This window comes from Capra hircus, chromosome 2 (genome assembly GCF_001704415.2).
Source record: "Capra hircus breed San Clemente chromosome 2, ASM170441v1, whole genome shotgun sequence".
Taxonomy (NCBI): Eukaryota; Metazoa; Chordata; class Mammalia; order Artiodactyla; family Bovidae; genus Capra; species Capra hircus.
This window is the reverse complement of record NC_030809.1, coordinates 31250376-31311323: the sequence shown is the minus strand read 5'-3', so window position 1 is coordinate 31311323 and position 60948 is coordinate 31250376. Positions and strand designations below refer to the sequence as shown.

Genomic DNA, 60948 nt, shown 5'->3' with positions numbered 1-60948 from the left:
TTTTTTTCAAATAGACTTTATATTTTTAGAAAAGTTTAAGATTTATAAAAAGAAAAAAAAAAAGGAGGGGGGCCTCCCTGGGTCCAGTGGCTAAGACTCCATGCTCCCAGTGCAGGAGGCCTAAGTTTGATCCCTGGTCAGGGAATTAGATCCCACATGCCGAAACTAAGACTGGTACACCCAAATAAATAAATAAATAAAATTTTTTTAAATGAAGAGAAACTTCCCTGGCAGTGGTTAAGACTTCTTGCTCCCAGTGGGAGGTAGGGGGAAGGTTTAAGAGGGAGGGTGGGTATATGTATACCTATGGCTGATTTATGTTGATATATGGTAGAAACCAACACAACATACAACAATTATCCTTCAATTAAAAATAATTTAAAAGAAAGACAAAAATAATAAATCTTTGTTAGTGAAGCAAAGGAAAAAGAAAATTCCATGCTTCTACTGCTGCTGCTGCTGTTGCTGCTAAGCCACTTCAGTCGTGTCCGACTCTGTGCGACCCCATAGACGGAAGCCCACTAGGCTCCCCCATCCCTGGGATTCTCCAGGCAAGAACACTGGAGTGGGTTGCCATTTCCTTCTCCAATGCATGAAAGTGAAAAGTGAAAGTGAAGTCGCTCAGTCGTGTCCGACTCTTAGCAACCCCATGGACTGCAGCCTACCAGGCTCCTCCGTCCATGGGATTTTCCAGGCAAGAGTAGTGGAGTGGGGTGCCATTGCCTTCTCCATGCTCCTACCGCAGTGGGTACCAGTTTGATCCTTGGTTGGGGAACTAAGATCTCAAATGCCAGTGCAGCATGGCCTAAAAAAAAAAAAAAAAAGAGATTATACACAGTTCCCATATACTTTTTAAAAAACCCAGGTCCCTCTGTTATTAACATCTTAATTAGTATGGTACATTTATTATAATCAATGAGCCAATATGTGCATGCGTGCTAAGTCACTTCAGTCATGTCTGACTCTTTGCGACCCTATGCACAGAGCTTGCCAAGCTCCAGGCAAGAATACTAGAGTGGGTTGCCACGCCCTCCTCCAGGGGATCTTCCCAACCCAGAGATCAAACCCACATCTCTTATGCCTCCTGCATTGGCAGGTGGAGTCTTTACCACTAGCACCATCTGGAAAGCCCCCAGTGAACCAATATTTACATATTATTATTAACGAAATTCCACAGTTTATTCAGAGCTCTTTAGTTTTTTACCTAATATCTTTTTCTGTTCCAGGATCCCATTTTACATTTACATTCATGTCTCCTTAAGCTCCCCTTGACTGTGACAATTTCTCAGACTCTCTGTTTTTTTATATCTTGATTTTGTAGGACACCTCACAATTCACATTTGTCTGATTTTTTTTTTTCATGATTGGACTTTGGTTATGGGTTTGGAGCAAGACCACAAAAGTAAAGTGCCACTGTCATCGTGCCATATCAGAGGGACATGCTATCTCCTTGATTTATAACTGTTGATACTGACCTTGACTTGGCTTTGCTAGTGTTTGGCAGGTTTCTCCATTGTGCGGTTACTCTTTCCTCGCTTTCCCATATTGTGCTCTTTGGAAGGAATCACTCTACACAGCCCACAGTTAAGGAGTGAGGAGTTACATCCCCCTTCTTAGAGAGCAGAGAATCCACATAAATTATTTAGAATTCTGCAAGAGTGAGTTGCCTCTTCTCCCCCATTTATTCATTTATTCAATCATTTGTTCACATCAGCATGGACTCATGGTCATTTATTTTCTACTCTGGGTTAAAAATCAACAAAACTTGATTTTCTTTGCTCAAAAATTTCCAGACTTATCCACTGGGAGTTCTTTCAGTTGGTTATCTTGTCTCTTTGACATAGCTCCATCACAGCAGGTTTTTTTGTTTTGGTTTTTAAGCACTTCCCTACTTTCTGGCACTACAACACTCCAGGCTCATCTTGCATATGTCCTTCAGCAGTCCTGGGATCGTCATTTCTCCAAGGAGTCCTGGCTCCTTTCATTGTAGAATGATATTAGAAACCAAGATCTGAGTACGAGGTGTACACATTTCTAATGGACTTAGAGATTTTTTTTTTCATTTTTTTCTAGTTATAAATACATATTCATTTTAAGAGATAATTAGAAAAATGCAGAAATATATAAAGACAAAACTCAGTTTAAATATCCCCACTACCCACAACTACAGGGCCTGCTGCTTTTAGAAGGCATAATGTATAAAGCGGTGAGATCTGAAATCGTATTTTAAGCACTTCTCTAAGTGCCAATGCGGAGAAGGCAATGGCACCCCACTCCAATACTCTTGCCTGGAAAATCCCATGGATGGAGGAGCCTGGTGGGCTGCAGTCCATGGGGTCGCTAAGAGTCGGACACGACTGAGCAACTTCACTTTCACTTTTCACTTTCATGCATTGAAGAAGGAAATGGCAACCCACTCCAGTGTTCTTGCCTGGAGAATCCCAGGGACGGGGGAGCCTGGTGGGCTGCCGTCTATAGGGTCGCACAGAGTCGGACACGACTGAAGCGACTTAGCAGCAGCAGCAGCAAGTGCTAATGAGTGAGCAAATTACTTAAAATCTGAATCTTGTCTATAAATGGAGGAAATCGTACTTTCTTTGCAGGATTTCGTGAGATATACGTACGATAATGTCGATATGTGAAAGAGCTTCTGCTACACAGTTTGTCGCTACAATTTGTAAATCACCGTAAATCTGTCAGAGAGGCCTCCGGCCACACTACCCTGGAGGCACCGGAGCGAGAAAACCTCCAGACCATAGAGTTCAGTTCCTATCTGGGCCTCCCATACACCACTTCCTCTTGTCGGCCTAAAACCGCGCCTGCGCACGTTCCATCTTCCTCTTGGGCTCGGATCTAGGTTGTGTTAACATGGTGAGTGTTGTTCAGGATGAGGCCTAAACGTCTATCCGCTTGCATCTGCCCCTTTTTTTGGTTTATTTGTTCCAACTTGCCTCTGCTTGCCTGCTCTGTCCCGTGTCCCCGATCTGCGTACCTTCGCCTGTCCTCTGGAACGCAGATTTGGGCTGTTTGGCGGGGGCTGGCGCGTCCAGGCTGGGTTCACCGGGTGCCCCTGGGCACCGGGCCCGCCGTGGGCCCTGGGTTTACAGGGATAGGGTTGGGGGTTGGAGAGCTAGGTGGGCAGGTGGAAGAATGGCGTGTGGAGGCGCCGAAACTTGATGGAGTGGCGAAGTCCCGTTCCTGAGTTCTAATATCTGTTTTCTCTCTTAACTTATTCCTAATAGGCGAAACGCACCAAGAAGGTCGGAATCGTGGGCAAGTACGGGACCCGTTATGGTGCCTCCCTCAGAAAAATGGTGAAGAAAATTGAAATCAGCCAGCACGCCAAGTATACCTGCTCCTTCTGTGGCAAAGTAAGATGGTCTCTGGACGCGAAGGGACGAGGGCGGGATGGTTTCCTTCCGAAACGGGTCCTCTCGAAGGAAGTTCATGAATAGTTTGCTGGCTCTAAGTTGTTGAGCAGTTAGGTGCTCACACCCGTTGGTGACCAGTTTTGAGATAAGAGTGGTGTTTATATCTTCGGGCTTTGTCAAACGCTTTTCCTTTAAAGAAAACCATTTGGGAGGTAAAGGGGGGAAAATTATTTGACAGCCCCAGCCTAAGTCAAACCTCCTTTGTGGAATATGGTTCTGTCAACTTTTGTCTGCTGGTGTTGCTAGAGATTTTTGTTTACTGTGTGCAGAAATACTGTTTTTGGAGGTGGGGGGAAGAGGGCAGATCATTCACATCCTTGGCTATGCCACCATGAAGAATGCAAATTTTGCACCAGAGACGCTGAAATTAGGGAAAAAAACACAAATAATCTCACAAAATACACCATTTCTAGCTTCCTAGTGTTATCAGACTCCTAGATATTTGTAAAATAAAAGGCTTTTCTTTGGTCATAGGAAAAATCGATTATCTTTTACAGACCAAGATGAAGAGAAGAGCTGTGGGCATTTGGCATTGTGGTTCCTGCATGAAAACAGTAGCTGGTGGTGCCTGGACCTACAAGTGAGTCCATTTCTTTACAGTGTTTGAAAGCGTGGGGGCCATGTCAAAATTCAGGTTTGTCGCTGGATGGGCTAATTTTAACAGATGTGCTAGTTGGGCTGACTACTGAACAACACTTGTTTGGCAGGCTGTTTTTGTAAAAATTAAGAGGTCATTTAGCTTATTGCTGTATATGTGAGGCCATCTGGCCAACACACCTTTGCTATTCTAAACAGTATTGGTTGAGGTGCTTCCACTTTGTGACTGACAAGGGCCAAGTGATAATTGCAGAGAGAAACTTCTGTGTTGGTTGTTGATTATATTGGACTTTATCCAATTCTGGAAATTCAAGCCATCCTTGAAGGCCTCTAATCTGGAGATTCATTGCTGAACCTGAAGGCTGACATGGTTTCCCTTTAGCTAGCTTATAAACTCGTGCTGTCCAACATTCAGTTCAGTTCAATCGCTCAGTTGTGTCCGACTCTGCGACCCCATGAATCGCAGCATGCCAGGCCTCCCTGTCCATCACCAGCTCCTGGAGTTGACTCAGACTCATGTCCATCGAGAAGTCTGACACTGTTTCCCCATCTATTTCCCATGCATTAGTCACATAGTAAAATGATTTGGCTGGTGTAGTTAGAATTTTTGGTTTTTGTTAAATTTAAAATTGAAGCAGTGTAAAGTACTGGAAAATGTTGAAATGATGATGTGGACATATATATATATATATATGTATATATAAGCACCTTGTTGGGGTTCTGTGTGAACAAAAGGGGAAATGGAGAGTGCTCTTGGTTGTGATGGATAAATGAATTAGTATTCATCTGCCACATGCGGTGGAGTGGTTTTTCAGGTACAGTGCCTGAGTGTTGTAGGAAAACATTGTTTCCTCATTTCCACAGTGTGCTTTAGTCAGCTGTGCTGCCTTAGACATTGTTTCCTTGACATCTCTCATTGTACCATCCTGTAATTTACTAGTTTCTTCTGACATTCTGCCCATTCCTTGTTAGTGAGTGTAGTCAGCCTCTCTCAATCATTCTTTGCTGCTCATTTCGTGCTCTCCTGTCTGTGAGCAGTCAGATGTATGCGATGGCCAGTGGATGCTGTCGTTGGGGTGCATTGTGAGTGTGAGGCGTGTTCCCATCTGCCACTTCGCATGCGACTAGTGTGGAACCAACCTTGTTTTTCTTTGCAGCACCACCTCTGCTGTCACAGTCAAGTCCGCCATCAGAAGACTGAAGGAACTGAAGGACCAGTAGAAGCGCCACCATCGATAACATTGCTAGCCTGTAATAAATGGGTTAATTTATCTAACAGAATTACTTTGGCTTGTTAATTTTATTGCTTAGACGTTCTTATTTGCATTGCATTATTTTTGCTTTCTAAAATAAGAGCTTAATTAAAATCCTTTAAATTTTTCTTGGGAAAGCATGCTGAGTTGGGTTGTAGTCCAGTTGCTTTTTTTTCAGTAGTCAAATGATGTGTGGCATAAGATTATGAGCCTAAGTCATTTCAGATAGACTTCTTTGAAGTAGATTGGTCCAGAAAATGCAATTTTTAAATCACAGTTAATATGTATTTTTTAAATATTTTAAAGGCTAAGATGACATATACTGCCTGTTAACTTGTGGTGGTTTATCTGATCATACATTGCCCTTGTTTGAAATGTTTGACACGGGCCTTCAGGAATGGGATTTTGGATTAGCATAAGGAGGTGAATAAGCATTCATTGGCTGTGCTTAAGAAGCACCAATTCCACCAAACTGCCTGGGTAGTTGTATGGTTAACCTCTTCTGCTTTGGTTTGCTGAACAGTGTGTGATAGTGGAATGGAGTATATGATGGAAGCTGGGATTTCTAATTTGGAGTCTTAAGGCTTTTGTGTTAAGTTTGCTTGGAATTTGGGTGTGATTCAGTTTGTAGTAGAGAATTAGAATTTTGTAAGAGGTGAGGTAACATTTTAATACCGTGACAAGTAAATGAAGTGTAGATAATAACTTCATTTACACATGACAGTTATATGACTTGTAAATCATGAAGCTGGCATTTCAACCCATGCATTCTTGACTCCAGAGCTGATATTCCTGGATACACTTGGGGGTTTTTTGGTTTTTTTTTGGAGATAGCTGGAGATAGAGACCAACTAGAAGGCTGTTGAAATAGTAAATATTTTTGTAGCTTTAAAAAAAAAGTGACTTTTCCAAGACTATAGGAGGCAGCTGGTGGGGGTAGGGCCGAAATTTAGGCTTTTGACTCTAATCCTTGCTTTATCACTAGACTCTGCCTTGTATTTTATGGCCTCAGGACTATGTCCCTTCTTAATCTGCTTCCCCACCCTTTAGCTTGTTTCTATAGCAGTTTTCTGAGCCTTTCTAAGTTGTTTAATTGACTTTGCATCAGAATATAAAGACTAATGCTTGTGTTCCTCACTAGATTCTACGTTTACAGGCCATCTTATTGTATCCTAAATACTGTTCACGTGTACAGGTTGCCGGAAACATGAACACCTCTAACTGCACGTTTTGTTTTGAGTGTGGAGGTGAGAGCTGTGGATACTTGAGCTTTGTTTTAAAGGATTATCAGTAAGAGATGAGTACTAGAGATAATTTTGGAACCTAAAACTGGGCTGAGAAGAAATTTTGGGAGGAAAGTTGTGATTCATGTTAATTATCTTCCTCTGAAAAACCAAAAGCCATTTTGTTGATAGTACTTTGGGCCAGGATTCAACAACAGGGAACGGAAACATTGATCATAAGTTTTGGGATACAGGAGTCAAAATGAGTCAGGGGTCAAGTTAATGTCCTACTACAGTCAGCTCTGGTTTGGAAAACTTACGTGGTAAAAGTGTTCCAAGGTAATTCTCTATATATGGCAATTTCAGTCTGAATCTAATTTCTCTTTACCTGAACTCTGGAACACATTCCCGAAATTTATTTGGAAATAACAAAATTAGAAAAGACAAAAACAAGAAAATGTATCATAGTGGTTAAAAACACGGGTTCTAGAGTCAGTAGTAGGGATTTAAATTTCTTTCTAGCTAGTGGCCTTGGACATGCTTACTCTTTCTTCAGGTTTCGCACCTGTGAAGGTTCCCCTCAAGTTAGGTCAGTTTGGCTTCAGAACACTCAGTAACGGTGTGGATCTTGGAGAGAGAGTGTCAAGTTTGGAGGTAGCGGTGCTGTATCTCCAGCATCTCTCTCTCCCGGTGGAATCAAGAGGGAAACTGCCTGTGACAGGAGAGTGAGTGAGGGTGTTGGGGAACCAGGAAGAGTGTTAAAAGGTACATTTGATACAAGGGGGATAGGGGGGCTAAAGCAAGATTTTTTGATACAGGAAGCTAACATGCCCTGTTTGTGGATGTGGGTATGTGTCTGCCTGCATACAACCATATGGCATGCCTGTAATCTGGAGCATACTACAGTTAAAATTCTTGGGGCTTTTGTGTGTTTCCTGTAAGGAGAAGATGTATTTTACTCGGTTGCATTGTGTCTACCTGTGGTTGTGTTACCTGTATGAAGTTGTCAGTGTCAATCTGTCAAGGGTTAAGTTCATTAGTCACTTTAGCTTACTCCAGTCTGGAGAAAACAAGGTACAGTTTGGCTGCTTTTGCACATGAATCATGAAAGAATTTCCCCAAGCACTATTGAAAAGGGCTGGACACATGATAGGCTGAGTGGAGCCAATCATTGCTTTTTAGAGAATCTGAATAAAATGATAAACCAAGATAATGCTAAGGTAAAGCACTAAACTTTGGAAAAAGTTCATGGACTCCTGCCAAGATTACAGAGCTGTCCCAATTCCTACCTGTTTTGAGTTTTTTGATTGCATGTAAGAGACTGACTTGAACTAACTAAAGCAAAGGGGATGTTTATTGGAGGATAATTGAGTGCTTCACAGGCTAGAAGAAAAGGACTAGGATTGTAAGATGAAGAAACCAAGGCAGTTTTCACAGCAGTGGAGGAACTGAGACAAAATGTTAATGTCTTGGGTGTTATTCAGAAGTCAAAACCCTGAAGAGAGTTCAAGTGGCTTAACGGGTTGCATTTCTGACCCTTGGCATCTTAGTAGACAGTCTCATCAGAACTACACGTAATAGGAAAAATTCTCTTAGAGGAATCAGATGGCTATAATTTTAGAAGGGCAAGTATCTGTAACATCAAACTTGTTAAATCACCTAATTTAAAATTTGTCCCTCAGACCACCTTGTAAATTGCAACTCACTGAAAAACATTACAACCAGGCTACAAGTACAGGCTGTAAATTGTGGAAATCTGAAAGCTGTTGACCATGGTCAGAATGTGAGCTTATGGAAGTCAGATGGTCTCTTGGGTCAAATCATCATTGGGTATGTGGAATGCTGCCTCCTACCCTAAGGTTTTTCCCTCATTCCCAGCATGTAGAATGGCACTGAGTATGCTTAGTAACTGGTGAAGTCCTTTCTTTCATTCCTTGGCTGATGGAGGGAAGGCTGTTAGGTTTGGAAAGGTCAAGCACAAACCTAGAATTGTACTCCTCTGCTCCTCCCTTCCCCATGCACCTCAAACACACCCCAATATAGAAAAAGAATACATGAGGAATCTGATGCATGATAACCAGTGAACAACTGAAATTGTCATGAGCAGTGTTCTTAGACATAATCAATCTCCACTCTATATTGGAGGAAAGCAACTCCTGACTCTGATGTGGTATTAACCTAACAAATGTTTCCCCTCATCCCTATATGCACAGTAATCAGAATTTGCTTTCACATTACTGGGATAGCAGTATACGTTCTTTACTTCAAGGCTGTCAGTTCACATTCTGTCATAATTCAGATGTATCTTGATCATGTTGATGTCTCAAAAGGTAGCAATCCATTACACTGATGAAATAACTGGACCAAAGTGAAATCAGAAGTATTGTGAACCTTACATGCCTCGATATGGTGTATGGTAATTTAGATAACACTGCCTGTCTTCAGTGACGAGCACGTTTCTTCACTTTAGACCACCCCTAATTAAGAAAGCATACTATTTATTGGACTTGTTTGGATTTGGAGGGCAAAACAAGTCACATTTGAGTGCTTACCTGTCCTAGTTACTGAGAAACCTGTAAGGCAATCCATTTGGAGTGGAGACTGTTGAAAGGACTTTGGAACAGGTCCAAGTCATTGTCCAAGTTACTCTGCCATTTCGTCTGTGACCTAGCACGTGCCAGTGGTAGAGCTGCTCAGCGATGCTCCAGAAGAATCACATGCAGTAGGGTTTGGAGTTAAGAGATTTCTACCATCTATTATTCATTGGAAAGGTAGCTGTGGTTTGATACTGGTAGAATGTCTGAACATAATTCTATGCATCTGAAACTGCCCATCTGCTACGTGGTCCGTAAAATTATAAAATCAGATGTGTACAACAGCCTTCTAAAATGGAATGTTCACTTTGCTAGGTTGTAGAGACTTCAGTGTCTTGGACCACAGCTTAAACCTGCTCCAACGTCTCGGACTTAACCAGCTCGGTTAGCAGCTGGTCCAAGAGTTGAATAAGAAAGACTGGTGACAAGGATGTTGCAGGGATAAGTTTGTAGATATTTCTTGATATTTAGATCCTATGTGAATGCCTACAAAAAGCATTTACTATGGATATTGTTTTCACTAAGCACATAAATAAGATAACCCATTCTGTAGATGTCAGCAGTTTTCACCAGCCACTACCTTGGGGCTTGCTCAATAGGCCTATGAACAAAACAATCATGGTAGTGGGGATTGACCCTGTGTGTGAGCTCAAAAAGATGACCTCCCCCTTATCAAGGATGACCTGGCTGTTGGCTATGCTCAGTGGCACACTGCAGCAAGAGGCCAATGCTGAGCTAAAATGATACCCACCATTCCCTAGGGGTGCCGCTTGGACAAGTGATTATACTGGATGACTTCCATCGTGCAAAGGACCACAGTTTGTCTTAGAGATAGGCAGGTACTATGGGTATAGATTTGTCTTTGTTGCCTACAACATGTCTGCCCAGCATCAGTGTAGATGGGCTTTCAGAACCCCTAATTCATCACTGCAATACCTATACGGTGTAGTCTCTGACTGAAGAAAGTGAAGGAGTTGCTGCAGTTGACTTGCCGCATGGAAGTCCTGTGTTTTCCCGTGTGCCCCATTGCCTGGAGATAGTTTGCCTAATAGACTTTTGATGGTTTGCCAAAGGCTCAGTTATAGGACCAGCTGGGAGTTAACTTTCTGTGAGGCTAGGTACTGTTCTACAAGATACAGGATATGCCTTAAATCTAACAGTATACAGTGCTTTCTCCCTCATAGGATGCATGGGTCAGTCAGTGGATTGAAGTGGGACTCACACCACTGAGGATTACACCAGTTGACCCGCTGAAGGCATTTTTTGTTTCTCTTGCTTTGTGACCTTGAATTTGATGGTTTTTCAAGGTCTTAGTGCCTGGGGAAGAAATGTTCTTCCAGGGAACACAGTCTCAGTTCTATTTGAGGCAGTTCTTTGACCATTTTGAGTTCCTTGTGCCACTGAAGAAACAAGCAGAAAAGGGAGTCTCTTCAGATACATCATCTTTACCACCCAGTTCTGCTCCAGGAGATTCTCTGCCTTACAGGCTGTAGCAGTGTGTCTCCTTGTCCTCTGCCTTCCGTTAGGCTCAGTAAATAGGCAAGAGCAGAAGACTTGGCCGACGAGAAGAAAGGCGAGTCATGATGTTTATTTCCCCTTTCCTCCTTGCACAGTTGCTTCAGGTAGGCCATCCTGCTGTCATGTGATACAAACTGATATAACTGATCAAACCTGATTTCTTACTGGGAATTTGTAAATTGGGCAGTCAGACACAGAGAGGTTTATTTGGAACTGAGTCTTTTAGTGGAATTAAAGGCAGATCATGAATTTCTAAGATTTCCTAAGTTGCCCAGGTTCTTCCTTTGATTGGGTGAGATCCCAGTATGGAGTAAAACTCCAGCAGGCTCCACACTGGGAGTAGAAGAGAGCAGGAAATAAGCCAGATGAGCTGTGAATCATCTTAGTTCATGATTGGATTGGTTAATTTAGAGTTGCCTTAGCTGCCTGTGAGAAGCAAATTAAATATTCTCTGGAAAACAAAAAGATATTCTCAACTTCAAATTATCTTTATGCTTTTTAATATATGATATTTGGTAAGTAAAAACAACCAAGTGTACAAGGAAATGAGAGTTTGATTTAAAAAACCAAGACAAACAATAGACAATGGAAACAGATCCAGAGGGTGTCCAAACAGTAGAGTTTCAGACACTAACTTAAAAGTAACTACTTAATATGAACAAGGTAATAAAAGACAAGACTAAGAATGTCATAACCAAAAATAAAAGACAATTCTTGTACTGAAAATTTTACTAGCTAATATTAGAACTCCATAGATGAATTTAACAACAAATTAGATACAGGTTGAGAGAATCAGTGGCTACAAAAATCAAAAGAATATCCAGGAGCACCAAAAACAAGGGAAAGGAATGAAAAAGTATGAGAGACAGGAGCTAAAATGAAGAGCTCTAATACGTGTGTAACGAGTTCCAAAAGGAGAAAGAGGAGGGATGTTAATGGGTAAGAACTTTCCCAAATAAATCAAAATATATCAAGCCACAGATTGAAGAATCTCCCTTTAAGCTTTAGGCAAGATAAATACAAAGACAATCACCCCTAAAAATCTCATAGTATTATGAATAGCAAAGACAAAAGGAATATCTTAAAAGCAGCTGGTAGCAAAATGGAGCAGCACTAAGGCAGTCGACTTCTTAACAGCAGACTTCAAGATGATAGATGGGTATCTTCAGATGCTGTACTCAGTGGCTGTATTCTTAAAATATGAAGGCGAAATAAAGACAACTTCAAACAAGACAGTTTATGATTGCCGATCCACCTACTGGACAGAAAGTGGATGAGAAGACTTGAAGATGCAGGAAAGAATGAGAGTCAGCAAAAAAAGGGGAAGTAGGTAATTAAATACAAGTGAATATAGACTATAAGTAAATATAGACTGCACTAAAAAATTTGGGGTAAGACTAAAATACAGCAACAGCATATAGGTTGAGAAAGGATAAACAGTATTAAAATGTTCCAGAGTTCTTGGATCATTCGGCAAGAGGTCAAATTACAAATCAAGTATGTGTTGTAATCTCTGGAATCATTAAAAGGATAGAAAATAATGTATAACTAACAAACCAGTGGAAATAGAACTAAAAAGCAATTAAAAGGAATAGGAAAAGATTAAAGAAAGACCTAAAGAATCAGATATAAATGATAAAATATAAGGATACAGACACATTAAAAACATAAAGATACAGAAAGGTTTAAAATAGATGGATAAAGTTATAACCTGAAAACACTAATCCATGGGGTGAAAGCAGTATTAATATTTAACAAGGTGGACTTTGAGGCAGGAAAGCATTGCTAGAAACAAAGTGAAATATCGTTAAACAGAAAAAAAATGTGTGCATAAGTGTTTAGCATTTCTGGGCCACTGATGAAGATAGGAAATACTAGATAAGTAGGTGAGGATGGGTCTGAAGATGTTCCTGAGGAGCATACTGAACAATAACTGAAGAACCAGATGGAAATAGGGAGAACTGATAAGTTCTACAAAGTCAGTGCCAAGGAGCAAGAAGACCCAGCAAGTTGGAGTCGTCATAAGTTAGAAAAGATGTTAATTAGTTAATTCCTAAATAATAATTAATTCTATGAAGCAAAAACAAACAATACCAAGGAGTATTCCAGCAGCTCAAGATGTAATAGATGCTAATCATTTTTAGAAACCACTTTTTAAGAGACGAGCCATCGTTGTCTATGGTTTTGTTCTCTGTTGCTGAAGCCTGCTGCTCCATTTTCCTGGACTGGCATTAAACATTGATGTATCTCTGGAAATGTCAGCAGGGGAAAACAGGAGTAATCATTGTTGAGTGTATATCACTATATTCACCACTTGTTTTGTGACTTTAGGAACAGATTTCATAAGGTGCCATGGTATGGTCACTAGTTCTCTTTTTGAAGCTTCCCTGGTAGCTCAACTGGTAAAGAATCCACTTGCAATGTGGGAGACCTGGGTTTGATCCTGAGTTGGGAAGATGCCCTGGAGGAAGGCATGGCAACCCACTCCAGTATTCCTGCTTGGAGAATCCTGTGGACAAAGGAGCCTGGTGGGGTACAGTCCATGGGGTTGCAAAGAGTCGGACACAACTGAACGACTAAGCACAGCACCCAAGTATATAGTGTAATTTGGCCTTGGAACCTGATGGGTTTACGTATATTCTTTGGGAACCTAATCTGTAAACCAAGAAAGTACTTATCTACAGATACTCATTCCTCAACACAGCAGAGATTTGTCATCATGTTTTTGCTGCAAGCAACATATATGACGCTAGGGGGTGATACAGGATAACCAGAAGAAAGTAACAGCCTGGCAATGAAGTGTAAGATTTGGAAGATTCATCTGGAGGGCGTATATCAAATGGCTAGGAGCTTATATAAAATTACAGTTTAGTAAGTCTTAAGTTATTTTAAAAGTTCCATAATGTCAAGCAGCCTAAGGAAGGAAAGAAACTGAAGGATTTAATAATCATAGGCCTTTTGTGACAAACCACTTATAATTAAAATGAACTTGAATGTATTTTCTAGGGTTTGCTAGTTTGAAGAGAAAGTTTTAATTTAGTATTTTCACTAATAATAAAATTATTTTACCAGTTGTAAAATCTCTTGTAGTGTTAGTGCATCTTTGAAATATATTTAATTGAATAAGGTTTTGTTTATGAAGCATTTCTCAAACTTAGGGTGTACAGGTCTCTCGACCACATTATCAGATGCTTCAAGAATTTTATTTTTCTCTTTGAAAAGGTCAGTACAGGAGGAACGTATTAAACACACTGTCAAAACCCTGGACTTTCTAACCGAGTAACTAAAGCAATGAAGACACAAACCAGTAGCCCCCCAGAGTAAGTCAAAAGGTTACACAGATGCAGGGAGATGCCCTCATGACTCCACTGCTGGGCAGAGCCAACGGATTGCTCAAGGGAGGTATGACTTAAAAGGCAGCCAGTATGAGAGGGGCTCATCTCTGATGAGGGAGCTGTGTGTGTGCATGGGTGTGCACATGTGCACATGAAATGGTGTAATTTGTTAAGATTCAAAGGCCAGTGTTACAGGGTTGATTTGGATCTTCACTTCTTTTTCCTGATGTTCTTTTTCGAAGTCTTTCTTCCCTTCCAAACCACTATTCCTTAATTATCAACTATTCCTTCCTCATCAACTCACAGCTATTCTGCTTGTAAATTTCCCGGCTTTCAAGTTGTGACTAGCAGCAGGAGAGTTTTATCAAGAATACCTAACATGTGACCTTGCTGTGAGCCTGATTGTTGACCTGTGTTAGCTCATGTAATCCTCGAGGCAGCCTGCGCCAAGTGACTGTGGGACCATATTTTCCAATGCTCTTCTGGACTTGACTCCTGTTTACCTTTCCAGTCTTATCTGTTTTCACGTTTTATTTCCACTCTAAGCACTGAACTTGCCTCGTGCTTGAAGATCATAGCAAGTATTGGTCACGCTCTCTGTTGTTGACTCTCCTTTGCTCCTGCGTTGTCTCCCTTTCTCTTCTCACCAGACTCATGGGATTAATACAGTTCTTTCTTCCATTTTCCAGACAAGGTAAAAGTAGCTTAGAAAAGTTAAATGTTATGTCTAAGGTCACACACTTCAGAGAGAGATAGGAATGTGGGAAAAGGATGAATTTGGGACCTAGAAGTTTTTTTTTCCAGCTTTAGCTCTGTTATTTTAGTGGCTTGAACTTCAGAGAAAACTTACTTTTTACAGATAAAAAGATTGAGGTTTCCTGAGCGTGATGCACCATGAGGGATTTTGGTGATGGGAGGGCCGACACAGGCCTGAGACAAAGGCGTAAAGTTAGGGAGGGGACAACAGAATGGAAAGGAAAGGTTTTCAAGAAGTAATATTAATAAAGTACAAACAGGACTCCACTGATTAAATTAGGTTACGTGTACATCCTGAGCCTCGGACTCAGGACTGCGGGCTTATTGTGTTTGATGCAGGAAGGTGAGTCTAAGAATGGACAGCAGAGGGAGCTCTTGGTAAGTGTTGCTGATCAAGCCTGGTCTCAGAAGGAGGAGACAGTGAGAAAGCGCCGTCTTCTCTGGTGCTCCTTCACCACGGGCTTATTTCTTCCCATTTTTCACTCAGCGCCATGTATCATTTCCCGGACAGATGTGCCTGTGCAGTGCAGCCTTGTGCCTCCCCTCACGAGTCCCTGTGTGGTTGCGGCTTTACTCCTCTTCACTAGATAGGGAGACCAAGCCCCACGGGACCTGACTCACTACCCCCAGTTTAGTTACACACTGGGAAGCAGCTGAGTCAGGATTCTCGTTCTTTCTGGATTTCTAAAGTTTGGCCTCTTCATCCTCAAGTCACTTTTCTGTGTCCCTGAATGTTTTATAGGCCTGTATTCCTTCTCTGCAAATGCATTCCTGGGTACTAAGAGGGTTAAAAGGACACTCCTAGAGTAGCATAGTTTTAGTAGGGACATTTTAAAAGCACAGTGCTTTAACTCATAGAAGCCGGTTGTCCTGTAGCCAGCAAGCCTATAGAAGAATGTGGAGGGTGGTAAAGGAAATGGTGGTACCTAGGGAGTGGATTTGGGGGCATTAAACTCTCCTCATAATTTCCATTTGCCTTCTCTCTTTTTTATAAACAGCTGACACTATCTCAGTCTTTTGTCTGAATCTGCAAATACAGCTTCAGAACTCTACCCTGGCTGCCCCTTTCCCTCAGCTCCACCGTGGCGGCCTGTCCTGGCAGTGCTCAGACGTTCCTCCTGTGAGTGATGGTGGGTTGCCTCGCTGGGGGAAGGACCCCCAAAAGGAATGAGCTCCATCTTCACATCTATAATTGCTACAAAATAAAGATGCCTGTCTTCTCCCCTTCCTTTTCTGGGACCCCGCTGTGCCGACCCAGGCCCGGTTGGGAGTGGGGGAGGGGCCCAGCAAAGACCTGGTGACAGGCTGATTGATGGGTTCCCCGCCTCTGCTGGCCCTCCCGCCCACTCCTGCAGGCTCTGGCCCAGGTCCACCCTCCGGCTGCCTGAGGGGTCTGCTTTTCTTTTCTTTGAGTCAGCACCAATGAGTCAGGGCCAAGATCGTCTGGGGGTAGGGGGCAGTACCGCAGGAGGCTCCCCTGCAGGGAAGGGAGTGAGCACTTAGTTGCCCAAAGGAAGGCGTAGTGAGGAGCAGCTGAAGGGGGCCACTGGGGTTGTGATCAGAGGAGGCTGAGCAGGGGGTGGAATTGTTGATGTTACTGACCATCAGCGGTTGAAACACTTTCTTGTAGAAAAACACAGGGATTACTCAAACCATATTGTTTGGGGCCCTTAAAAAATCCAGGTTGTCCCTCTCGTACTTCAGCTCTACTCTTTTAGAGATGCCAAAATGGAAACCAAATATCCGTGAACTCAGCTAACAGGTGAGGTGAAAGGCAGGTGAGTGAGACTCATATACATGCCAACAGTAATTCTATCATGTCCTTTGCCAGAGCTGCTGAGGGTCAAAACAAAGTGGCTGATGACATGGCAGATATTTGGTGGCATCTGTCTGTACTCCACTGCACAGGCAGTACACACTGCTAGTGGAGACAGGAGGAGAGTTACATGTGGCTGGAAGGTAGACAGAGGGACAGAAATTGAGTCTCTAGCCTTCCAATAACTGTTAGGAAAGACAGAGTGTATGGGAGGGGGTAAACCAGTGTTGCTATTCTTGCTAATGGTCAGGCAAGACAGCTATGCCAGCATGGTCCCAGAAACACAGATCTCTTGGCCATCCTAGACTCACACTGCTATGATCGCATCCTTAGAGCTTGTCTTCTCCAACTGCATCATTTCAAAGAGACGGAGGTGCAGATTCAGAGAAGCGAAGTGGTTTGCCCGCAGTCATGACGACAGAGCCAGGAGTCTAATTCAGGGCTCCGTCCCTGACCAGAACCCAGGATTGGATCTGCAAGAGCCTTGCAAGGAGCTCAGGGTGGTTCGGGGTGCAGATTAATGTGAGAGAGCTTCATTACTGCCCTCAAGCTGAGAGACTCTGGAGGCCCTTGGTTTGGTATTTCTGTGTCTCTGAAGGAACCAGTTTCTTTTCAGGTCAATTGAACTCGAGCTTTTATTACCCTCTAGAACCAGGTCATCAGGAGGGAGGACCACAGAGAATGGAAATGTCTTCTCAAAATCGCAGAAGAAGGGAGATGGATGCAGGTTCCTTACAGGGTCTAACTGGGCTCAAGATACGGGAAGTCTGTGTGTTTTCCCACCAGTGTCCTTCTATGAAAGGAGCTGGCCTTCCACTCATGCCTTCGAGGTGTGCGTGTTGTGAGGTTTATTGGGATTAAATGAACCAAATTCCCTGCAACCTGAATCCAGAGCCACACGGTGAGCCCACACCCCTTCGTCCCCAACTCCCCCAAGGGAAGCCCCCCTCCCCGACCCCCACTTCTCCAGTGAGCCATTTCCATGTATATATAAAAGTCTCCTGGCAGGAGCGGGAAGACTTTCTGCTGCGGCAGCACATTTCTCATGCAGCAAGACTGCGACTTTGGAAAATAACTGGAGTGGACCCTGCCCCCGGGGGGAGGTGCATCCTCTGCAAACCGGGGCACCCCACACCCCCATGCCTCTGCTGCCTTCCAAGATGTTCAAAGCACGGCACAAATGATGTCTTAAACCTACAAGAGAAGGGCAGTGGTGGAAATGGGTCTCGGTTTCAAAATTGAAGACCTAGGGCAGTTAGCATATGGCAATGTCACAGAGCCTTCATGGGTCCCAGAAAGACTGGATCTTAGAGGTGAACCCACAGACTTAGCACAGAAGTCAGGAGACCAGACTGGTGCCAGGTTATTTGCATTCCATCATTAACTAGACAGTATTTTATATCCTCAGGCAAGTTTCCTAACCTCTCTAGGCCTCTGTTCCTTTGTGTAACGAGGATGATAACACCTACCTCACTGGGTTGTTGTAAGGATAAAATGGGATACTTTTCCAAAGAACAGCCTTGATGCATGATAAACATTTAATTAACAATTGATATTATATTATTATTCTTTCTCTTATTTTACAGACATGGGAACTGAGACCCGCAGAGGTGTATGTTAAGAAATATATTTTCTGGGACTTCCTGGCAGTCCAATGGTTGGGACTTGGCATTCTCACCAGTTAAGTCCCTGGTTGGGGAACTAAGATCCTGTAAGCTGTACAACATGGCCAGAAAGGAAAAACAAAGAATTATATTTCTTAAAATCACAAAATGAGTCTAGTTGTGTGTGAACATTTTCATTGATTAAAAAAGGGAGCGTGTGGGCATCTGTATACGAGCTAAGAAAGGCCAGGTTACATGGCAGCAACAGCTCCTAAATGCCAGTGCTTATGGCAAAAACATGTTCACTTCTTGCCCACACTCTGTGTCTGTTGTGGGTCAGTTGGTGCTCTGCTTCTGTCATCATCTTCTTTGCTCTGGGACCTGCTCTTACAGTGCAGCCTCCCTCTAGGGGTGAGTCTGACCACCTCTGCCCACAGTTCTTGGCCAGAGTCAGTCACATGGCCATATGGAGTTCCACAATGTGTGTGGGGGGGTGGGGAACCCCCTTATAGGAGATGATCAGGTGTGGGTAAAGAGTGGCACAGTGTATGATGATTTCCTACAGAAACAAACACAATCTTTGTGCGAACGGTCCTCTGACACGAGCTAATTTTAACACCTGCCTCAAGGTGTGAAAATTGGTATGAAAAACTAAGAGACATGTCCACAGCATTAAAAGGAGCATCTCTTGATGCCCTATTCCTTGAAATAATTTCTCAAAATCCCTAAACCAAGGATGAGAACAAAATCTCCATTCCTTGAAAACCAGCCACATACATCATGTGGCTCATCCTGGGAGGAGAGGGTCCTTGTACTAGAACATCTCAGAGGGTCTTGTCTCTCTTCATCCCAAGGTGTTTATCCACCTGTCCCATCCTATTCCATTGAACAGAATGGTTCATTTCATTAATCATGGCTGATCTAGTGCCGGTCACTGGTCTAGATGGTGGAAATGCAAAAGAGGAGGAAATACAGCCCTTGTCCTTAGGGAGAGAGCAAACTCCTTGCTAGCGGGGGAAAGACTAGCAGTGAGGTCGACAAATGGAATATAAAGTAAGTGCTGGTCTGGTCTGGGATCTGTGGAACCGCAACGAGGTTCACTTAATCCAGCCTGGGGGTGTCAGAAAAGTTCACTATGGGAAAACTGATGTGGCTGGAATTTCTTTCTTAAGGAGGGGTAGGAGTTATGCAACTGGTTGAAGTTGTGAAATGATACTGGGGACAAAGTGTGACATTCTCTAAGAAGCAAACGTTCAGACTTCCTGGCGTGCCTTGTTTATTTGCAAGCATCTTTTCTGAGTGCTGGGCATTAACAATATACTGGGTAGTTAATGATCACAGCCCATCCCCTTTGGGGCTTAACCAATGCAAAGTGTCTGAAAGGATGGGCCTGGGGTTGCCCAGAAGTGCAAACTTGTAAGGCTCACCCCAGAGTCTCTAGGTATGGAACCCAGAAACTGGCATTTTAAATAAGAGCCTGTGATATTTTTATCACACTTGGATTTCTGTTTAAAAGGCAGTCATAATATTGATAAACATGGAGAGAACCCAGGGAGAATGCGATGAGTGTGTTGAATGAAGAAATACATTGGAGTAAAAAATATTTGTGTTACCTGTGAGTCAGGGGCCAATGCCCTTTGAAGTATAGTGCAAAGGTTAGAGAACTTGGCATTTCTTTGTCAAGGCTGCTGTTGACTTCCATCCAGGACTGTCTCTCCAAGTTTGCTCTCTTATGCTAACTACTTTTTCAATTTGTGTTGCCTTTTTATCTCTTCCAGTAAAACAATTTAATGGCAGATTCTGGTACTTACTTTGTGTACAGCAGCCAATTAGGGGTAAAGGTGATCAGTGAATGAGGAATAATGATGGCTTAGAGTTGACAAAGAATTTATATGATCTCATTTGATCTTCCCTGGTGGCTCAGATGGTAAAGAGATCTGGGTTCGATCCCTGAGTTGGGAAAATCCCCAGGAAAAGGGACTGGCAACCCACTCCAGTATTCTTGCCTGGAGAATTCCATGGACAGAGGAGCCTGGCGGGTTATGGTCCATGGGGTTGGAAAGAGTTGGACACAACTGAGCACTAACACTTTCTTTCATTTGATCTTCACCTAATCTTGAGAAGGTAGGCCTCTTATAGCCTCATTTTGCAATTGAGGAAACAGTTTGGAGAGAATAGGCCATCTGCCCAAGGTCACATAAAGTAGCTGGTAAGCCAGTAGCCATGTACAGATGTGAGAACTGGACCATAAATAAAGCTGAGTGCCAAAGAATTGATGCTTTTGAACTGTGGTGCTGGAGAAGACTCTTGAGAGTCCCTTGGGCTGCAAGGAAGTCAAACCAGTCAATCCTAAAGGCACTCAATCCTGAATACTCATAAGGACTGAAGCTGAAGCTCCAATACTTTGGCCACCTGATTTGAAGAGTGACTCATTGGAAAAGACCCTGATGCTGGGAAAGATTGAGGGCAGGAGGAGTAGGGGTAGATAGAGGATGAGATGGTTGGATGGTATCATCGGCTAAATGGACATGAGTTTGAGCAAACTCCAGGAGAGAGTGAAGGACACGGAAGCCTGGCATGCTGCAGTCCATGGGGTTGTAAAGAGTCAGACACGACTAAGCAACTGAACAACAACCCAGCTGTGCTAAAAAATGATGAACTTTGATAATGCAGTCTTTGGAATTATTTCCTTGACTCCTAAGACCCTGGTGAATGGTTTACCTCATTAATAACTTGACTGTCTCTGTCTTTTCTTCAGGAGAGCTCCAATGAACCCCATCCTGATCACCTGAATCCCCTCTTGAATCCTGACATGCTTTAACACTGCTAGGTCAGCAAGAACGAGTGAGAGGGAGAGAGAGAAGATCAAAGAGAAGATGGAGGCCTCCTTCTTCCACTCAGCAAGCTGTCTGGAGTGTGCTCTACCAACTTTGGCAAAATTATAAAGGAGTTTTCTATGGCTTACAGTCCCCACCTCCCTTCTGCCGTCTCCCGTACCCCTGTGGCCTTGCCTCTCTTTTAGCTCAGTGGACTCCTATCTATCACAAAGGGATCGGAACTCTCAACATGAAAGAATTAGGCAGTTAGTGTGTTATTCTCCCCAAGGGCACATTTGTGGTTTGAGTATAAGACCAAGGAACAGATAAGTAAGGGAAACAACTTGGTTGGGAAGAAATTACCATTGTCAGTCACTCTGGAGAATCCAAGAGAGTGGTTTGCTGACCTTTGGTGAGAGGAGGGCAAGCCTTAGACCCAAGGACCCTGGAGAGTCTCCTTACCTTCCCCGTCATGACCCTGAGATGTAGAACCAGCAATAGGAGATGGCGTTGCCTCTGGAAAACTGGGCTAGAATTCCAGCTCTACCAAATGCTCCACCCCTGTCATGTTCCGTTCGCTGTGCTGAGTGGTGATAAAAGGCCTGCCCTGCTTACACACTGCACAGGGTAGATGTGAGACTCAAAGAACAGAGGGTGTGTCAAGCTAAGCTGGTGCCAGCTGCATGGTAGGAAAGTGCCATGGGGAGCGGGGTGGAGTCAGAGTGGCTATGTAGAGGCCCTGAGGTTGGTGCTTTTAGAACGACCACTCTGTGTCCTGTGGAGTGTTTTCTTCCTTGGCTGCACCATGTGGCTTGTGGGTTTTAGGTCCACCACGAGGAATTGAACCTGGGCCCTCAGCAATGAAAGCGTGGAGTCCTAACCCCTAGTCCTCCAAGGAATTTCCCCGCAGAGGGTTTTTCATCTTAGCCCATGGGGGATTATGAGAACCTGCAAACCTGAAATAGCAGTCAAAAGTCAGGTAATAAGGCTGTCAAGGGGACTGGTACAAAGGGTAGGCTTGAGCCAGACCACCTGGGCTTTTCCTGACCCTAGCTGTTTGTTAGGTATTTAATTTGGGAGATATTTAATTTCTCCAAACCTCAGTTTCCCCATCTGTAAAATGGAGATAATGACAAACCCTAACTCAGCGTGTTGCTCTGAGATTGAAATGAGACAAGAATGGAGTGCTCAGCAAAATACCCAGCACAAGAAAGGCCATGAGTGTTAGCTGTTGGTGCTATTTTCTTGTATTTACATGAAGTAAGCTAAGGCCAGTGCTTTCTGGGACCTCACAGAGGGCAAAGGCTAAGCACTGAGCAAGTACAGGCTCTAATTAAATGGGTAGAAGATGCCATCGATGGAAAGTGCATTGACACGTACATACCAAGGAGAGTAAATGCATGTCTGATCGGGTGCCCGGGTCTTCTGCGTGCTCCCTGAGGTATAGGAGTAAGAGCAGTTACATAGCTGTGTCTGTGCAGCCACATCCTCTAAAAAACAGATTTGGACTCCATGTCTGTGCAGTCATCTCTTGGGTCCCTAAAGAACAGAGAAGTTGTGGCTCTACGAGCAGGAAGCGTTTCGTCCTGGTCATCTGGATGCTCCCAGCCTTGACTCACCCTCATCTGTATGTATTATTCCCCACACTGACCCCCACTCCAAAGTCCTCCTCCTCCTTCCCTGCCCCACAGCTGGAAATGAAAGCGAGGGAACCCAGAGCGCTGTCAATGAGAAACCAAGGTCTGGTCGGCATCAGCGTGCAGCTTCCAGCTTACATTCTCGGTTTCTTTCTGCTGGGGCCTGGGTCAGCCTCTGAGAAGCACCACCCTCCCCCACCATTTGTTTTACTTAATAGTGGTTCTTTCTGGGAAACCTTGGAAAGGGGTTTTGTGCAGCGCCTGGATGATTTATGGAGTTGCCGGAAGGGCTAATGGGAGGGAGGCCCTGAGAGAGGGAGGGGCAGCCTCTTCCACAGCCGGTTATTTCAGGAATGGAGGCGGGGGCGGGGATGACCCTCTGGGCTGCCATCACCCCTACCGTCAGCATTATCTGTGTAGGTGGGAGTGGGCAGGAGACTAACTGTCTGATGGTGCCAGTGGCCACGGAGGGGGGTGGCGTCTCTCTTCCCTTTTGAGGACTAGTGTTCTCAAAGGGGGTGTTGGTTTGGGAGGTAGAGGGCGCGGGTTCCTACCTCTGCTTCCATCAGCTCACAACCCCTCTTACTTAGGAGCTTTGTAGGCATTAGAGAACTTTTAAGCCCCGAAAACAGAAGATATCAAAGGAAATGGCAAGATCAAAGTTAATATGTTTAATTAGAACGTCTTCATAAGTCACCTTCAGTAACTACAGACTTCAGCATTTAGAATTTGCCTAGGAAAGCAACTTTTAGTTGAGGTTTTCACATTGCGCAGGAATCCCAGGGAACGCAATTATTCAAATACTCAAGAATCATAAGCAACCATAAATTTTGTTACTAACAGTCCAACCACTTCAAAAGCAAAATTAGAATTATGCTTTAGCGATTATAGGGACAAAATTTATTCAATGTGAGTGCATTTGGACATGCTTGACAGGAGATAGAGCCTCCAGAAGAACACCGGCCCAGGGCTTAGGGAGGTCTTAGTTCTGCCGTCCTGTGGAGGAGCCTTGACAAGCCTTGAGCCCTCCTTCCTTCCCCAGGGCTTCCTTTTTGTTTGGTGAGGGTGCTGAGTTAGAAGCCCTCTCCCTTTCTTCTCCATCTAAAACTCTGTGAATTGTCTTGCTCCTTTTTTTTCTTCTCTCACCACTTTATTTTTCACCCCATAAGACTTAGGGTGATCAACAATCAATCCATCAAATATTAGGAAGCAGAACAAGGTGCCATTAGCAGGCAGTTGGCAGAGCGCAGCTTCCCAGGTGGCACTAGTGGTGAAGAACCCACCCACCAATGTAGGAGAAGAGACTAGGGTTTGATCTCTGGGTCAGGAAGATCCCTTGGAGGAAGAAATGGCAACCCACTCCAATATTTATGCCTGGAGAATCCCATGGACAGAGGAGCCTGGTGGGCTGTGGTCCGTCGGGTTGCAGTTGCGTACGACTGAGGCGACTTAGCACACATGCGTGCGTGGCACAGCACAGCAGGCCTCTGTGCCCATCATCTCCACAGCACCTTCATGACTGCCGCTATACCCACGTATCACCTCGTTAGTATTTAATAATTTTCTGTAAACCATCTCCTTTTTCGTTTTTCTATTTGTATATTTTCTTCTATTTATATTTTGAATGAGTACCACCTTTACATGACTCAAAAATGTAAAAGGCGGCGGGGTGGGGGGGTGGGGGGGCAGAAGTTTAAGCAATAGAATACAGAATTCTGTCCCCTGCCCTGCCCCCATTACCCGGTTTCCACTCTCTTCTCATTGCAAGATGAGCCCATGTAGCTCACCTGTCTGAGTTTTACGAGGGCTTCTCTGTCTTTTTAAGGTTCTGATACAGGTCCTCGGGTTGAGCCCTTCTCAGCACCTGTGGAGCAGGTACGGAGAGAAGCAGTGAAGGTGGGTAGTACTTTTGAGATCACTTGCTTTAGTTTCCCCGCTGCAGTTTCACAGGAGAGACTGAGCTCCAGGGATGAAAAAAGAAAAATCTCACCCAGGAGCTCATTAGAAGGCAGAGCGGGGTCTAGAAGGATTTTGACTGCTGTCCCAGTGCTCTCTCGCTGCTCTGCTCTGCTGCTGCTGCTCAGTCGCCTCAGTCCTGTCCGACTCTGTGCGACCCCAGAGACGGCAGCCCACCAGGCTCCCCCGTCCCTGGGATTCTCCAGGCAAGAACACTGGAGTGGGCTGCCACTTCCTTCTCCAAGGGCTCAATTAAGACTTTTTTCTCTAAGGAATTTGTCTTAACATTGCCATGCTATACTCACTCAGACACCCAACTGCACCCTGTGGGGATAGCTCCGTTTATCAAAGATGCACAGGGAACCAGTGAGACCTGCATGGAAAGCCTAGCTTCACCTCTTAGCAGCAATTTGACCTCAATTTCCTCATCTCTAATATGGGTCTAAGGATGCCTGGCCCACAGGAGTGTTTTGTGGTTTAAGTGAAAGCATGGATGTGAAAGTACCTGGAGCATGCCAAGTATAAAACTGGCCCTCAGCTTTTGTATGAGGCATCTGAATTTGCTGGGATTGTCATGTAGCTTCTCCATCTGGTGCATCTTGTGTCCTGAAACCAGCAGAAAGCTTCTCCATTACTTTTACTTCCTTACTATCCCTACAGAGCTGGATGCAGCCGGTGCTCAAAAATCCTGCTAAATGAAGGAGTGCTGCAGAGAGCAAAATCTGCTGTTTGGAACTCTCCCCCAGGGTGCAATGGAAGGGCAGAGGGTGTTGTGGACTTTCCCAAAGTGGTTATGCAACGTGAAGGACAGGCCTGCTTCTTGCAGGTGCGTCAGATAGGTGGGGGACACAGCAGCCAAGCCAAGCTCTCATTTCACAAATGAGGACAGGGAGGGAACAGCCTGAGGCCCCCCCCGAGACAGGCTCTTCTGAGCCAGGCCTCCATCCAGCTCCAGGGTGGGAGCCGAAGAAATGTCGTGGGGTACAGGCCCTGTGCTTTCATCGGTTCTGGCTTGCCTGTCCCCGCTTGGGGCCCGGGCACGTTCACAGGTGAACAAGATGTGGCAGGAAACCATGAATCAAGGGGACGAAGGTATTAAAGAAGTCGGGCTGACTCCTGGGTCTAAATCCCTTTCTTTCTCCTTCTGGGCTTGCTCCAGCCTGTCCCTGCCTGGCAGGGTCCGGAGGCTGCCCCTAGCTCTGCCTTTCGAATTGCACCAGGAGCTGGGTGATGGCCGTGAGAATCCCGGGCTGGCTTGGCATGCACAGGGAAAGGCAGGATCTAGGACCAGTCTTGATAGCTACAGGGTCGGTGTTCTTTCTGTAGCGATAGTGACATACCTATGGAAAGGGACACTTTTTTTGCAGTAAGTTTATCTTGAAGAGGTAGCATGGCATTGAGCAGGGGTCAACAAACTCTTCCTGTAAAGAGCCAGGTAGTAAATATTTTAGGCTTTAAGGAACAACAGTGTCTCCTGAAAATATTCCAATACTTCTGTTTTAGAACAAAGGCAGACAGACAATACATACCTGAAAAGATGTGGCTCTATTCTAATAAAGTTGTATTTATGGACTCAGAAATTGGAATAGCATATAATTTTCATGTGTCACAAATATTAGGCTCCTTTTGATTTTTTTCCCCCAACGGCTTAAAAATCTAAAATCCCTTCTTTGCCTGATGGCCATGCAGAAACAGCCACAGGAGCAGACACGGGAGGGAGTTTTTCAGGCTCTGGGCTTAGAACGTGGACTTGGGAGTCAGGCTTGGGGTCAAACCCTGGCTCTGACCTTTGCAGATGACATAATCTCTTGGATCCTCAGTTTCCTTTTCCTCAAATAGGGATAACGATGTCTAGCTCAGTGAGCATGACATGAGGTTGGGTGGGTGAAGAACTTGATGTGGACTATTGAAAGTCCTCTGTCGGTGGGGGTTACCATTATCGTGTTCATCACCCATTAGAAAACTAGTGCCGAGAATTGTGAGTGTGAACTAAACTATTGCCTGCCGTAGCAGTAAACCAAGGAGGATGCAGCCATCCAGCCACCGCGTTACAGCTGTCCTGACGGTGAGCCCCGAGGAAACTCGGGATGAGAGAGCGCAGAATACTGGCCCCAGGTAGCTGAGGTGCAAGTCAAAGGAATGATTTCAGTGAGCCCAGACTTTGCATCTTCTCATTCTAAATGTCTGAAACTAGACATCTCATTCTTCACATCTTGAGATGTTTAGTTTTCTTTGATTAGCAGTAAGTTTTTCATGTTCCAACTACCTGGTCGTTTGTTGCAAAAATTCCTGTATATCCTGGCTCTGCTCTCGCCTCTTGGGAGTGGTTTGCTCAGCATTATCTGAGGTGCTGTGTTTTGGGCTTGAAGGCCTCAGGATGCCCCGATGAATAAAGACAACTCAGTTTTTAGGTTGTGCATGTTTTCTGTCAGCATGAGCAACGCCCCACTCTCCATTTCCACCCAGAACCTCTTGAAGCCTATTTATGAAGGCAGCACCACAGGCTTTTTACAAAAGCTATAACCCTTGCTTCTGGTTACAATGAACTCATCGTATTTGTGTGTCCAGGTCACTCCAATTGAATGCATGCTCACTGAGCACCAATTTTGTGGGGCTCAGGATGAGGTAGGCATGGAGATGAATTTGGCCTAGTTCCTGCCAGTAAGATAGGACAGCGATAAGAAGTAACCCAAACAACCATAAATCAAATCAGCGTGCAGAATAAGACCTGCGAGGGAGGCAGTCCTGTTTCCATTTACCGAGTGTCAGGCCCTCTGCTACATTCTTTCTGTACGTATGTTAATCTCATGAATATAACACCCCAGGAGATTATTTCCCCACTTGATAAATGGAAAGTGGAGTCAGGGAAACTGTTAAGGGACTTGCCAAAGGTCACACCCTGATCAGAGGAGGATGGAGACTCACATTCAGGTCTGACTAACATGGGAGCCAGAACTTGACCCATTGGTCTAAAGTACCCCAAGCCCAGAAAGTTCACTCTTGACTGTGATGGTTGGGGAACAGCAAGTGGCCCATTTGGCCAAGGAGGGTGCAAACAAGGGTCCTGTCCACTCTGTGCATTCGTGCATCAGCCTGAGGCTTCAGGCAGGAGGACACACGAAGCCTGATGACTTCACCAGACTCATGTATTGTAGGAACTTCTTGGCAAAAAAGGAAGACCTTCCATTGTAAAATACTCTGCCATGTATTCATGTATTCAACTCTTCTTCAAAAAAAAAAACTTGCATTTTTTGTCTGTAACTGCTCTTCTGACTTTCAAATAGGACTGTCTCCTGGCCTGAAGCAGAGGCCACATGGCAGGGAGGCAGTTCTGTCTCAGCAGGTACTGCGGGCCCTGCTTCCACCACTTCCTGCCTCTTGCCTCAGTTCCCGCAAATGTACAATTAGGGGTTAGGCAACCTCTGGGTCCTTTCCAGTTCTAACTTTCCAAATTATAGCTTATACTGTGCCTCTTTCAGTAAGGGAAACAGCTTTCACCTCTAGCTCGGAGTGGCTAGGCCCAGCAATATTAGATTATAACTGAGGTTACTGGGCACCGTGGGGCTGGGATGAGAACTTCCAGCCATCAAGTCATCAATGTGCTGCTTAGATAACCTGCACCTTCCTGAAGCTTGTTGGGATCCACATCCTTGGTCCGTCCACACACCAATAGCCCAGCTTTTTAGTTCACTCCTTTATGTATTCACACCTAGCCTCTGGAGTCAGGCTGCCTGAGTTGGAATCCCAGATCTACTAGCCCTGTGACTACAGGCAAATTACACAACCTCTCTGTGCCTTAGCCTCCTCCTCTATAAAGTGGAGATTAAAATGGAATTTGCCTTATAGGGTTGTGAAGGGTTAAATCAGTCTTGTAAATGAAGACCATTCCTGGGACTTTCCTGGTAGTCCAGTGGTTAAGAATCTACTTGCTGATGCGGGGGACACCGGTTCAATCCCAGGTCTGGCAAGATCCCACATGCTGAGGGGCAACTAAGCCCCTCACTGAGCCCCTATGCCTAGAGCCCATGATTCACAGCAAGACAAGCCACCGCAGTGAGGAGCCCTCACGCTGCAACTAGAGAAAGCCTTAGGAAGAAACTAAGGTTTGCAGAGTTCGCATAACTTATTCGAGATAGGCCACTGCCCCCACCGGCTGCAGAGGACATGTCAGCATGGCCAAGAAGACAGCCGGCTGGGAAGAGCGGGCAGGTCACCTCCTGCCCTGGTCACTTAACATTTGTTTCACGTTGCCTCCCTGCCGCATGCCTGGTTCTTGCTCAGACCTGGACTCCTGCTGGTGAAGAGTCTTGAATCGCAAAACCTGTCAACACGTGAGAATCGTCAGCAACGACTGGGAAGAAATATGATTTAGGAGCCGGGGAGAGGAACGCGGAGAGACCGGAAAGCTACCACTTCACGGCTGATTTTGGAGCCGCCTCTGGGCCAGACCAAATGGGAAACATCCTGCTTCGAAACAGTCAGGATGTTAATACTTAGATGAGTGAAGACACACATGTCTCAACTAATATCCCAGGCATATCGGGCCGATTATGCTGCACCAAAGTGCAATTTCCTCCTGGGTTTCATTTCTTTGGCCCGACATTGTGCAGATGGCGTGCTCAGCTCGCTGGAAGTTAAGTGTGGAAATGATCAAATAGAAATACGAGACATTTAACTATCACCGGGGCTGCAACTTGACACTCCAGGTCTGATTGGAAATTCAGCAGGCCTCTTTCACGACCCTTTATTTCTGCTTGCCCTTAGCTCAGCTCTCTGCAAACCTCACAACCATCAGCTCTGGCTCTGTTAGCTTCGCTTCTCACCAGAGACATTCGACCAAGTGGTCCTCCCCGTTAAAGTCCCCAGACACAGGGACTTCCCTGACTGTCCAGTGGTTAGGACTCTGCTCTTCCACTGCGGGGGACATGGGTTTGATCCCTGGTCTGGGGACTAAGATCCCACATACCATGCGGTGCAGCCAAAAAAAAAAAAAAAATCCCAGGACACATACACATCTCTCCAAGGTGCTGCTCAGTTGTTTGCTTATTTATTTAGTTGGCTGCGTCAGGTCTCAGTTGCTGCACGTGGGATCTAGTTCCCTGACCCAGGACTTAACCCAGGTCCCCTGCCCTGGGAGTGCAGGGTCTTAGCCACTGGACCTTTTTTTTTTTTTTTTAATGTGGTTTTATTTATTTATTTATGGCTGTGTTAGGTCTTCATTGCTGTGCGGCGGGCTTTTTCTCTAGTTGTGGTGAGCAGGGACTACTCTTTACCGTGCTCAGGCTTCTCATAGCGGTGGTTTCTCTTGCTGTGGAACACGGGCTCTAGGGTGCTTGGCCTTCAACAGTTGTGAAACCTGGCCTCTGGAGCACAGGCCCAGTAGTGGTGGTACTCAGGCTAGTTGCCCTGCAGCATGTGGGGTCTTCCCAGATCAGGGATCGAACCCGTGTCTCCTGCATTGGCAGGCAGATTCTTTACCAGTGAGCCACCAGGGAAGCCCCCGCTTCTCTTTTTAAATGCTTTGTTGAGGACTTCCTGAAGCTGAACCTTCTTGAGTTTCTCTCTCACACTTTCTATGAGAAAAAACATCTTCCTCCGCCCTTTAAGGTCCATATCCTTATTCCTCCAGACCCCAGCTCACAGAGGACCTCCTGCAGGATGTCCTCCTTATTTCTTTGGCTAGCCTTCTCTTTGTTGAAGTAGTCTGTACCTACTTTGAAGTCTATTCTCAACCCAGAAATCTAGCTTTCTTAAAGTTTTGGACTCCTTTCCCTCACTCCTCCACCTCCACGCCCCACTATCCTAAAACCTAGAGCCTTCTGTACTGCTGGTAATTTCCAGATCGACTGCAGATTCCAGAGCAACTTGAGTATCCACAGCACCTGTATCAGAGGCTGGCTGAACTCCTGAAACCCTCTTCCCCCCTCCCCTTCTCGACTAGACCAATTTTAGTTTAACCAAACTTAAAGACTATATTTTTACCTCTTCCCTTTAATGATTAACTTGTTTCGAAGAATTCAAGAACCCAGACACAGTGACTGCTGACCTAGTTACTAACCAATCCTAGTCATGTTTCTCATGAGGGTCCAGCCTCTGGGCTCTTCTGGTCTACTGCAGGTGAGAACGTGAATTCCTTCATGGTACCGGTTTTGCTTTTCAAGCAAATGGAACCATTGGTCTGCTCCCCTGACCCTCTCATGGATGTCTGGTGTATAAAGGAAAGATTATGATGGCTTTGCTTTGTTGTAGAGCTAGTATTTTAGTCTCTTTAAAACTCAGTTCTCATCCCATTGATTTCAAGCCCTGATATTGTCAAGGAAGACACCCATCAATGCACTGTTGCTGCACCACTGCAGACCCCCAGTGCCCAACTGAGGATGTTAAGAGGTCCTCAGGCTCCCTTCAGCCAAGGACAAGGCAAAGGCTTGTGGCAGTCAGCTCCCCTGCGTGGGCCCCACGTGCTCCTGCAGACTTGAGCCGCCTGGTTTCTCTAAGGCACCCCTGGGCTCCTGCTCCCCGACTAGTCTGCTTGGGCTGCCATGACAAACACTACAGCCTGGGAGGCTTAAACAATGGAAATGTATTTTCTCGCAATTCTGGAGGCTGGAAGTCCAAGAACAACGTGTTGACAGGTTTGGTTTTTTCTGAGGCCTCTCTCTTGGGCTTATAGATGGCCATCTGCTCCCCTGTATCTTCAGATGGTTTTTCCTTTTGTGCCTGCCTGCGTCCTCATCTCCCCTTCTCATCAGGCATCAGTTGTATTGGATGAGTCCATCTTAATGATCCCATTTGAACTTAATCACTTTTTTAAAGACCCCGTCTCCAAATACAGTTACATTCTGAACTACTACAGGCTAGGACTTCAACATATGAATTTAGAGGGTAAGACATAAGTCAGCCTCCAACACTTTCCACTTTTTAAGTGCACACTGCCTGGTTTTAGGGCATCCTAGACCTTCATTGAGGTTTCCAAGGAGATATGTCCTCCTTTGTAAAATGTGGTTAGTAAGGATACTGATTATCTTGAAGTTGCTGTGAAGATTAAGTGCCATGAAGCATTATAGTAGATGCTTAGTAAACACTGGGCTTCCCTGGTGGCTGAGATGGTAAAAGAATCCGCCTGCAATGCAGGATACCCCAGTTTGATCCCCGGATTGGGAAGATCCAATGGAGAAGTGAATGGCAACCCACAATACTCCAGTATTCTTGACTGGAGAACTCCATGGACAGAGAAGCCTGGCAGGCTATAGTCCACGGGATCACAGAGTAGAATGTGACTGAGCGACTTAGCACACACAGAGTTAAATGTTAGAGCCACGGAAATAAATGAAGATGATGATGATGCTGACAGCACCACTGTTACTAGCAGATGTCGTGGTCATAACGTTCCTTTTTTACAGCAGCTAGTGGTCATTTCACGTGTGTCGTTTTCATTTTGCTCATTTCTTTCCAAAAGAGGCTTCCCCGTGGCTGCCCAGCACACTGGCTGCCCAAGATTCAGATCAAAGCTACTCTCAACCCCTGCTGTGAGGACTTGGAAGCACTCTGGCAGGAGGAGGCACTGGGCCTGCCCCATCTCTCCCATCCCCTGCTGGAGCTCTCTTCACCACAGCTCACTCGGGCATCTGCTTTTGACCTCGGTGCCTTCCCTGCGCGGCGGTGCCTGGTGTCTGGAGGAACGCCAGCTCTTCCTGTCTGCCAAGCTGCCTCTCTTCCATCACACAAATGACCTGGGAAACCCCACCTCCCCTCCAGCAGGAGCTCAGTCTCCCTGGACTGATCACAGGAAAGGTGCTGATCTGAGGGCACACCGCCCTACACAGGCACCATGCTTGGCTCGTTCTCAAAGGCCCTTCTGATACAGGCTTTCTGCTCAAGACTTTCCTTCTGTTTGTGTGCGTCCAAGTGTCCATCTCTGTCAACAGTTTAAAAAAATCTTAAATAGTAAGGCTACTTTTGTTCTCTGTCCTGCACATTGCCTGTACATAAATATGCCTGCTGGAGACACCCAGTCTTTACAAAGCAGTTACGCTTGAGCACTTTCTCTCTCTCCTCCACCCTGTCTCAGGCTCCAGCACGTTTCCCCTCTGCCTGAAAGTACATCTTTTACCTTGTCTGCTGGAGAATGCCTGTCCTAAGTCAGGCCTGCGTCAGATGCCTTGCTGACCTCCCTGGCTGAGACAATGCCCTCCTCCTTGGTGGCTCTACTGTGCCTTTCATAGCATCTTGCCTCCACTCACCACTCTGCACTCTGTTTGAATATCTTCCCTGGCTGAACTAGTTGCTCCTCGAGGGCAGGCGTGATGATGCATTTAACTCTGCATCACTGGTGCCCAGCACCGGGTCTGGCTGCAGATGAATGAAACCAGTGAGGAGGGCTCTGGGCCCCGGCCACACTGGGCAGTGCCTTTCACGGCATTTTCCGTTTGGCCTCACCTCTTCCTTTGTCCTGTTTTTAGCCTAATTCCTTTCAAGGCTCTGGCATGGGACTCTGAGCTCATTTTCATGATTGCTTTAAATATTTGGGGCTGTTGGCATGCCAACACGGGGACCCACGCTAAGGAGGGAGAGGAATTCTCTAGCTCTCTGGGTTCTGCCCAAACACAAGGAATGTGCCAGAGGCAGGGGAGGTTCTGAGAAAATGCCAGATTGGGTCGAACTAAACCGCTTTCCTACCTAGCTCAGGGAGCCAGGAATTTTGGCAGGAGACGAGAAAGTGAAAGGACACAGTGGCCTGGGGTGGGGGTGGCGGGTGAGGATAGCGTCTCCTCCAAGAAACCCAAGTGGAGCCCTGGAGGAAGGTGAAAGGGCAGCAGCAGCACTGATCTGGAGATGCAGTGTCCATGTCCGAAAATGGTGAGGAGCCCCAGGAACCAGTGCCTGGACACCATCCTGGGAGCCAATTCTGAAAGTCAAATGGACAGACGACTTTAAAAGTCTTGTCATGGAAAAACTCGCAAGTCACAGAAATAATCTCTCAGAGCCTGACAGTTGCTCCAATCAACTCCCAACACTTTAGGGGTCAAGAAATAGGAGCTGAGAGAGAAATGGGGTGACCTAGGCCACACCGTTCACGGCGGTAGCGCCAGGACTGGAACCTGCATCTCCTCCTCCTCTTCCCAAGGCTCCCACCTTCTCAAGGACCGGAGAGAACCTAGGATTCATTTTCCCCAACAATTGTTATAAATAGACCAGAAAGCCTAGCTGCTGCTTGCTGATTTCTTGCTACATGCCAGGCACAAACCAGTGCTAAGTGGCTTACATATTTCATCTTATCTAAGAGCAGCCTTATGAAGCAGGCATTCATTTGAAAGATGGAGAAACTGAAGTTCAGAGGCTAAAGGATTTGCTTAGATCAACCAGTTACTGAGCATCGAGATCTACTTTCTAAGTGAGAAACTGCCTGAATCTGGAACCCATGCTTTTTTAAAGAAAAAAAAAAAAATTCATTTGGCTACACTGGTTCTAGTTCAGCACACGGAATCCTTCATCTTCAGTGCAGCATGTGGGATCTTTCAGTTGTACCATGCAAACTCTTAGTTGCAGTATGTGGGGTACAGTTCTCTGACCAGGGATCAAACCCAGGCACCCTGCACTGGAAGCAAGGAGTCTTAGCCATTGGACCACCAGTGAAGTCCCTGGACCCCATGCTTCTAACGGCTACTTTCTAAAACCTTCCTGTCTGGCTTTCTCAGGTCTCAGGAGACTGGTTCAAGAGGAAGACGGCCTAGAGCTTCTAGATGGAAATGCAACGTCCCAGCACTTCTGGCAGTGAGATTAGCAGCACACAGACCTGGATATCTGAAAGAGGCAAGAGTTCTCTTCCCTAAAGACTTTCCAGTCCAGGGACTTCCCTGTGAGTCCAATGGTTAAGAATGCACGTTTCCACTGCACAGGACATGATTTCAATCTTTGGTCAGGGAACTAAGATCCTACATACTAAGTGGCATGGCCAAAAAATAAAGACTCTTCAGTCCAAAGAAGACCTGTGGTTATGGTGGTGGAGATGGACAGAAGACCTGTGGTGGGGCTGCTGATACACAGTGGGGTCCAACCAAGGCAGCTCCTAGAGAGCAACCAACATGAGGAGGGAGACAGATTCCTGACTCACTCCCTGAGCTGGCTTGCAGGCTGTAGAGATCTGTTACCTAAGGGAATGGATTCATGAAAAAGGACAACCGCCCCTTAAAATTCACACTTTATTTACATTTATAGAACAGCTTTAAGCTCACGAAGTGCTGTCTTCATATTCTTCTTGGATTCTTAGAACAAAAAGGCAGGGTTAGGTTTTTACCATTGAGCACACTGCCCCAGAGAAGTGAAGTGACGTATTCAAAGTCAACCAGCTAGCTAGCAACAGTGCCAAGGCCAGAAGTCAGGTCTCCTGAAACTTACCCGGAAGTCCGTTTCCCTGACACCACTGGGAGTGGATAAAAAGGAGCCAGTAGAGATGCTGCCAGAAGCGGCTCTAGTCTCTAGATGATGACCCCGCCTCCAGGCCTAGGCTTGCCCTGATTGGGCAACAAAAAGCCTTCTTTCTTTTGCCATTGGTTGGTTCAAGAAAGGCCACGTGATACAATTCCAGCTAATAAGGCAGGAACCAGGGCAGAGGCGGGGGGCAAGGGGCGCTGCTGGGTAGCCCACGGGAAAGCGTCTGTTTCTCCTAATGAGCCAGGAAAAAGGGAAGTCTCACTAGTTCTCTGGTTGTCACTGTGCCTGGAACGTGGTGAGTGGGCTACTACGACTAATTGGCTCTTTGGAAGAAACCAGTGTGTAGAAGAGGATGCACAGAGAGAGGAGAGAGTCTGGGTCCCTGAGGACATCATTCAGTCAACAAAGGCCCACCCTCCTGAGACTGTTCATCCTAGACTTCAGACATGGCTGTAGTGCAGGGGATAAAGGGTTAGAAAATCTTGTGTCTCCTTCTTAAGAGTTAGGATAATCTCCTCCAGAAGATCTCCAGCAGACACCCTCATGACTTTTTGACCAACACTTTTTGGGATTCCATGGCTACCTCACGGAGAAGGCAATGGCACCCCACTCCAGTACTCTTGCCTGGAAAATCCCATGGATGGAGGAGCCTGGTAGGCTGTAGTCCATGAGGTCGCTAAGAGTCGGGCACGACTGAGCGACTTCACTTTCACTTTTCACTTTCATGCATTGGAGAAGGAAATGGCAACCCACTTCAGTATTCTTGCCTGGAGAATCCCAGGGACAGAGGAGCCTAGTGGGCTGCCATCTATGGGGTGGCACAGAGTCGGACACGATGGAAGCGACTTAGCAGCAGCAGCAGCAAGAGGGGATTCCTTGGTGGTCCAGTGGTTAGGACTCAGTGCTTTCACTGCCCGGGCCTGGTTTGATCCCTGGTTGAGGAACTAAGATCCTGTAAGCTGCGCCACATGGTCAAAAAATAAAAAAATAATGCTCTAGGAGAAGTACTATTAGTATCTTCATATTATACCTGAGGGCATTGAAACACAGAGTTCAAATAATTTACCCAGGGATCACGCAGCTAGGAAGTGGCAGAACTAAGCTTTGAACTCAGGCCCCAAGCCCTGTGTCCTTAATCACTACTTCCTCCAGTTAAGAAATGAGGTCAGAGAGGTGGGGGATTTGGGGGAGAATGGATACATGTATATGTATGGCTGAGTCCCTTCACTTTTCACCTGAACCTATCACAACATTGTTAATTGGCTATACCCCAATACAAAAATGTTTTTGGTGTTAAAAAAAAAAAAAGAAATGAAGTCGACCTCCCTAGAGCACATGGTGTGTGAAGGAGAGATGGGGACTTGAATAATACTGAAGTTCAGTTAGGACAGAGGAAGAAAGAAATAGATGTTGGTTAGCAACAGTGCTACCGTTGACTCTGTTGGCAACTCTCCCCATAGATTTCCTTTGAGAAGAGCTAGCAAATATCCTTGAGTGTTTCTCAAACTATTGCCTGTAGCTCAACTGTCCCAAGTAAAACAACTTCTTATTGTGGGCTGGAAAAACCCTCAGGGAAGAGAATCATCTGAAGGATGGATAAGATTTAGAGCAAATGGATATTCCAGGCAAAGAAAATTGCACAAGAAAATGTTCAGAAGACAGGGCTGGAAATATAGAATAGGTCTTTGAAGTCCTTGGACACCGAGTGGAGGCCTGTGGGCTTCGTTCAGGCAGTGAGGACTGCAGAGGATCCTTGAGTGGGGGTGTGGCTGGTCATCTAGAGATACATCCTGAAGTTGATCAAAGGGGAGTGTGCAGGAGTAGAGAGCTGATTGGCAAGAGGACCTGCCATATGATGAAAGTTTGACTAAGGGTGATAATGTTGGAAATGCATTGGGAAAGATACTGCAGGATATACTGAGAAAAAATGATCTATGGATCTGATGACTGCTTAGACATTGGAGGATGAGCAACTCAGGGTGTCTGAATTTTCAAGCTTTGGTGACAGGAAGATGGAAACCAGGGGCCTTGGGGAGGTGGAGGAGAGGGAGCAGGATGTGGTGGGTTTGGTGTTGGACTTGGAGATTTGAGATGGTGGGACACCCATGTGGAGAACATGATTGGCATGTTAGTGATGAGTGAGAACCACAGGTGTCAGAAAGCTGAGGGGGTGGAGCAGATGAGACCTCTGAGAGCAGGGATATGGTGAAAGGGAAGGTGGCTACTGAGGTCTGGACCTGAGGAAACATTTAGCATTACTTGGTCCCATGGGAGGGGATGCAACAAAAGACATTAAGGAAGGTCTAAACATTATAAAATTGCTGATGCAGAAATTCCTTGTTGAAGAATATAACCCAAAAGATGTAGTACAGAAGTTTATTGAGTACTTTCTCAACCAACAACACAGCATAGCAGTTTTTTTGTGTGTTTTGTTTTGTATTGGAGTTGATTAACAATCAACTTCAGGTGTACAGTGAAGTGATTCTGCTGTACTTACACAATATGTCTATTCTTTTTCAAATTCTTTTCCCATTTAGGTTATTACAGAATAGTGAGCAGAGTTCTTTGTGCTAAGGATAACATTTTTTTAGTACCATACACTTAAAAATTTTTTTAACTTTATATTGGAGTATAGCCCACTTCCCAGATGGCACTGGCAGGAGACGTGAGAGATTCCAGTTTGATCCCTATGTCAGGAAGATCCCCTGGAGGAGGGCATGGCAACCCACTCCAGTATTTTTCCTGGAGAATCCCATGGACTGAGAAGCCTGGCAGGCTACAATCCATAGGGTTACAAGCAGTTGGGTAAGACTGAAGTGACTTAGCATGCATATGGCCGATTAAAGAGATGGGAATACCATCTGACCTGCCTCTTAAGAAACCTGTGTGCAGGTTAGGAAGCAACAGTTAGAATTGGACATGGAACAACAGAGTGGTTCCAAGTAGGGAAAGGAGTACATCAAGGCTGTATATTGTCACCCTGCTTATTTAACTTACATGCAGAGTACATCATGAGAAACAGTGGGCTGGACAAAGCACAAGCTGGAATCAAGATTGCCAGGAGAAATATCAATAACCTCAGATATGCAGATGACACCACCATTATGGCAGAAAGCAAAGAAGAACTAAAGAGGCTCTTGATGAAAGTGAAAGAGGAGAGTGAAAAAGTTGGCTTAAAACTCAGCATTCAGAAAACTAAGATCATGGCATCTGGTCCCATCACTTCATGGCAAATAGATGGGGAAACTGTGGAAACAGTGAGAAACCTCATTTTGGGGGCTCCAAAATCATTGCAGATGGTGACTTCAGGCATGAAATTAAAAGATGCTTGCTCCTTGGAAGAAAAGTTATGACCAACTTAGACAGCATATTAAAGAGCAGAGACATTACTTTGCCAACAAAGATCTCTCTAGTCAAAGCTATGGCTTTTCCAGTAGTCATATATGGATGTGAGAGTTGGACTATAAAGAAAGCTGAACAGTTCAAAATTGATGCTTTTGAACTGTGGTGTTGAAGAAGACTCTTGAGAGTCTCTTGAGAGTCCCTTGGACTGCAGGAAGATCCAACCAGTCCATCTTAAAGGAAATCAGTCCCGGATACTCATTGGAAGGACTGATGCTGAAGCTGGAACTCCAATACTGTGGCCACTTTATGCGAAGAACTGACTCATTTGAAAAGACCCTGATGCTGGGAAAGATTGAAGGAAGGAGGAGAGGGGGACGACAGAGGATGAGATGGTTGGATGGCATCACCAACTCACATGAGTTTGAGTAAACTCCGGGAGTTAGTGATGGACAGGGAGGCCTGGTGTGCTATAGTGCATGGGGTCAAAAAGAGTCAGACACAACTGGGCGACTGAACTGGCTGAGCTGTTTAACAATGTTGTGATTGTTTCAGGTGGATGGCGAAGGGACTCAGCCATACATATACATGTACCATTCTCCCCCAAGCTCCCCTCCCATCCAGGCTGCCACATGACAAGGAGCAGAGTTCTTTGATCAGCACTTATGTTTGTGAATTTAATTATTCCTCAGGACAATCTTATAAGGCCAGTACTATTCGTTCTTTTTACAAGTAAGTTTTCATTTTACAGATAAAGAAGATGAAGCCCAGAGAGATTCTGTCATGCGAGCAAAGGCTTGATATTCAAGGACAACAGCTGTGAGGCCCTTCTTAACCACTGGGCAATTCTGCCTCTTGAAATGACCAGAAATGAACACAAGGCTGCACCCTGGGGGTGTTCATTTTAGCATTATAAGAACAGGAAACAATCTAAATGCTTAACAGCTGGAGGCTGGCTAGATCAAGTCTGACTTCCAAATGAGAGCATGCAATATAGATGTTAAAAATCGCTCCGTAGGAGAACACTCAATGACATGGGAAAATGTTGATGATACGTTTTTAAGTGAGAAAAGCTGTTTTCAAAACAGTATGATCCCAAATATGAAAAGGAAAGATATGTGTGATTATTCACATGTGTGTACTTTGGCAGACGATACGACTTCTGTACTGGATTGCCTGTGGCCGGTGCCCCCACTAGGTACCCTTTTTTCCTCTTCACCCCTCCCAGTGTCCCCACACCCCAGGCCATCTGGGACCGGTCGATTCTGAGCCACTGGATTGAAGTAGTGCATATTTGAACAAAGATAAGCAGGATGTGTGTGGAGCTCTGTGCCCAAAGTGTCATTGTTTCCCCTCAGGTCATTCCAGGAACCTTCTCTCTCGACAAGGCAACACTCTTAAGGGAGAGCTAACTAATGGAAAGAGCTTTGGAAAGACTGTAGCGCTCATAGAATATTTCAGAGGTACAACGCTACTTAAGAATAGGTGATGGGTCCCTTCCATGTAGGAGTCTGGAAAATGCCTGAAAGGAGGGTATCTTGCTCTCTGGACCATAGAAGTAGGTCGGCCCCCTACCCCTGGGGTCCTGGGGTCGCTAGCAAGCAGCCCAGCCCCAAGACAATTCCAAAGCCCCCCTCAAAATCCTCTGGGCTCTCTGTCCTGTACTTCGCCCCAGCTCTATATCCATGTTCAGGCAAAGCCCCAGAGCTGACTGCTTAGAAAAATATTTAATTGAGATTCCTCCTACAGTGCTTATTTCTGTCTCAATAAGGCCTTGGCATGCCATGGGTAGCTAAATATATTGGCTGTTTCCTTTCCGATGCCAACTTAGTTTTTTAAATGTTCCCAAGTACATCTGCCCAGTTATTCCGTTAAAGAGAGTTTACAGCATTTGCCCTCTGTAACCTGGAAAAAGAAGAAGAAGAAGAAAAAAGACAAAACTGGAGGTTAGCTTGCTTAGGGAAGAGAAATGGAAAGATTGTCTGTGCAGAAGTATATTCCTTCCTTCCTTCCAACAACCACATCTACTGAGCTTCTCCTGAGTTATTGGCACTGTCCCTAATGTGTAGACTACACAGATTTTTGGAATTAGACCCAGTCCCTGCCCTCAGGATGTACATAGCCTAGATCTACCCACAGTACAGCGCGTTCATGATGGAGGAGGCACAAAACAGGACTGAAGGAGTGTCTGCAGTGCCCCAGAGGGAGCATAGGGGACGTTTTCCTAAGTGGCATCTCTACCTGTCCTAGAAGTACTTAGGAATTGAGGAGACAGAACTGAAGACACAGCAAGAATATAAGGCTAAATGGGCTTTATGTGCACGTTACGTTAGTTTGGGTCAGCAGCGTGGGCACTTACCCCAGCAGAATTCTTCTGCTGGATTTGGTATCTGATTCTAAAGAAGTCTGGAGTACAGTTCACTTACACCTCAAGGCTTTGGTTTCTTTACCCATAGAATATATTTGTGCAGACAGAGTTGTTTCAACAATTTTAAAGTCTCAGAACCAAGCATATATGGAACCTCAGTGTGTAAGACCAAGAACATCGGAGCTACTGTGGTTGAGGTACGGGTAGGAGACCCCAAACTAGTCCTGGCCTACCCCTACCCCCCCGCCCACTGGGGCCCCTCACTAGGACTCTGGGGCTCCCTCAGCTGCAGTTGAAACCCTCAGGTGGAGGTGGTGTTTCAGGCTTTCCTTGTGTTCTCGCTTTGCCTCCATTTGGGCATGAGGCTGGTCGCTGCTGCCAGAAGGAGTCTGTACCTTCCACCCGGGAGCTCTGATGGAGGCTGGTAGGTGGTGGTCTTGGAGGACTTGGGTTCACCAAGTCCTGGGAGTGGTCAAATCATGATTGCTTCAGTGAGAAGGAAGCAAGTTATCCTCTGAAAGCAGAGGAGGTGTTGGCAGCTGACAGAACATGGAAACTTGCTTTTGAGGCTATCGTCTGCACCTCATACCCTCTCAGACTCCTGAGAAGTTCTTCCTGTTCTCTAGCTTTAATTCGTTTCTTTGTAATGGATGTAAATCATTTCCTCTGTGTTCACCTGTTTCCTTCTAGCTGCCCAGAAAAATCTGAAGTTGGATTTCCTATCCTTCTCAACATTTCATAGATGGCAGCAGAAGTATTAGGAGGTCTTGAATGAAAGACTCGTTAGAGTTGTGGCAGATTTCCACCCCTGTTTGAAAAACACCCCTTTGGTCATCTTGGCAGGAGGCTCAAGGGTGGACATGAGAATCTTAGGGTGAGGGTGATGTCAATCCTGGGGAGTCTGTAATTCCCCAAATCTTATTAATGCAGGGGCTGAATACCAGACGTTCCTTTGGGTCTGCGTGCCAATGCTCTCAGCCTTTCCTAGCAGCCTCTCTCCGCTGGTCTGGAACCTTTTAGGGCATTCCAAGCCCCCGCACCTCCCCCCACCCCAGGGCTGGCCTGCAGTCAAGCATCTTCACACTCTGTTGCTTCCATCTGGAACTCCCTTCCTCGATTCCTGATGCTGGCTGCCTCTGGGTCTGCTTGCTATTCCGGTGCCCAGAATCCCACAGAGCTCTGCCAGCAGAAGCCACGGGGAGCTGCAGCAGCTGATAAGGGTGGGCTTCCCTGGGGGCAGGATGCAAGGGCCAGAGGATCCGTGCAAGCGAGCTCTGACCATTTATCAAAGGGTACCTCACAGAAAGAGAAAAGACGAGCTACAGCTGAGAGGAGGAAGTTGGAATGCACATAATCAAGGAAGGAGAGTATCAAGAGCCCATAAAAGTCAGCTCCAGGTCACCTTGGGATTCTAAGATACAGGATGAGATGGTTAGATAGCATCACCGACTCAATGGACATGAATCTGAGCAAACTCCAGGAGATGGTGAAGGACAGGGAAGCCTGGCATACTGCAGTCCATGGGGTCATAGAGAGTTGGACATAACTGAGCGATTGAATAACAACATCACCTTAGGATTCTAATATCCTCTATGGCATTGACTGTCCCTGAGTTATGAGATTTTTGCCTGACATGCAGTCACATCCCTTCCAGAGACTGATTTTTCTTCTGCCAAAAGGTGAGGGAGTCTGAACACCACTAGGGGGACTGACAGCTGCAGAGGTCAGGGATCCAACCAAGACTTAGATGTGTGCTGAGCACATCTCTGTCTTCCTCTGGACAGCTTGTATATCTTCCTGCCTCCAGGAAGGAGGCAGACCTGGTGATGAATTCAGCTGAGGTTTTAGAAAACATGATGCTGTTACTCAGCCATTAAAAAGAATGAAATAATGCCATTTGCAGCAACATAGTTGGACCTAGAAATTGTCACACTGAGTGAAATATGTCAGACAGAGAAGGAGAAATATTCGTATGACAGCCCTTACATGTGGATTCTAAAAAGAAACGATACAAATAGACTTACTTACAAAACAGAAGGAGGTTCAGAGACTTAGAGAGTGAACTTATGGTTGCGGGTGGGAGAGGGAGGAGGGAAAGATAGGGGGAAGGGACAGTTTGGGAGTTTGGGATGGACAGGTACACACTGCTATATTTAAAGTGGGTAACTAACAAGGACCTGCTTATAGCACAGGGAACTCTGCCCAGTGTTATGTGGCAGCCCGGATGGGAGGGAAGTTTAGGGGAGTATGGATACCATGTATATGTGTGACTGAGTCCCTTCACTGTTCACCTGAAACTATCACAACATTGTTAATCAGCTAAACCCCAATACAAAATAAAAAGTTAAAAAAAAAAAAAGAAGAAGAAGAAGAAAACATGATGCTGAAAGGAAGTGAGAGAAGAGGCAGCAAGTGGAACCTGGCCCCAGAGACATCCACACGAGGGCTCTTACATCAATCAGCTTGTCCAACGTCGAGGGCAGGACTTTCTCCTTCCAGCCACTCCTCCTTAACTTCTCAGTTTCAGTGTGGTCAGCATACTCTCCCTGCTGCCCTGACTCACTCCAGGAGTCCTCCCTGCTCCTCCTCCCCTGTGCCCCGGCCATCTCTGCCGTGGTGAACCTCCCATCCCCTCCCTGGTGGATGACTCTCCTCCTGTAGGCCCCTTGTCTGGGGATATGGGAGGCCTTTAGCCTCCCCTTCCATCAAGCTGATTTCATGCTAGCAGAAGCTGCAATTACCCCCGTTTCCTATGAAGTCATGCCCACCTGCCTCTGCCTGGCTTCCCAGCATCTCCAGGTCCTGCCCCTCTGCTGCCTGATCATTTTTCGAGGCTCCCTTCCATGGCTTCTCTCCTCTGCTCAGCCTTGTCTTCTCCTCTCCCTCAAGCATGTTAGTCTGATTCTTCCCTCTGCACCTGGGTCTGAAGTGCCAGTTTCAATTCTGCTCCAAACTACCAATTCTTTTCTTTAAAAAAAAAAAAAAAAAATTATTTGCCGGCCCTGGGTCTTAGTTGCAGCCTGTGGATCTTTGTTGCGGCATGCAACTCTTAATTGCCACATGTGGGATCAAGTTCATTGACCAGGGATCAAACCCTGGCTTCCTGCATTGGGATCTCAGAGTCTTATCCCCTGGACCATCAGGGAAGTCCCTCAAACTGACAGTTTTTCAAGGCCCCTCTTTTCTGTGAAGCGTTCTCTATCAAGTCACCCTCTTTATGCCCTTACTGTTTCTGTGTTGATTATTTCCAACTTCGCACCAAATTGGCCTTCTATTTTATATTACTAAGCGTTATCTCTTCAACAACGTTGTAATCGTCTTGATGGTATGGGTGTGGTAATACCTGTTTGAATCATCTCTCTGCTCCCAAGGAAGGATGTGGGAATGAGGAAAATTAACATGTATCCAGGGCTTTTAGACATTATCTCATCAAATCTTTTCAACCCTAAGAATTGGATATTTTTTGTCTCTTATTTTATAGATGAGGAAACTGAAACTCAGAGAAGTATTTTTACACTTAGAGATGGTAAGTGGCTGTGTCAGGATTCAAAACCAGGGTTGCCTGATAACAAAGCATCTTCCATGACTCAATGTCTCTGTTCTAAGGTGGGGCATAGAGCACTCGTAAATGCATGGAATCAGAAAAACCATTCGACACAGGAAGCTGATGTGTGTTTAGAATCATTGATAGCACTGAAACCATACATGTGTTTCTTTTAACCCCACACTGAAAACTTAAATCCCAGATTGATATATTCCAATGCTAATTTTTTTTCAAAGAAGGTAGGAGCAAGTTTTATGATTGATGTCTTTTTTAAAATGTCATAATGATTTTTTTTCAGAAGTATTTGTTGTTCAGTCACTCAGTCAAGTCCGACTCTTTGCAATCCCATGGACTGCAGCACACCAGGCTTCCCTGTCCTTCACTATCTCCCTGAGTTTGCTCAAATTCATGTCCACTGAATCAGTGATGGTATCTAAGCATTTCAGCCTCTGCTGCCCTTTTCTCCTTTTGCCTTCAATTGTTCCCAGCATCAGGATCTTTTCCAGTGAGTTAGCTTTTTACATCAGGTGGCCAAAGTATTGGAGCTTCAGTTTCAGTATCAGTCCTTCCAATGAATGTTCAGGGTTGATTTCCTTTAGAATTGACTGGTTTAATATCCTTGCTGTCCAAGGGACTCGCAAGAGTCTTCTCCAACACCACAGTTCAAAAGCACCAATTCTTCAGTGCTCAGCTTTCTTTATGGTCCAACTCTCACATCCATATATGACTACTGGAAAAATCATAGCTTTCACTTTGTAGACAAAGTGATGGCTTTGCTTTTTAATACACTGTCCAGGTTTGTCATAGCTTTCCTTCCAAGGAGCAAACGTCTTTTAATTTCATGGCTGCAGTCACCATCCACAGTGATTTTGGAGCCCAAGAAAATAAACTCTGTTACTGCTTCCACTTTTTCCCCTTCTATTTGCCATGAAGTGATGGGGCTGGATACTATGATCTTAGTTTTCAGGAGAAGCATGATTCTTCTAAAATTTTACTTAGAAATGGTCCAAGGATGTCTGATGTCATGTCTGAACTGACTAACCAGGGAGGAGGCTGTGATAGCTAGAAGTGTGTCTCTCAAGTCTGGTGCCACAGCAGAAAGTGTTCCTGCCCTTGTATCCGATTAGATGGTAATCAAAGGAATAGCAAATTATTGAGATAAAACTCAGTATATATAGTGTAAATACATATACTCTATCCAGGTTCCCAGGTGTCAGAAATTCCCCCATGATCCCCTAAGAAGAGTATTGCATTGTATTAGATTGTGAAGATGTGTGAGATAGAGAAAAAGAGAGAGAGAGACAGAGAGAGAGAGAGCACTCAAGCACAGATGAGGAAGATATGTAAAGGAAAAGGGAAACAAAGGAAGAACAAGAGGAAGAGAGGACGGCTGAAAAGCTCAGTGGAAGGTTTTCTCTACTAAATGGATGGAAAATGCATTTTGAATCTTCAGAACTGGAAGGGAAAGCAAATTTTGTCTTAAGTGGCAATGCTCCCGAAACCTTTTCTCATGTCCCGATAGGGTGAGGACACCGTCTGGTGCTTGGGGATTTAGGCTGAATGGTTCTGATCTATCAGCCTGGGCTACATCACGGCACAGAAAGTACAGTTTCCACCTTTACCAAAGGTGCCACTGTGACTGGAGACGCCTCACTCCTGGTGTGTCCAGTAGGGGTGCTGAGCTGGGGGATGGCAAGCAGTTTGCCTTGCTTTGCAGATCTCTCCTCGGCTCCTGGCTTTGCTGGTGTTGTTGTTAGTCATTCAGTCGTGTCTGACTCTTTGCGACCCCATGGACTGTAACCCACCAGGCTCCTCTATCCATGGGATTCTCCGGGCAAGAATGCTGGAGTGGGTTGCCATTCCCTTCTCCAGGGGATCCTCCTAACCCAGGGATTGAACCCAGGTCTCCTGCATGGCAGGCGATTCTTTACCATCTGAGCCATGAGGGAAGCCCCTGGCCCCGCTAAAGGAGATGTTTAGATGTCCTCTTGGGGGTTTCTGAATGTGCCCACCTGGGGCAGTTTTGAGAGTTGAGCAAGACAGGTGCCTGCCAGACAGTCAGCCCTAAGCGAGTGCCAGTTACCTCTTCACCAGCATAGAGAGAGCAGTAGGAGCCCTTGTTATTGTTCTCTTTCTTTCCCAAAGATTTTCTTTTTAAAGATGTTGTTGTTGTGGACCATTTTTAAAGTCTTTACTGAATTTGTTACAATATTGCTTCTGTTTTGGTTTTTTGGCCTCCAGGCATGTAGCGTCTTAGCTCCCTGATCAGGGATCAAATCCACACCTCCTGCCTTGGAAGGCGAAGTCTTAACCACTGGACCACCGGGGAAGTCCTGCCCTTGTTACTTCTGCAGGTTCATTTCCTACTTCTCTTCCCTTTATTCACCTCGTGCCAGCCTCGAATACCAACCCTTACATGCCCCTCCTACCCCACCATGGGGTGTCGATGCCTGCCGTCCCCTCAGCTCAGGTCTTGCCGCCACCGTGTCTCCTCATGGCTGCAGGACTTCATTCAGGTCCCAGCTCAAAGTCACCTCCACAGGGAGATCTTCCCAGACCAGGTATCTAGAGCAGCCCCCCCCGCCCGCCCCCCCCCCAGCAACCTCTGTCTCCTCCATATCGCCGTTTTGATAGCACTCTCGACCTCTGACTGTCTCCTGTCTCCTCTCGGAGGCTCCAGCTTCACAAAGGCAGGGATTCTGTTTGCCTGTTTTTTTCGTTTCATTCCCAGCGACTGTAACAGTCCCCAGCACATGATCGATATTCAATAAATATTTGTTAAATGGTTTATTACACTAAAAATATTGGGAAGGTGGATTCTGCCTGGGGAAGGGTGAGGGGCCACAGGGCCTTGCTGCCTGCAGTGGCATGTCTGGGCAAGTCAGTCCCCAGCGGAGCTTCAGCCTTCACTTGTCCCTTCCTCTGGGCATCCTGAGGCAGGTTATGACTTGTACAGACTGTGGGGTGACCCGGTGGGTGTGCGATATGGCTGGAGAACTCTAACACTCCTGGATTTCGTGCACAGATGCCCAGATTCAGGTGCCAGTCTTCCCACCAGTGTGCCAGCCACAATACTCAAGTGAGACAGCAACATTCCCACTGAGGCTGTGCTTCTGACCCAGAGCATGGGGCATACGTGTGTTTATGTGTGTGTGTGTGGTGTGGAGGGGAACTTGAGGACTCTGCTATAAATGTATCATCCTTCTTACCTAACTTCCTGGAAGCATGGTTGTTACTGGGTATCGGCCTTGGGTACATCGTGCCATAGAAAGTACTTTTCCCACCTTGAAGATGGCGCTGTGACTGTAGAGAAGTCTCACTTTTGGTGGATTGGGTGCAAGTGGTGAGCTCAGCATGGGCAGCAGATGGCCTTGGCTTTGCAGCTCTTTCCTCAGTGCCTGGCCTCTTTAGAGGAGATGTTTAGACGCCCCACTAGGGGTTGCTGGATGGAGGTGCTGAATTGGAAACATATTCTCAACAAAAACGAGCCCCTTGGCGCGTGAGTGCCTCGCTTACAGTAGAAACTCCATCGTGGAGGATGAAAATGCCATAAGAGGTGGGCCAGTGGAGAGGGCGCTGTGCTCGGGGTCTTGAGCACTGAATTCTAGTCCTGCATTTCCAGGCACTCTCTGCCCTGCTCTAGGCCTCAGCGTCCTCTGAGGATGAGGGGCCAGACCCCATTGGTGAGGTCCCTTCTCAGAGGCTTATGGGAATTAAAGTCTCATGAGAGGAGCAGTCCCCTAGGGCTGCACACTGATTGGACAAAGCACAACCAGCTCCTTCCTGCCTCTTGCCAGGCACCCTCCTCCTGCCCACGGAGAGAAAGTGGTCTCTTCTTCTCCCTCCAGGGACACCTGAGTGGTCCCTGACATTCTCTGGCTCCCAGAGCTGGGTCTGAGGAGTCACAGCCCTGGGGACCATTGTGAGGTTGTCCAAAGTCGTTAGGGTGCATGGGAAAGAAAAAGGAGACCAGAGAGTGAAGCGATCTTTGCGGTGGGGGCTGGGAAGTAGACCAGAAAGAGAAGCTGCGCTTTCTTTTTCCAGGCCAAAGCAGACTGCTTCTTTACGGATATGATGCAACGCTGCTCACCCTGCAGACTCTTATCGCATCCACCCTTATGAGTGCCCTGATGTTATAATACAAACAGCTTGGTCTGGATGAAGCCCCTGAAAACTAATCTTGCCTGTTCTCCTCAGTAGCAGTTTTAAAACATGGTCCCCAAATTCGTTGACCCTCCTCTTCCTGAGAAGCAGGATCTGTCTCCCTTCCCCTTGAATCTGGCCTTGTGACTATTTGGCAAATGAATACAGTAGACGAGGCGCTGTGCCCATATCTGAGTCCAGGTCTTCAGAAATTGGCAGCTGCCACTTCCTGTCTCCTGGGACGCTGGTTCTTGGAAGCCAGCCACTGTGCCAACTGGAAGCCAAAGAAGTCTGTGAAGAGAAGAGACCCACGTGGGGAGGAACCGATGCTCTGAGCCCGTGGCCCAGGCTGAACACCCAGTGCCAGGGTGCCCACCCCGTGAGCGAGCCGTCCTGGAGCCCCCAGTCCAGCCAGTCCAGCCAGCAGTGCAGAGCAGCAGTCAGCTGCCCCCATCGGACCCCGCCCAAATCGAGGGTATCTGAGCACGATAGAGCTTGTTGCTCTTACAGCCACTAAGTCTTGGGGTGGTTTGTTGTTGGGCAATAGAACATTAGTGTTCCTGGTGCCAGGGAGCAAGCCCCTCAAATCCTTCTAGACAATCAACCTTCCTTGCTTCTACTTTTAAAAAATATAGCTGCCACTCCAAGCATCCTGTTAACTCCCCTTTCTTTGGAAAAAAACTCAGCTCATCTTTCTAAATGAAGATGGTGATTTGCAGGAATTTTATTCCTAGAAGCCCACTCTCCCAACCTTCTCATTCCATTCCTCCCTCACAAGCCCCACGTCCCACCTCCTCTTATTTTTTCTCTTCCATCCTTCCAGCAGATGCCTTATCCTCAGCCTAGGGTTCCTGCAATAACCCCAAGAGATTAAGGTGGGAATCTCCTCGGTGGTTCTTTGTGTATGTGTGTGTGTGCACGCACGCGTGCACGTGTATGTATTGGAAAGATTCCTTGGAGACGGAAATGGCAACCCACTCTAGTATTCTTGCCTGAAGAGTCCCATGGACAGAGGAGCCTGGCAGGTTACAGTCCATGGGGTCACAAAGAGTCGGACACGACTGAGCGACTGAGCACACACACGTGTGTAGGCAAGAGTTGGTGCACGTTTGCATGTGTGTAGGTGTGTATGGAGTATGGTGTTACAAACATCAGAGGTAAGTAGCAGGTAGTAAAGGAGCTGATCATTTTGATCACTGATGGTTTTGGTGGGTCTGTTAGAAACCACCCATTCTTTTAAAAAGATACTTAAAAGTGCAAATCAACCCTTTGTGGTGATCCCATTCTGCATTTTTCAAATTTTCTATTAACCCAATGACATGGATTACGTGTATAATGAAGGAAATAAAACTCACTTTTAATTTCAACACTCAAAATTGACCAGAATTTATATTCTGGTGAATTTCCTTCCAGCCTTTTGTCTGTACTCAATATCTATTGAATATTTGATATCATGCCATGAACACAGTTTGTGTTCTGACTTTTCACTGTACGTTCTATTTTAAGAGTCTCTCTCTCTCTCACTAAATATTTTCCCAAACCTGTTTTGTTTTTGCTCCAGTGTATTTTTTTTCCTTTTTAAAAAACTGAGGTATAGTGTGTGTGTGTGTGTGTGCGCATGTGTGTGTATGTGCGCGTTCGCTCAGTCGCTCAGTCATGTTTGACTCTTTGCAACCCCTGGACTGTAGCCCGCCAGGCTTCTCTGTCCCTGGGATTTCCCAGGCAAGAATACTGAAGTGGGTTGCCATTTCCTCTCGCAAGGGATCTCCCTGGCCCAGGGATCAAACCCATGTCTCCTGAGTCTCCTGCGTTGCAGGCAGATTCTTTACCTGTTGAGCCACCTGGGAAGCCTGAGGTACAGTTGATTCACAATATTATATACATTATATATGATATTGTATATAATATACAATTATATATTATATAAGTTTCAGGTGTACAACATAGTGATTCACAATTTTTAAAGGTTATACTTCACTTACAGTTATTATAAAATAGTGGATGTATTCTCGGTGCTGTACAGTATATCCCTGTAGTTTATTTATTTTATACATAGTAGTTTTTACCTCTTAATTCCCTACCCTTGATATTATCCTTCCCCTCTTCTCTCTCCCTATTTTCTCACTGGTTTTTTCTCTAAATTTGTGAGTCTGTTTATTTTTTGTTATATTCGCTAGTTCCTTGTGTTTTTTAGATTCCACATATACATGATATAGTTCAATATTTTTCTTTCTTTGTCTGACTTATTTCCCCAAACATAATACCCTCCAAGTCCATCCACGTTGTTGCAAATGGTGGAATTTCATTCTCTTTATGGCTGAGTAATATTCCATTGTATATATATACCATATCTTCTCTATCTATTCATCTGTTGATGGATCCTTATGTTGCTTCCATATCTTGACTAGTGTAAGTCATACTTTTATGAACTTTGGGGTGCACCAGACCTAATTTTTAGTGGCTAGATAATGTCCTAACATAAATAAATAAATACTAGTATTTAATTTGTTTAGCCTTTACTTGACTTTTAGCTTGTTTTTATATGTCATATTATATGTATATCACCATTTAAATGTCAAATAATTATTTGTCAGATGTGTGTGTGTGTATACACACACACATCTCATATGCTTAAACATAAATCTCTAAATCTTTGAACCTTTTAGATCTTCAAATATTTTTACTTTGATTTCCAGAAGTCAAGTTTCAGGTAGAACACTATAAACATTGGCAAGGCTTCTGATATGCAGTACAAAAAGGTAGAAACCATCCCTTCTGAAATTTCTCCTTGGCTTCAGGAACCGTCTTCTCACTGTTGGGCATCTCTTATCCTTTATTCCCAAGAGAGGACCAGGGAGGGTGAAGCCAAGGAAAGAAAAGACCAGGTGAAGATATGCGAGAAAGTATGTAGAAAAAACTACAGAGTTTTGGAACTCTGTTCTAAAGTATAGCAGGAAAAACTCCTTAGCTTATTTTATGAATATTTGAATGGCTTGGCAGAGAGTTTTCTTGCCCAACTTGATATGAGGAAGGAAGAAAAGGGAACTAACAACAGTCACATGGGTAGATGCCTTCCATCCGTTATCTCATTTCATCCTTACGAGGATCCTGATTATTATTCCAATTTCACGGATTAAGAAACTGGGCTCCGGGGGGGAGGCTTCCCTGGTGGCTCATTGGTAAAGAATCTGCCTGCAAATGCAGGAGACACTCCCCGCCAATGCAGTTCAATCCTTGGTCCAGGAAGATCCCACATGCTGCAGAGCAACTAAGCCTGAGCACCACAACTACTGAGCCCTGGAGCCAAAACTACTGAGCCCACATCCCACAACCACTGAAGGCTGCATGCCCTGGAACCCATACTCTACAACAAGAGAGGCCACTGCAATGAGAAAGAAGCCTGCACACCACAAGCAGAGATTAGCCCCTGCTTGCTGCGACTAGAGAAAAGCCCGTGCAGCAACAAAGACCCAGCATAGCAACAAAAAAAGGAGCTGGGCTCTGGGAGGTTAGATAACCTGCGGGAATCAGACCGCTGGCAAGGGGACAGCCTGGATATGAGCCCAGGGCTGTCCAGCTCCAGGGCCAGGCAACTGAACTGCCCACCTGGCCCATCATACAAGACAGGGAGAGGCCATGGCTTTGGCCCTCCCCTCCTCTCCCATCTTCCCTGTTCCAGTTCACTCTTTCTCCCTCTGAATAGAAGGGACTGAGATGAAGCCTTAAGGAACCCTTTCCAACTGTCACAGATATAGGACACCATCGCCCAGAAGTTACTGAACCTCTTTCCTTGCAAAATCTCTGCATCCTGGTGAAAGCCTCCTACCCACAGCCTGACCTGGACAACCTCTGGAGGACCCTGCCAGGCAGGGAATTTCAGGAGTTGCTGAGGAGCCCTCTGTGGCTCTTTTGACCTGCATTCTTCCAGCATATGTTGTCTAGGAGCAAAGACGGGAGGGAGGGCGCTGCTGGCAGGGAAGCCATGGGGAGTCGGGCAGATCAAGGAGTATTAATAATGTGGCCACCAGCAGCTAGGCCTGCCCACAGGGTCTGTCTCAGGGGAGGGGCCCAGAGGGTAGCTGAGGGTAGAGGGGTGTGTGCGGCACCTGAACCCTGGTTTAAACCCCGGCATGTGCAGAAGGATTGCCCCTTAATGGGAGCTTTTGTCCGAACCCTTACTCTCCCTGCCAGTAAATTGCATCTCTTACCCCTTCAGATTTCCTTTGCAAGATTTGTCCTCCAGGGAGCCACCCCAGATGGACCCCATGTGGCTCTGTTTAGATGCCTCATTCCATTTGGGTAATTTCATCTGGAAAAGGACATTCGAACTATTTAAAAACAGTAGGAATTAGTTCAGGCAGTAAAGAATCTGCCTGCTATGCAAGACTGCCTGCAATGCAGGAGACCCGAGTTCAATACCTAGGTATGGAAAATCCTCTGGAGAAGGAAATGGCTACCCGCTCCAGTATTCTTGCCTGGAAAATTCCATGGACAGAGGAGCCTGGAGGGCTAAAGTCCATGGGGTCACAAGACTTAGTGACTAAACCCCCACCAAGAATGGGTTTAGTCCTAGACCAGTTTAGTGACTGGTCCTGTGACCAGTTTAGTCACAGATGGCCAGCTCTAAAGGCAGGAGTCCACGCTCCGAGGACCTCTGGTGGGGCAAACATCAAGTCTTTTGTTACTGGACCTGAGGAAGGTATGAAGTTGCTGGGAGAGAGTATACTGTGGCCTGAGACACTAGTGAGGCTCAGGGCATTGGCTGTTGACCAAGTGGTACATGACGTTTTTGATATTTTGACAACTGGTATGGCTGTACCTGTGTGTACAGGTATGGCTTAGATGGGAGACAATGAAACCCTGCCCATGGTTCCTTAGGGTCATTGCAAATGAGTCTTTCCTGACCCCTCTTCCCCGTAGGTTCCTCCTCCTGTGCATCTTCACCCAGAGCCCAACAATGGTTTCTGGAGTCATGTTCCTGCAGTTGCAACATTCCAGCTCATCAGAGATGAACATAACGTGGACCAAAGCTCCACAAGTGACGATTCCTCCACCTCGGTCTCCTCCATGGTGTCGGCACTCCCAGGTGCCTCCCTCATGGCAAGCACCCAACCAAGGTGCTTGGGAAAACATTTGATTTGGGGTGGGTTAAATAAGTTTTAAATTCCCATCTGGGGCTCTAAGTCAAGACCCACAATCCTCAGGGACAATGTGACCAACCAGCTGGCTCTCCCCCACAGCAGATTCAGCTGGTCCTCTCTTTCTAGGTGGCAGGCACTGACCTGAAATTCCAGAAGCCAGGCTTTCAGTCCTGGCCCCAGCATCACCAGCTCAGCTCCATGGCCCCTAAGTGAGAATTTCCTGTCTCTGGGCTTCGTTTCCCTCCTCCTCAAATCAGGTCCAGAAAAGCTGATCTCCAAGCCTGTACAATCCACAAGAATATGACTCCATGTTCCCCTTTCATTGGCTGTAGCAATGGAGCATCCATTATGGTTAAGGAAGTAGGCTGGGGAAGCAGGTGGTCTGGGTTCAATGCTGGTTCAGTCGCTTTTATACCATAAGCCTTGGTAAAATAGAAGGGTACTTGGGTGGGTGGAATAACACCATAAAGTTTTTAGAATGCTTGGTTCTTAGTAAACTCTCAATAAACATTGTACATTTTTGCTGCCTCTGGTTAAATGTAGGTTTCATCACGGCTGGGTCTCACCTCTCCTTTATTAACGGATACCCAAAGTGCCATATTCTAAGCCGAAATTGATTAACCCTGTGAGCAGTTTACTACCAGGATGTCTGTCCTGTATCGAAGGAGCAGAACTAACATGTACTGAGGTTTTGCTCTGGGCCAGACCCTGCAGACACTTAATAAAATAAACACTTTCCCATTTTGTCTTCTCAACAGTGGCAAGAGCTAAGGATTATTTCCCCCCATCCCATTTTATTTCTAAGGAAATGGAGGCTCAAAAAGATGAAAGCCACAGCGCTAATAGTAATTATAGATTCAGACCCAGTTCTTGGTGGGCTCCAAACCCGGGTCAGGGGAAACAGATGGAACTCCTCTGGAAAGACAGTTCCGCATCAGCCCCAGCTCTTCTGAGGCAGAAAGCTGAACACCTGCCTATAGAGAAGAAAGCTGTCTTGTTAGGGGTGGGGGGTGGGGAGGTGAGCATTTCCCCTAAAGCCAACTCTCTCCCCTCAAGCCAGGCTGAAAGATCAAAACTGCCAAGGAAGATGAAAGAATCTAGTTGAAGTCCTCCACCCTGAGAAGAGCAAGAAAGAGAGAGAGAGAGAAAGGAAAGAAAGAAAAGAACAGAGGGAGGTGGGAGGGAACAATCAGAACAATCCTCGGCAAATATTTTCTGTTAATAAATTCCATTTTGCCTCTAAAATGTTTGCCAACTATCTAAGCAGGAAAAATTTTTCACATACCAGGGCAAACCGTCGCCGAAACGCCTCTCCAGTTGGCCTACCCGCAGCTCCTGTTTCCATAACCTCCCAGGAGGCAGCCTCTCATGGAGTCCATGAAGATTAGGTGTTTGCTCGTCTCAGCTTGGAGAGATGGTACTGGGGAGCCCAGCAGGTCTTCATGTGTCCCCAGCTCTCCTCTCCTCTCCCGTTCTCCCCTCTTTTCCTCTGTCTTCTGCCCTCTTCTTCTCTCATCTTCTCCCATCTCCTCCCTTCCCTTCCTCTCTCTCACTCTCTGAACCACAGTGTGGAAAGCTTCTGCCTCACGGCTCTCCTGCTTCCCTTCCAGGCTCATCCACCTTCTCCAGGCAGAACCATCTCTCTCCTGTGCCCTCTTCCCCTGGTCCTCCTTCTTCTCCTTCCTCCTGCCAAACTTGGTTTTATTGGGTTTGGAGGGAGGAGGTTCTCAAACCCTTAGTCATCTTCTGACACCTTCGATGTTCTGCCTTCATCCTTTCATAGGACTCAACAAATTTTACTGTGGGCCTACCGATGATTTCTGTTTTTGAAAAAAGCATCAGGCCTCAACATGAGGTTTGGAGAAAATTCTAGCTAGCACCATGGACTTGTTAATTTTCTTTTACAGTAAGTCCCCTACATACAAATGAGTTCCATTCTGAGAGTGCGCTGATAAGTCCAATAATATTAGCCTAGGTATCCAACTAACAGAGTTGGTGATACAGTACTGTACTGTGATAGGTTTCTAATAGTTTTCACACAAATGATACATAAAAAACAAACACACAAAATAGGAAACATTTTTTAATCATACAGTCCAGTACCTTGAAGAGTATAGTAGTACAATACAACAGCTGCCATACAGGGGCTGGCATGAGTTACTGACTGGAGGAGGGAGAAGAGGTGGGAGACGGTAGAGCTGAAGGATCGTCAGCAACAGAAGATGGAGGGCAGGATGCAGTTTCACTCATAGCCGGTTACATTGAGGCCATGGGTTCTGGTTCCCTGCCTGATTCAATTCTATCTGCCATTTTGCTTCTGGGCATGCTGGGCTTGAAATAAAGATACCTCACTATTGTACTTTATACAGTACTATACAGTGAAGTACACAGAAGCACAACCACGTGTAGAGAATGCATGCACGTGACAATGCATGTCAGACACGTGGACTAGCTTATATGATTGGTCATGTGAATGCACGTATGCATCTCTGAAAGTTTACATCTTGTAGGCTCATATGTAGGGGACTTACTGTGTTGAATTTGCTTAGGGATGAGATTTCTTGAAGATCCTATGGGTAGACTTGTGCCAACACATACCACTCAGGGACTCCTGAAACCATCTGGGGAATATCTGAATGAAAACAGAAGGCATTTGTCAACATCAGTCTGCCAAGCTGGGGAGCAAATGTGGATCTAGTTAAAACTAAAATGAGGCCAGAGGGTTGGTTATCTTTTCCCCTGATGGACCATCTTTCTATCTTCTCTTCCTGGAATAGAGAGTCTGGAATCCACAATATTGTTCTCACTCCGGCCAGCGAGGAGAGCGGCATCTAACCAGCTCCTTGTCTCAGAAGAAAATATGTTCACTCTCCTTCAGTCTGACCTTGGTGTTGAGTTTCTCTTATTTTTCCCTCTAGTGTACTTTGGAGACTTTTTTAGGGAGCCTGGTGGCTTCTTACTTGATTAGGTCATAAAAATCAGGGCCTTTGGGTAAGTAGGACCTTTCTGAGGCCACCATACCCAAGGACTAGCCTCTATTTACAATAACTCTTCCTTCCCCTCTTCCTTCCTTTAGCAACTATTTGCTGATACTACGTTCTAAGACACAGTAATAAATAAGACAGATTCTTGTCTTGCCTGAACTTACGGTCTGGTGGAAGAGATAGTACAAGACATCAGTATGGCTCAGTTAGTGTAGTGTAGCAAGTATAGCAAGAGCCACCTTTAATCTTTCTGATACCATGTTTTGTCCCCTGCAATGAAAAGATTCATTTTAGGGACTTCCTTGGTGATCCAGTAGCTAAGACTCCACACTCCCAATGCAGGGGACCCAGGTTTGACCCCTGGTCAGGGAAATAGATATTGCATGCTACAACTAAGAGTTCACATCTGCAACTAAGACTGAGTGCAGCCAAATAAACAAATAATTATAAAAGCTTCATTTTAACATCAGACTTTTGACCCTGCAGTTCTACTGCTAGAATTCTTATTTATGTGTGAGACACCACTTGCATATGATTATTTGTTATGGAATTGTTTATAATGGCAAATTATTAGAAATATCCCTGAAGTCCATCAGGAGAGTGTTGGTTAAATACGCTATGACATATCTCTAGAAAGGAATGCTATCCAGCAATTAAAAAAAAAAAAAAAAAGCCCACCTCCAACCAAACCAAAGAAAAACAAGAGAAAAGGCAATGAGAAAGCTCTTTTTTATACAGATATTAACTAATCTCCAAGAGACAATGTTAAGAGAAAATGCAAGGTAAACAGCAGGGAGTTTAGTTAGTTATCTTTTTTAGTGAGTTATCATAAAGAAAGGAAGTTTCTTGAGTTATCATAGAAGTTTAGTTATCTTCATAGAAGTTTAGATAACTTCCTTGAGTTATCAAAGGAAGTTTAGTGAGTTATCATAAAGAAAGGGAAAACAGACTATGAGTACATATGTGTGTGTGTTTGGCTGTCTATGTTCAGAATATCTCTGGAAGGCTATAAGAGAAGGGAGCTATTTGGCTGTGGGATAGAACTTTAAGGAGACTTTTTACTGTATCCCCATTGGTACTTCCAGACTTTAAAATCTGTGGATACAGTACTTCTACGATTTAAACCTTACTTTTAAAAAGAACAGGAAGGGAAGGTGGGCAAACAGAAGCACTGTGTGTGCTCAGCCACTCAGTCGTGTCCGATTCTCGGCGACCCCGTGGACTGCAGCCCGCCAGGCTCCTCTGTCCATGGGATTTTCCAGGCAAGAATACTGGGTGGGGCTGGGGTTTGCCGTTTCCTTCTCCAGGGGATCTTCCTGGCCCAGGGATCGAATTCTCCCGTGTTTGCTGCATTGGTAGGTGGATTCGTCACCTCTCGGTCACCGAAGGATGGATGCCTTTTCAAGGCGGGCATGGTGCTTTATGCGTTATTGGCCGGAGGAGACAGATGCAGGTTTCATACTGCCAGATCTTCCCATATTTTCATTGTTCGGCACTTTTTTAGTAAACTCTATTTCCGTACACACAGATAGATCTGCACCATTGTTTTTGATGGCTTCACTATAAATATTTCATAATGCTGTCCTTGCCAATAATCGTATCTGATGACTCTAACAGTGAGATTGATTACATCATTTGGTTAGAGTTATGGTGTGGCAGTAGACATATTACTGTTCCAGCGGGAGCGCTCTTGGTGTGATGAGCATGCCTAGATCCTTCAGCCTCACGGGGGATTGTGTAACTCCCTTTGGTGGCTGGTCACAGATGGAACAGACAGCTCTTCCTCCTTCCATCTCATCTGAATCTCTTCTGTAAACATTGTAAGGTGTCCACAACTTGTAAACACTGTAAGAATGGTTATAAAATACTAGTTGGCAGACTTTCCTGATGTAATGTATTGGATGGAACATGTAGTCCTGGTTCTACCTGATGGTGTGATTTTAGGGGAAAAAAAAAACCTCTCAGTTTTCCAGGATTGTACTGTTTCTTTTCTCATAATGGCGTCCAGAGCTGCTCTTAAGTCCTTCTCAGGACTATCGCAAGGGGAAACCCCACAGGTGAGAGTCATTTGGGTACCTAGAGCCATTTGGGTACTTACAGGAATCCAGGAAGTTGTTTTCATAGTTCAGTTCAGTCGTTCAGTCTTGTCCGACTCTTTGTGACCCCATGAACCGCAGCATGCCAGGCCTCCCTGTCCATCACCAACTCCTGGAGCTCACCCAAACCCATGTCCCTTGAGTCGGTGATGCCATCCAACCATCTCATCCTCTGTCGTCCCCTTCTCCTCCTGCCCTCAATCTTTCCCAGCATCAGGGTCTTTTCCAATGAGTCAGCTCTTCGCATCAGGTGGCCAAAGTATTAGAGTTCCAGCTTCAACATCAGTCCTTCCAATGAACACCCAGGACTGATCTCCTTTAGGATGGACTGGTTGGATCTCCTTGCAGTCCAAGGGACTCTCAAGAGTCTTCTCCAACACCACACTTCAAAAGCATCAATTCTTTGGCACTCAGCTTTCTTTATAGTCCAACTCTCACATTCATACACAACTACTGGAAAAACCATAGCCTTGACTAGACGGACCTTTGTTGACAAAGTAATGTCTCTGATTTTTAATATGCTATCTAGGTTGGTCATAACTTTCCTTCCAAGGAGTAAGCATCTTTTAATTTCATGGCTGCAATCACCATCTGCAGTGATTTTGGAGCCCCCCAAAATAAAGTCTGACACTGTTTCCACTGTTTCCCCATATATTTCCCATGAAGTGATGGGACCAGATGCCATGATCTTCGTTTTCTGAATGTTGAGGTTTAAGCCAATTTTTTCACTCTCCTCTATCACTTTCATCAAGAGGCTCTTTAGTTCTTCTTCACTTTCTGCCATAAGGGTGGTGTCATCTGCATGTCTGAGGTTATTGATATTTCTCCCGGCAATCTTGATTCCAGCTTGTGCTTCCAGTCCAGCATTTCTCATGATGTACTCTGCATATAAGTTAAATAAGTAGGGTGACAATATACCATGGCATCCTGTCCCATCATTTCATGAGAGTCCCTTGGACTGCAAGGAGATCCAACCAGTCCATCCTAAAGGAGATCAGTCCTGGGTGTTCACTGGAAGGACTGATGTTGAAGCTGGAACTCTAATACTTTGGCCACCTGATGCGAAGAGCTGACTCATTGGAAAAGACCCTGATGCTGGGAAAGATTGAGGGCAGGAGGAGAAGGGGACGACAGAGGATGAGATGGTTGGATGGCATCACCGACTCAAGGGACATAGGTTTGGGTGAACTCCAGGAGTTGGTGATGGACAGGGAGGCCTGGCTTGCTGCGGTTCATGGGGTCGCAAAGAGTCAGACAGGACTCAGCAACTAAACTGAACTGAACTGAAAGAGCCCATTTGAGTGTACCTTCTCTGTACAAGTCCCCACATGATCATCTCAGCAACCCTCTCAGGTAGGTATTACTATCTCCAGTTTAGGTGGGAAACTGAACTCAGAAAATTTTTAAACTTGCAAAAAACCTTTCCAGTTCTTCCAATTTTTAAGAGAAACTAGAAATAATACTTGAATTTGAGGAATCTCCCACCAATTTGAAAAAGCAAAACAAAAGCAAGGGCTCAATCGTGTCTGATTCTTCATGACTCCATGGACTATAGCCTGCCAGGATCCTCTGTACATGGGATTTTTCCAGGCAAGAATACTGGAGTGGGTTGTCATTTCCTCCTCCAGGGGATCTTCCCAACCCAGGGATTGAACCCAGGTCTCTTGCATCTGCTGCATTGGCAGGTAAATTCTTTACTACTTGTGCCACCTGAGAAACCCCTCCACCAGTTAAGAAATGTTGGTTTAAAAAAAGAAAAAAAAAAAAAAAACATGTTAAATGAGCCCGGTCTATGACCAGTGTCCAGCCTGAGCCCATCTGTGTGGGGTCCTGGGGTAGGGACTCCAGGATCGCTTAGGAAGCTATTGTCTTTATTTGGGAGAGAGGTGATGAGGGCTGCCTAGGGCAGGAGCAGCGGGTTGGCAGAGCAGGGGCAGATGGAGTAGAGCCCAAATGTGTGGGGGCGGGGGAGGGAAAAGCTACATGATTTGCTGACAGCTGGCCCTGGGAATAAGGGAGAAAGAGAGGTGGCAAGAGACCTTGGATTTTCAAGCCCGCGTAGTTTGTAAAATGAAGTGATGTGTAGGTAAAATGGAGCGAGAATGACTCTGAAATCAGGGAGAGATGGGTTCTCATCCCTTCTCCACCATTTGGGGTAAAATTTGGGTTTTCTTGTCATTAAACATGGATACCTTAGAGGTGGGTACTAAGTAACAAAACTCATGTGAACTGCTTATGGTGCTCAAAATATTAGTTGTTACAAACATTTGCCTTCATTTTCTCAGAACTTCTGGAAGGACTGTGTGGGCCTGGTGGAGCCAACTCAAGAGGGGGTCATAGGAAGATCAGGTCTGAGAACGATG

At 45.6% G+C, this 60948-nt stretch overlaps 1 long non-coding RNA gene across 2 annotated transcripts; it reads left to right on the top strand.

Annotated features, from left to right (window-relative positions):
• RPL37A lies at window positions 2738–21087 on the top strand. Of its 2 annotated transcripts, XR_001919240.1 has the most exons (5): window positions 2738–2871; window positions 3243–3371; window positions 3929–4011; window positions 5186–5279; window positions 20886–21087. It is a non-coding gene; the product is annotated as a ribosomal protein L37a (long non-coding RNA). The 2 variants fall into 2 exon arrangements; XR_001919239.1 differs by lacking the exon at window positions 20886–21087 and having other exon boundaries at window positions 5186–5418.